General features: G+C 41.5%; 1 protein-coding gene across 1 annotated transcript; it reads right to left on the bottom strand.

Moving 5' to 3' along the window:
* Window positions 1–35493: 35493 nt before the first annotated feature.
* Window positions 35494–59601, bottom strand: Tnfsf4 (TNF superfamily member 4). The gene is made up of 3 exons (XM_032915271.1): window positions 59301–59601; window positions 38992–39034; window positions 35494–36921 (listed from the first exon to the last, which is right to left on the bottom strand). The coding sequence occupies exons 1-3, from the start codon at window positions 59454–59456 to the stop codon at window positions 36527–36529; spliced, it is 594 nt and encodes a 197-aa protein (XP_032771162.1). The 5' UTR covers window positions 59457–59601; the 3' UTR covers window positions 35494–36526.
* Window positions 59602–72089: the final 12488 nt, after the last annotated feature.

The following is a 72089-nucleotide window of genomic DNA, read 5'->3' as shown; positions in this document are numbered from 1 at the left end:
CCCTGGGAGCTCTGGTTGGTTGGTATTGTTGTTCTTATGGGGTTGCAAACCCCTTCAGCTCCTTCAATCCTTCCTCTAACTCCTCCAGTGGGGACCCTGTTCTCAGTTCAAAGGTTGACTGCAAGCATCCGCCTCTGTATTTGTCATGCTCTGGCTAAGCCTCTCAGCAGACAACTATGTCAGGCTCCTATCAGCATACACTACTTGGCAATAGAGAACATTTCTAATTCTACATAATTCTCCAACAGTTGAAAGAGAGAATTTACTCTGGGTGGTATAATAAGTGCCTTTAGTCCCAGTACTCGGGAGTCAGAACCAGGGGATTTCTGAGTTTGAGGACAGCCTTGTCTACATAGTGAGTTCCAGGACAGACAGGGCTACCCAGAGAAACCTTGTTTGAAAAAGGAAGAGGGAGGAGGAGGAGGGAGGAGGAGGAGGAGGAGGAGGGAGGAGGAGGAGGAGAAAGTGGGAAAAGAAGAGGAGGAGGAGAAAGGGGGGGAAAAAGGGAGGGGAGGAAAGAAAAAAGAAAGAAATTTATAATTCTTTGTACCTAGATTTCTCAAAATGAGCATCTTATTTTAGAACACATTGACCTGCCCCTCCCTTGTGCCATTATGCCATTGTCTGGCATTTGTCAACCAATTTATAATCACCAAGATCTAGAAAACTGGGTCACCTCACACTTGCCCATGTATTCTTTGTCGCCTGTTTCCTATGCTTTGCTTCACATTCTCCCATAATCACGTGCTACAGTGCTATACTCCTCTCAATTCCCAGTGCCTTTTAATCATCAACCATCATTAAAAACACGGTCTGTCTGATTTTAGATACATGCCCAAGGTGCTTTCTGTCTTAACCTTCTCATTAGGAAGCTGGTGTGGATGGCTGTAGATTTGTATTTCATAAAGGGTATTTTGAAAAACTTATTCTGAGGTTAGATAAATTGGAAAGTATTTAATCAAATCATATTTTTTTCTATGAAATATTAGTACAGCAAGTTCTGTCAAGTCAGAAATGTCTGTTGCACTCTCTGCTATGCACCCGCCCCCCATACCTACGAAAGTGTGTGACACTGGTAATGTACTGGTTATTTCTAGAGTGAGTGATTTTCAGAGACTTTATCAGAACTGTACCGATTATACGTGTCCAAGAAATGAATGCCATTTGTAATGTGCTAGCTACTTTTATGTCAACTTGAGCCAAGCTGGAGTCATCTGACAGAAGGGAACTCCAGTTGAGAAAGTGGCTTATCATATCAACCCATGGCAAGTCTGTAGAACATTTTCTTAATTAGTGATTGAAGGGGGAGGGCCCAGCCCATTGTGAGTGGTGCCAACTGTGGGCTGGCGGTCCTGGGTTCTACAAGAAAACAAGCTGAGCAAGTCGAAAGGAGCAAGCCAGTAAGCAGCGCTCCTCTGTGACCTCTGCATCAGTTCCTGCCTCTAGGTTCCTGCCTTGTTTGAGTTCCTGCCCTGACTTCATTCACCGATGAACTATGATATGGATGTATAAGTGAAATAAACCCTTTCCTTTCCAAGTTGCTTTTGGTCATGGTATTTTATTACAGCAATAAGAAGTCTAACTAACACATATAATCTTTCTTTTTTTCTCTCTTCTAAGACAGATGGCAAAACTGATGTTTGTCAACACACATTAAATTACTGTTGAAACCCCTTCTGAACTAATTCTTTGAGTCTTTTAAACACTGTGAGAGAGAAAGAAATTGAAAATGTTTGGAGCCACTAGTAATTTTTCTTTTTTCTGAACAATAAAATGGCCTGTGTTAAAACATTTTGACATATGTGAAACATCACCCTAAATTCACATTAGCTTAATGGTTTAATGCTTGGAAATATAAAAAACTGGAGAAATCTTAGGGTATTTTTAAAGATATATTTGTAATCCCCATTAGAAAACAAATATACCTTTTTTTTTCCCCAGAGAGCAAGTGACCCAATTCTATTCACTTATTTTCTTCTAGTTAGATGGAATGGTATTACTCCCCCTTCCAACTAAACATGAACCTTTGTGCTGTCGACAGTCTCTTATGTCCTCTTCTTTCCCCAACAACTGTGATTCTGTCTTGCAGAAGTGAATTTCCATGTTGACTCAGCGCAGGGCATCTCCATACAAAGCCTTATAACCAAGCTCCATTAAACTAGGCCCTCCATAAGGACCTCAGTGTACCCATTTCCTCTGCCTTAAAGACCCTCATTCTCTTTCTCTTTCTGTCTGGCTGACTTCGTTGGGGGAGCTGCCCTTGGGGAAACAATCTGAATACTTACCTCCCATTCCATGGTCTCCATACTTCACTCAGAACACTCCAGGTTCAGAAGAGTTTTTGGCCCAGGCTTTTCTTTTCTTTTCTTTTAATTTTATTTTATGCACATTGATGTTTTGCCTGCATGAAGGTTTTGAATCTGGGAGTTACAGACAGTTCTGAGCTGCCATGTGGTTGCTGGGAGTTGAACCCTGGTCTTCTGGAAGAGAGGTCAGTGCTTAGATGAGTCAACTCCCCATCCTCAGCGATAGTGTTTACTTTTTTATAGGGGTGCATTCAAGAATCATTATGCAGAACCTAGATTTGAGAAAACATTGATGAGAAAGATCCAGAACCAGATATAATGTTGGGCATCAGTGGTTCCTAAATTTCACAGGGCTTGCATCATGTCTGAAGGGTAATCTGAAACTATGAGTTATTTTTAGAATTTGTTTTCCATATTCTGGAGATTTCTTCCCTTTTCTGAAGGCCTTTTTTTTTTCTAAGTCATGCCTTTTTGATGGAACAACAACAAAATGCCCTGCAGCAGTAAAATTGAAGAAAGTTCCAGAAAACCTCAGACATGATAAAACAGGCTCCAGTTTTTATAAGAATCTTGTAAAATCTTGATACATATGGGTGCGTGCTTTTGAGGATAGAGTATAGGGAAAAAAGATGAGAAAATGTAGAGGACTTTGTTTTCTCTGCCAACTTTTAACAAGTCCAGAAGAGAGGTAAATATCAGAAAAGACCTAAGAAAACATGGGCAGCCTGGTTCTCTTCTCTGTCTTTTGCTGTATTCATGAATGTCATAAGACACGAACACATGAATTTTAGACTTCTACTGTTCAACTCATTAGACACACCAATGGTCACAACTAATCCTTTGACCCTGCCTATCACAAAACAACTGGGAATGAAGAGAACAGTGTGTATGACTGTGTAATTCTAGAATGTATACACTGAAACCCTGCCTCCCAATGTAAAGACAACATAAGAGCATTAAAAGAACTAGAAGAACCTTGCCACAAGAGCATAAGACATATTCTGAATTGTCAAAAATCTGTCATACCACAGATCTAGGTGGACATGAGTCAAAAAGCAAGTTTCATACTGATTTGACAAAGAGCCTTCAAAATGATCTGGAAGACCAGGAATAAATTTCAAATTCTTAACTCCCTCACAACTGATATTAAAAAATGACATGGCAAGAGCCAGCCTCTGTCACTCTCCTACCCATTCTGTCGTTAGCTTCTTACCACACACTGAGGAAAGTTGGTGTAAATATACAGACATTATCCTGACTTACACATCCCAATTCTGTCCACAGCCCCTCCTCTACTTCATTACCAACTGCTCCAGCATGGCTACTTGGAGGCCTGGGAATGTACATACCTTTGCCTTTGAAGGGCAGATACAAGGTATAGACCCCCATGTCCTGAAACAAGGAAGCCTAGGTGTCTATAAGGTCTGATAAGGTCTGGTCATTTATAACCACATGGCTCTGCTGACACTCCTCCAGGAAAGGATACAGCCTTAGGAAGGGTAGCATGGAGCACCAGCTGACCACGTTGGTTCTGGGGCCCTGGGTAGGTATATACGTTCCTCACCCCCAAGCAGAAACTCTTCTTAGTGGACCTCATCATACTTCTAGACACTTTTGTTGGTGTTGCTTGGTTTTGTTGTAGTTTAGTTTTGTTAGGTTTGTTGTTATTGGTAGTGGTGGTAGTGGTGGTGGTTTGGTTTTTTGCTTCATTTTGGTTTTTCCTCCTAAGAAGAATCTAATGAGATATTGCTTTGAGGACAGCCTGCATTGCCTCTACACATCCTGAAGACTAACTACGGGAAAATAGGATGCTAGGAGCTAAATTTCTTGGCTAATTTAGGTCAGATGCTGAAGAAAAGCAGTGAACCATGGGAATATGGAAGACAGATTGGAAGAAAAGACACACCTCCATCTCAAGGGTGGAATCTTCTAAGGTTTTGACCTTGGATAGGAAATTGCAGCTGTGACATTTTTTGATAAATGCCAAAGGTTAAAAAAAAATGGAATCCATTTTAATCAACAATGCTAGAGGAAATGTTATCTTTGGATTATCTTTGCATTGTTTCTAGAGAGTACCGCAGTGCTTTGTCATAGTAACAGCTGACTGTGGAGTGTGCCATAGATGTATAGACAGCCAAGTTTATCATGTCTTTAAAAGTGTTGGTCAGTGTTTCAATCTGTTTGTAAGAGATGTATTAGTCCTTTGTCACACGGCTGTGACCAATCCCTGATAAGAAAGAAGCATAAAAGAAGAAGGGGTTATTTGGACTCACAGTTTAAAGAGATATATTCCATGAATGGAGAAGTCATGGCAGCAGGGACATGAGGAGACCAGCCACACTGAGTCTACCATCAAGCCATAGAGTGGGGCTGGTCTACAAGTTCTCAAAGCAGGTCTCAGTGAAGCACTCTCTCCGTCTCCTACTTAAGTTTCCATAATCTTCCAAAGCAGTGCCAACAGGCAGGGACTAACTGTTCAAACACACGAGCCCTGTATTGGCATCCTAAATTCAAATCACAAGAGACACCTGGAAATTGGGGAAAAAAAGAGCACAAAACATGAGCATATCACTACGTCATCCGTTGCCACCAGTTCCTGAAGAACAAGAATTATCTGTCTTACAGCAACCAGATTCTACCTGTTCTACATTATCCAAGCAGTCCTTGGCACTGGCATTTGCAAGATGGCACACAGAGATATTTTTTAAAAAAAAAATGTACCAAAAGGCATGTGTCTAGTGATCCCAGAGAAACGTAGATTCTTTCTTTAGATTTTTAGTCTCATTAGTAAAAGAATTTAAGAATGGACTCAAACAGGGTTTGCAACACCATAGGAAGAACAATATTAACCAACCAAGCCCCACCAGAGCTCCCAGGGACTAAACCACCAACCAATGAGTATGAATGGAGGGACCCATGATTCCAGCCACATATGTAGCAGAGGATAGCATTGTCCAGCATCAATGGGAGGAAAAGCCCTTGGTCCTGTGAAGGCGCGTTTCCCCAGTGCAGGGTAATGCGTTGAGGTTGGAGTGAGTGGGTGGGAGTGGGAGCATCCTCAGAGAAGCAGGCAGAGGGGAAGGGTGTGGGAGAGGAGGGAAAGGGAATAACATTTGAAACGTAAATACATAAAATAGCCAAAAAATAAAATTATTAATAAAAAAGAATGGACTCAAACAAAAGTGTAAGGATAATTTTATTAGAGAATAAGAGAAAAACATCCTAGGGCAGGCAAAGTGTGCATCACAGCAGTTGCCCAGAGGAGTGAAATGGAGAAGAGAAAGGGAAAGCCACACCATTTGACTTAAGCTGGCTCCAAGGTCAACCACGTAGGGGAAGGGGGACCTTAGGGATAGAACGAGGAAGCCTGCAGTAACTGAATAAGTCCCTTGAGTTCTGGCCAGCATCTGAAAGACACAAAACAAAGAACAGTTGAACTTTTTTAGTTTCAGAAAAATAGACAGACCCAACAAATCTCATAGCGGTTGGTAGGGCCCATGGGGGCAAGAATTCTAGAGAGAAAAAGTGTATTATCTTATTAAAGGATGAATGACTCCTCCCATTACTTTAGGGTGACTTAAGGTAAAACTGCCTTCTAGGGGTGGGAGTGAAGGGTGGAAGGTGGTGGGGAGGGTCACTTCTCTCCTTAAAAAGTAATTCAACTAAGTGAATAGAAGCAAAAACACAAACTTCCTCTCCGGGGCTATCTCCACTGTGGCTTCAAAAATGTAAACATGTGAGAGGCATGCCCCGCCTACTGAGTACTGCTGCTAGTTGTGGCAACTGACAGAAAATCTCCTTGGACTGTTCTGCCCAGAAGAGAGAGTCCTCCTGGGCTGGCCCAAGTTATTTGCCTCACTGTTGCTCCCAGCCCCAGTTACATCATTAAGAAGAGGAAGCCCCAGAGGAATTCTGTCTCAGACAGTTTCTCTGCCAATAATGTTAGTTGGAGCTTTGAAAAGTGAAACCAAGCCATCTGCTTCCCTGCCTTGTTGCATTCTGAGCCTCAGCTGCTTGCTCCCTCAGCCAAGCAAAGAAGGAACCTTTGACCTCAATGCTGACAGACAAGTTTCTCCCGTGGGGAGTTAGGAATTTCAGTTGCCCCTCCAACTTTTGACATGCCTTAGATTCCTTCAGTAGCCAGATGAAGCCTCACCTCCCTATTACTCAAATGAAATGTGAGAGTCTGGCTCCTGGACCTGTAAGTAAGTGCCTTGATGATTCTGACACTGCAAACTTAGCACCCCACACTGCGCATCTGGGGAAGCATAGCCAAGATACGCGGTAGGGCTGTGGTCATCTGAGTACGTAAAGTAAAGCGCTGTGACTATAAACTGTGTGAGTCTTCTCAGAGCTGGTCCTGGCCTCTCCCGCTTCCTTCCCAGAACTCAAGACTATCCAAAAATCTTGGCTGCTCCTGAATGCCAAGGCTATCTCGTCCTGTTCCCATTCTTTGGCTCTTTACCTCCCTTAATGGTCATTCCTACAAGCAAGCTTGATTTCTTCTGCTACTGCACCCCACCCTGCTTCTGGGAGAAAGACTTTCCTAACCATCACAGCAGCAGCCTTGTGCCTTTCCACACAGTAATGCTAGCCCTGTACGTGCACTAGCTAGTTTTCCTGGACTCTTCTGATTCCTCCCTGATCTTCTCTGTAGTCTTTCTTCTCTGTAATGTGACAAATGAGCAAATACCTTCTATTCCACACTGTGTTACCAACCAGCTCCCACAATAGCCAGACTTCTTCCTGCACGGTGTCCCCAGAATATGAAATTAGATAGAAACATAGGGGAAAGTAAGAGAACTTGGGAAGGAAAGGCCCCTCTTCCCAGGATATCAACTCTGTGTGTGTGTGTGTGTGTGTGTGTGTGTGTGTATTGTGTGTTTGTATTGTATGTATGTATGTATGTATGTGTGTGTGTTGTATCATATGTGTGTGTGTGTATGTATGTATGTGTGTTTCTGACTGAGAATCAAAAACTTTCACCCACCTAACATAAATCAAGATTACCTACAAAGACAGTATTCTTTTCCCAAGAGGTTGCTCAAACAAGGGTGTTAAATAAAACAAATGGGATTATTCTACCGGAGACCAGAATGCCTGGTGCTAGGGGTCCCCTGTGGTCTTCTTTCTTATTTGGCTCTTCCTGAGGTAGCAGAGGGGAAAGAGCATCAGTGGGGTAAGACTTAGTCATAAGATATTTAGGGTTGCTGTATAATAATAAAACATTTTCCTGCCTTAAGTCTAAGTCACTTAGCTCTGGGTAGCTGATCTGCCTGTCTGAGTCCCTCTGAGGCCAGAAACTTGTTTAACAACACCCCATAAAGCAGCAGGGGATTAAGTGAAAAGATTTATTGCTGGTGTTCCTGAACCTCCATGCAATGACTCTCCTGCCGTAGGCCTGGCTTCACTGGCTTTCCTTAACCAAGGAGGAAGATTCCATTACTTCTTACCTGGGTCATTCTTGACTCTAAAGCCAGAACCACATGACTGACTTTCCAAGTTCTTTTGCTTGCTGGGGCTGGGACCTGGCCCACTTCTTGAATTATATTTGCATAAGCTTTGCATTGTTTGTGTCTGTGTGAGTGTTCTTTTAGTCACTTTTTTTACAAGTTGGAAGCTAAGATGGATGAGGCACTATTCCATTTACTGTACGTCACATCTGGCCTTTCTTTAAGTATTTCAGCCTTTCTTTAGGTATTTTATCTCTTTGAGCACAAGAGCTGACTCCAAACTTATTTTTCTCAGTGCTCTTTTCCCTTCAAATTGTCCATTTTGTACTTCTTACTCTATGCCCTCTGGCACCCTTTCAAGGTAGATCTGCATAAGGGCGATTGCTAATCAAAGTTATGAGAGCACCTACTGCCATTTCAAGATTCTCAGTTGCTGGGATCAAGACCAGAACCCCAACATGAATAAAAGAACAGCAGAAAGAGAGACAGTTAGGAGAGCACTTTCCAGGGTGGTGGTAGGCCAGCAAGACAGAAGTGAGGTGTGGGGAGGTGCGTGGATCCATAGGAGCCATTTTTGCTATTCTTCACGGTGCCTTCCTTCTCCTGAATTCGGAGACTGCAGGTTTTTCCCTGGTGGAGAGAGTTTCCAGTCCTTCTGAGAACTAGCTTCATTTGCATACAAAAGTGATGCCTCCTCTCCCCATTCTCCCTTCTCCCCTGCTGTACAGTGACCCAAGTCTACCTCTGAGGTCTTGACAAGAGGTTTGGGTTTAAATAGAAGGTGAGAGGTTTCCATACATAACTAAGCAGTCCCGCTCTAGGTTATCTAGCCAAGTCATCATTAGTAGGTTGTCTGTGTTCCTGGCTCTCCTGTAGGTGGTCTCACAAATAGCACTGTCTCTTTCTGGGAGACAACTTCCTTTTCTGGCTAGCACCAGGCTTCATCCCGGTCTCGTTTCCCAGAATAAAATTCCTGGAGAAATTCACATTCTTCGGGAACTATTATTTCAGTAGTCTGATAGCCAAAGGGAAGAGCAAGAATATTTTCACTCCTGCCACCATGGGTAAGTTTCTTCTTATGTAAACAAGGGGAAGAGGTCATTAAAAAAAGAACCCACACTTTGGGAAAAAAACAACCCAACATACTTAAGAGGTATACCATGGAAATTTGGATCTGGATTTTGAGTTTCCCAAAACTAGCTTGCCCTTGATCTTTTGTATACATTCATGTTTTTTAAAAAAAAATCCCCCAGTTTGAGGACCTTAGCTATTAACATCTTATGATGCAGATGCAAAGACTCAACTGTCTTCTCTACATGACCCCTTTCTCATTGGCTTTCACTTCTTTGCGACAGTTATTCTCTCCGCTGCAGTCTACAGGGCTTCCTGCTTCTGTTTACACATCTTTACACACTCATTAGCTATAACCTAGAGTGATGAGAGCCGAGCCAAGTTCTTGTGCATGAAAGAGAACAAGTCATCTCACAGAGCACGCCCCAGTGCAGCATTTTTTTTCCCCAAGTGGCTTCCCAGGTATTGGCCTGTGCTAACAATGAATGGGAAATTTCTCAAGTACAACTTTCCACACCCCAATCTTAAACTCCACAAGTTTACTCAATCTTGAAGCCTAGAAGGGATGATTTGCTGATAATCGATGTGTTCTCACTTGATTCCTGAGATTCTTTCTTGCATTCCAAACATAGTTAGCCTGCACTTGCACCTTAGGGCAGAGTTTGCAAAAGAAAAACTGTGTAACAACCTGTATTTCTTTTTCCCACCAAATATTCCAAACGTATTTTTCAAGTTAAAATTATCAGAAGGTCTAAGGGAATCAGCATTTGATGAAAAACATTTTGGCAAAGAAAAGGGATGGATAAATCAGTGCCTCCAAGCCGATTATAGCTAGCTAAAGTCAGGGGTGCAGAGGCACTGAGATGTTTAAGGTGACTCTGACTCATTAAAATCCTAAAGGGCAAAGGCTCATTCCTATAGTGATTGAAGATGTGAATGAGACATGGGGAACTACAGGAAACAGAGAGCACATGACAAAGCCTGCACTATCCAAGTGACTTGGAAACCCTACTTATAAAAATTACCTCCAAATCCCAGGAAATAAAACACAAAAACCCCTATCCTTTATATACATTTTTTTTCCATAGAATCTCTGAATGTCTCTGGGGGCTCTGCCCCTCCAAAACTGCTGTCTTACTGTTAGAGGCATGGATCAGAGTCCAAAGGGACCCTGGTGAGATTTCCACTTTCTTATATTGCAACATAAAGAATTAGACCAGGGGCAAGTGGATAATTGTGGAAGCAGAGACAGCTTAAGAAAGCAAATACTCCCAAGCATGGAAGCAGGCAGAGACCTAAGAAGTCACAACTCTAATGGCCTCCCATTTCTATCCCCGCCATGAGTGTGATGCCTGCGCCTTTATAGGCCACATATATATCACCTGCACTGGTGGGAGGACTTTGGGGCTGTTTCTCATCCATGCTCTATTTTGTTACATGTATCCCTGATGATGGGGAGGGTGTAGGTGGTAGTCTTTTTGACAACATACTTATTTTATATGTTAGTCTTGGTGCCTCTTTCCCAAAGCCCTACTTACTCTTCTGCCCCCAATAAATGTGATATCAGTGAGAAATGTTCCCCATAATCTTAGGTATTACTTCAAAAGAAAAATAATGAGAAAAAAAACAAAGCATAAAGTATGCTTATGAGTATCAATGGATTGATAAATACAGTTTATCTTATTATTTAGGAAGTTAAAACACCCCATTTGTTTTCTTGTTACTTATGCATTTGAAGAGAATTCTCTTTTTTTTAGCTTTTTAGCAGTTTTTAGGTACATGTGGCCTTGTCTCTAAGGTGTTCTTTATTGTCTTAATAGCCTAAATTGTCAACTTTTTCTTCCAGTCATCTTCTTTATCTAGTCTGTTGATAAGTCTTCAAATAAGTTTTCTGTTGTTGACATTGTTTGATTTATGGAGCTTTTTGTTTTCAACATTTATGTTAAGAGATTTTTCAGCCATTCACTACAGCTGTGCACGTGTATACTGGAGCACCAACCTGGCTTCCTTATTTCATTCGGTTATGTATTTAGGTTTTTTTTTTAATCTGTTTGTTTTTGTTTGTGTTTGCTTTTTTAGCTTTTGATCGTTTTTACAATAATCACTTTGAATTTTTTATATAGTATGTTAAGTACTTCAACCTTATTGGGATCAGTTATGGAATTGTTGAGTTTAAAAAACATTTAAAAAAGTTTTTTGTTCGTTCGTCTTTCCACTTTGAGACACCAGTTGGGATACAAATCTCTTGAACTTTCGCATGACAGCCTTTGCAGGGGACAGCTTTCTTCTGAGGCTGTGCCCTAGAATGTAGGCCAGCTTCGTACTGTCGAGTTTACATTCCGTGTTCGCTCGCGTCAGTGTGAGACTTCGGGTGGCTTGTTAGGTTGTAGTCAGTAGGATTTGCTACTGCTCTCATTATGTTAAAACTTGAGTGGCCAGCTTTCCCTACAGATCTCTAGAGTTATCTAATCCCTTTGAAAGTGATGTGTTGAACAAGCCTGGTGTGTGGGGAATATCCTATGTGGTTGTTCTTCTGGGTTAGTCAGCAGTGTGAATGTACAGGCACATCTCCCTTGTCTTTTGTAGCTGCAGTATCTACAGCCGTTGTTTATCTCTCTCTGTTGATTACTGTGCTTTCACTGGGGCTTCAAGTCTTCTTCCAACTATGTGTACTCTGGCCCAGGTCATCAACGAGATGCTTTAAGTTTGACTAATACTTAAAATCTGCCAGATTTCCAGCAGAACAAAATGTGGTCTACACAAGAGTGGAATTCTTCTCAACTAGACTTGGAAAACAGTTCTGTGGAGAAACACCCACCAAGTGTGTCTGAGGTGTCAGGTTTGACATTCAACACTGCTTATGCAAAAAATCCAGAAATACAGTTAAATCTACATTGAAAACTTTAACTATAGCATCTAGTTTTTAAAAAGAGACAATATATGCTAAAACGGTATTTACAACAGTAAGAATGCAAAACAAAAGAAAGGTAAGAGAGGTTTCCAAAGAATACTGCAGAAATGGTTTTTTTGTTTGCTTGTTTGTTTTTTGTTTTTTTAAGAGAAGATAATAACAAAGAATGATGCAAAAATATGGGGAAACAACAGGGAAGCTAACCATGAAGGGGTGAGAATGAGAACTCAGTGAAAATTGACTTTGTCATCCTGGATCAAATTTCAAGAAGACTGATGCCAGGCTGTTTATTTAGGCATATTCAAACATGATGGAATTTGGGAAATTTTGTTTCCAGGCAACCATCATTCCTATTCTAGATGCATAATAAAGCTTATGGCTGGGCTACATAGGAATTCCATGACCAAGGATTTGTGACCATGGAAATGGGTTCTATAGCTTAAGGGCCTAGGATTTAGTGTGTCTCTGACTGAGATCGCATGGAAGTCATCAGGCCATATGTACATGTGACACCTCCCCTAAGGATGGGTTCCATCAACTGGGAGCTGATGATAAAGGTCTAAGGATTGAGTCTGAGATAACATTCTAGGGGATTTGGGCAAGATTTGACAGCTGCCTCTAGAGATATCAAAAGGTCATCGGGTCATTAACAATATCCACTCCCAGCTTCCGGGCTGGATTGCAGGCATTTTATTTCCTCTGTCAAGGATATAACCCTTGTCTTTAACATTCCTGGTTTCCATAATGGTCTGTGGGTGCAAAGACCTTTCTGCCTCCAACATATTTGCCTTTCATTAGCCACTGCTAATTTACAAATTTAATTATTACTCTGAATATTTAAGTGTGTTTGTTTGAATTCGTTGCCACTAATTTTTTTTAATAAAACAGAATTTAATTGGGGAAAATGAGAAAGGAAAGAAATCAAGATAAAAATGCAATAAAGAAATAAATAAATGAAATAGTTAACCATATGAAAATGCAGAAAAAAAATCAAAGTTAGACAAGACAAAGGGAAAGAAAGCAGAGAAGAAGAAAGCCTTGTGTAGAACGTCTTTTCTACACTTGATCTTGGCCAAAAGGCCAAGAAGCAATAGAATATCATCTACATTCTGGTTGGACCTGGGACTACAAGCCCTGTGTTCCAGGTCTCCTATGCCTCTGCTAATCTAGGTGGGGAACAGGGTGCTAATGCAATCTGCTTAGGCAAGTTGTCAAACCAATTAGGGCTCTAGCATGCTTCCCCTACGTTTCTCCATGGGTAGGTTCAGAGACTGCTGAACAAGTCCGGGATGTGTTTCCTGGGAACCCCTCGGGCAACACATGCTACTGAACCAGCTGGGAGCCCTCTAGTTTCGGGATATTTAGAGCCGTGCTGTGTTCTCTTTCTCCCAAGACCCTATCTCTGTGCACCCTGCTGCAGCCCTAACATTGGGCCACAGTGGAGACTTTTTCTATTAAATCTACCTCTCTTAAGAGTTAAGAGTGGCATATTTTATAGGTTGGATGAGGTTTCAGCAGATATGTCAGACTGTGTGTCCAGGCTAACATGCAAGCCCCTGGAAAAACTAAAGGGGGTTGTAGAGGAGGGTGGCCAGCTCCTCACTCCAACCGTGGTTTCCCCTTTAAAAAATAATGTTTTTAATTTTGGAATTATAATATAATTACACCATCCCCTCTCCCCTTTTCTCCCTTCAATCCCTCCCATGAGTTCCCCTTAGCTCCTCCTCAAATGTATTGTCTCTTTAATAGTTCTTTTTTTTCTTTTTTCTTTTTTTTCGGATCTGAGGACCGAACCCAGGGCCTTGTGCTTGCTAGGCAAGTGCTCTACCACTGAGCTAAATCCCCAACCCCTCTTTAATAGTTCTTACACACACACACACACACACACACACACACACACACACACACATATATATATGTATATATATGTATATATATGTGTATATATATATATCCCCAATTATACTGTATGATGGTCTCATTCTAAATCTCTAAAAGCCACATGACATATTGTCACTTCCCACTCCTCTCTGTTCCCCAATCACTACAATCTCTTGAAAGACACCCTCAGCTAAACTAACAGGCTTAGTAGACTTACTCACATCCAGATCAATGCCGGCTGACCACTGGAAACAAAACTTGTGATTGTTGTGTGTCTTCTAGTCCACAGGAAGGTTTAGTCCTTAACTTGAGGGACCCTTCTCAAGGTGGCTTCTGGGAGAGCCCTTTGAGACTTTACTGAGCCACGACGAGACAGATTTCTTCTCCGGTCCCATCTTGCTGTGAACGTTGCGTCTCTCGGACAAAGCCCCAAACTGGAGGACTGCGAACAGCTGCCTGCACAGGGTGGTGGCGACTGTATCCCTATTTTACACTAGGCTTGCAACTTCTCTTCACGTCTGCTGCTCCAGTACAGAAGCCAGGGTAGAAGCTGTGAACTCTTGCGCAGCCCAGCCTGTATTCAGCGTTCTGATTTCCCCAGCAGTTTTAGGTTTTTCAGACGCTACTTTATTAGTTCCTGTTAAGCCAGAAGTTTTGGGACAAAGCCAAGATGGCATGGGTCAAGAGGCATCCGCCCTTCTCTTTTGATCAGGAGCCCATGTTCGCAAAAGCCAGAGCAAAACACTGGACAAAGCCAGCTCCGGATTCCAAAGTGACCACTGAATCTAAGACTACCCTATACTAGGGCCCTAAAGACTCACCAAATAAGGCTATGACCGGGTACCTCGCCATCACATCATCTTTCCCTCCCCTCCCCTTTAAGAAGCCCCTACCTCAGCTCTGCCTTGCAACTTCACTGACCTCCTCCTGTGAGATCACTGAACCCACCCCAGAGCTGCCACACTAAGCCTGCCTTTATACTATAATCGCACTCAATTCGATTTGTTACCTTGGTGGAGAAACCTACCAGTTCCCAGATTTTTTTTCTTCACTGCTTTTCCTCCAGAGACAGTTTCCCCTTTGCTATACTAGCTTAGCTTCTCTCGGTTGCAGAACCCTGCTGACAAAAGGAGCTTCCATTCTTAGTTCCCCTAATTCCACCTCGTTTTCTACTACTGTCGCCTATGGGCTCTCCCTACTGCATCATTTCTGGTTCACTGGCTAACAGACATTTGCAACAAGGCCTCTTTGCCAATGAAGGCTGGCACAACCTGCTTTTTCACAGAGAAAAATAATTCTGCTCATTAAGAATTGTATTTTTATATTTCGTTTTCTTTTGTTGGGGGAAGTTGCAAAGGCAGACGATAGATACAAAATTGGGAAAATAAATGGGAAGTGAAATTCACAATCAATTAAAAGAAGTTAAAAAGAAGAAGAGGAGCAGGAGAAGGAGGGAGCAGGAGGAGGAGGAGGAGGAGGAGGAGGAGGAGGAGGAGGAGGAGGAGGAGGAGGAGGAGGAGGAGAAACTCCTACTGTTTGGCTCTTGTTTCCCATGAAAGAATTTTTAAAAAACGAAAGTCTTGGCAGTGTTCGCTGGGGTTCACAGTCAACTTCTGCAGACACAGGAAGCCAACAAAATATGCAAATATTTGACGCCATAAGACTTCCAGGTATCACCTGGGGTGTTTCCTCAAGATAAGAAATCTCAAGCTAAAGTTGCCCTGGAAGGGAAACTAGCTCAACAGGCCGAATTCCTAGCGTAGTATCGTCTCTCTGTTTCAAATTTTCCCATATTTTCTTGTCAGTCATACACGCAAGCATTTTCCATGGAATTATTATGGGTTACTTTCCCTGGGTCGTGTCATCACACATTCTATGAGAATCTGCTCTTCCAACACCATTCCAATAGAGTGACCTGTGTCATTCTTTCTGTAATGCAGCATGAAAGCACCCTATTGGCTAGCTCACTTCCTGACACATATGCGCTGAGTTGAGTTCATGGCATTTTCAAAAACACTTTTCTTTTTCCTCAAGACACATGCTTGTCCCATACATCAGGGTTTAAAAAAGGAATATCTGTCTCCTCTCACACCTGGAAGTGTGGACTTCCGAGAGGCAGACTGACATATGATCACTGTAGTTTGTAAGATATAGGATTTGAATTCAGGAAAAAACTTTATTAAAAATATGCACGACTGCTCTGGGGGCAGAGGCAGAGCAGGTGCTGGTCAAAGTCAGGCACTACTACTTAGGTTTGTCAGGGCAAAGAATGAAAAGGGAAGCCCTGTTTAGCAAAGACTAGAGTCACATTAAATAATCACCTTGTACAAATCCATCCCAAACTGTTAAAAGAAAAAAACTAAAAATGACTTTTGGATTGCCAGAGAAGAGCAAGTGGCCACCCGGATTCCAAAAGGGCAAGGATATGAACATCCAAGAGACTAAGGAATCCTGGCTTCTAAGGCGCCACTGAAGAACCTCCTGAGGGTTTCTGCTTTAAGATGTGCAGTCCTTAAACAGATCCTCTTGGGTCTGTTCAGGAAGCATTTTCCTACATTTCCGTCTTAGACTCTCTGTCCATTGAGTTTTGGAAAGAACACGAGGAGTTAGGGAGACAAAGACACAGTCAACTTCCCACTTCCCCCCAGAAGGCCTCCAGGGGAAGCAGACTGATCTAGGTATATCTAGATATGGAGGTGCGCCACTGCTATACTTTAAAATCTGTTAGTAAATGTTCTTGTTACCGATTTGAATATATTCATTAACTCAAAATGGTTATGTGTCCTGCACAACATGGTCATGGAGGACCACAGTTTTTAATCTAGGAGTGGGAAGGACTCTCTCCTCTGAATAAACAGTGACTGCATGGAGGGAAACAATGAACTTATGCTTTGATTTTGTAATGAGTTCTGTGATCAGCCTATTGCATGACATCATGTGTCATGTAATCCACTCAGTGGGATGAAGATGTAAAACCATGGTCTAAAAAAAAATAATCACCCAGAGAAGGTCAGCCAAGCCTTTCAGTTACAAAAAGAGAGTCATTCTTGTTAGCTGAAAGAAACAAGAGTTGATCATTGAACTTTTAGCTACCCCAGAAATAAGTTAGTGGCTGGGATCCCCAAACCTGCTTCTTGAAGCTCATACTTTAATGATCCCTCTACTGACCAATGAACCAAGCCACCCCTGCCACCTGCTCTCATACTTTCCTCATATAAATCATCTCGAAATTGTATGTATGAGACTAACTGGGAGACTCTAGACTAGGTTCCAGCAACATCTTATCCAAAAACAGGTCCTATTTTCCTCAGCTTTCTGTTAATGGAATAAATTATGAGGTCATCACTTTATACAGAGAAAACTTTATTTGTCTCTCAGTTTATGGATCTTTGGTTGGTTGGCCCCATTGCTTGCAGAATTGTGAAAGCACATCATGGTAAGAGTTCATAGGAAGTAAAGCAGCTTACTTCATGGTCAGCCACAAAAGAGAGGCAGAGGAAAGGCCAGTCTTCAAACACATAACCCCAGTGCCATAAGGTCTTTCCCCAGGTTCCACATTTTAAAGGTTCCACCACCTCCCAACAGCACTGAGCTATGGACTAAACTTTTACCATATAGACATTTGAAGGGCATTCCAGATCCAAAATACAGCAGGCAAGAATAATAACAAAGGCACATCAAGACATCTGCCTCAATCACGGATGCCCTTGACTCGAGGTGGGTAAATGAGAAGTGTGGTTCCCGCAATGATTTCTCTTCCAGATTGTTGCCAAGGAAGCAAATGCCCTCTTACTCCTGCCCCCACCCCAACTTTGGTAAGGAAGGGCTGGATTTAGCAACTCCTTCAAAGTACCATCCTGACCACAGTCCGCACAGACTAAAAGCTGCAGGCCTGGCCACAATGTTTTCAATCCTTTCCATCACTTGAAAGCCCTAAAAGTTAATGGTAGGTCACCACATATATAAAATTTTCTCAAAAATTCCAATGACCACCTTTCCTTTTTCTACCACTGCAGCCAATCATGTCCATGCTGTTCACCTGCCCCCAGGGTTCCTGTCACAGGGTTTGTTGCTGACTTGTCATTTATTCTATTTATAAAAGCAGCTAAAAGAAAAGGAAGAGAAATCCACCCATCAGGATTTCTCATATTTTCATGCTTAATACATCATAATAAATGTGACAAATGATCAGAAATACATATATGCCGTCATCTTCTCTGAGTACCAATTACATCACGTAGGACTCATGGAAAGTCACTGAGTAGACAGCGTCCAGGAGATAATCCAAGAGTATATGACCAAAGGTCTGTTACTTTCTCAGCACGAATCTGTCCTACGATTTATGAGAAGCCTACCCAAAGGCTGTGTGAACTCAGTGCTTTCCCACAACCCCTTCATTGCAGAAACTCTGCCCACTCCCAAAATCTATTCTAGAATCATTATCAGCTGCCAAACATTTTCACAACTTTCTGACACAAGTTCATAATGCAAAAGCATGAGTAATGAATGAGTCCACACCATCAGCAACGCACATAGCTCATGACGTAGTTGATTGCTCAGTGGTTTTGGGACTTGCATCCCCACCTAGGTCTGGGCTAGGATAAATTATCCCTTTCCCCTGAAATCTGTTTCTCCTTTCATATGCGGATTTCTTCTATCACAGACTTTCTTAACCATAGGGAACAGTTTTGTTTCTTGACTTTGGCATTTGTTTACCATGGCGTAGGTTTTCCTTAAGAGTCTTTCCAGCTTTGCATTGAGTGACCTGACTTCTGGATAACCTAACTTGCCTCAGATTTCTCTGAAGGAGGATCTAGATATGCACCCAAACCTTCTCCTTGCATGTCTATACCCACACACAGTACAGTGACTCCTTACTGTGCGATATAATACCCTAATTACCACAAACACGGACTCAATTCATCGCCCTGAGGAAGCCTCTAGGACAGTGATCCTCGAACTACGGGTTGCTGGCCCTTTCACAGGGGTCACCTAAGCCCATCAGAAAACACAGATGTTTACATTACATTCGTAACCGTAGCAAAATTACAGTTATGAAGTAGCAACAAAAATAATTTTATGGTTGGGAGATGCCACAACCAGAAGCATTAGGAAGGCTGAGAACCACTGCTCTAAGGTCTCCTAGAACTCTTGGTTTTAGTCTAAGAGGTACCAATAGCCTCTGCCTTCACAGTTACTTTCTCCCACCTGTGACTAGGTCTTTTATCTTAGTGGACTGCTTATATTGAGGACTTTCTAGCCTTCCGGCAGTTCTCAACATTTCACATACACCAGTGAAACAAATACCTTAGTATCGGCTACCAATCAGTAGTCTCTTGATCCTACTAAGTTTCTGTAACACTTTATAAGTTTAAAAAAAACCCTTTGGGTAATATCATTTAAGTCTTACAACTCTGTCATGGAATTTCACATGTGGGGATACAACAGCACAGAGCATCATACTGACCCGTGCAAAAAATCACAGAGCCAAAAATGAAGATGATGCCATTTCTATCAGAGTGGCAAGTCACTTTGTGCAAAGCCAGCATCTCCGTCTACATCCCTCATCCCTTGGAACAACTATTCTACCTCCAGCCTCACACTGATGCTCCCAGGCACACAGGCATGCTGTTCGGACCTCTGACAAACCCATCTCAGTGATTATGGCTCAGTGTTTTGCTTTGCTTTGTTTTGTTTTGTTTTTCAACACCTCTGCCTTTAATACTTTAGGGACAAATCTGTGTCTCGTTGATGCCAATCAGTGTGAATGGCTACCCAGAACACTAGGCTAATAGACTCCTGATTCTACAACAGCAAAAAAGTAGAAGAGACCATCTAAACCAATTAGTGCTGCTCTACACACAGTAAAGAGAGAGCAACAGTCTGTGGGATACTTAAACCTGTTCTTGCCCAACTCTACCAGCCTCCACATCCCTCACCATCTTCTCTGCTTTCTAAGTTTGCACCAGTGGGTGTGAGACTCGAGTACATTGTTTATTTCTGATACGTTAAAAAAAGAAAAAGAAAAGAAAACCTCGTTTTCAACATACCACTTCAAAGGTGTCTACAAAAAGTTTCAAAATTTTTGAGTGGCTTTGAAAACTTTCGTTACCGCTCCTAAAAGAATTAAGATAAACATACCGTGAATTTTAGTTGTGCTCCATTGTGTCAGGACATTAATCATTGAGATGAGAGCACACAGATGTTTTGGGGAAATTTTTCTAAAAAGCTCAACAAAGGTGCAGCTTTTCTGGCCCCGAAGTCTCAAAATTCCTCCGTAGAGCTTAGGAACTATCTGAATACCAATTGAAAATAAAATTAAGGAAATGTATTTCATTCGGTAACAGAATATAAAGTCATCGAAATGAAAAACTAACTTTGCACACACTTAAAAGTTGACAATTTTATTCATCATCTTTGAAGGTGGACATTTTGTTCTGTGGTAAGCCTGGTAAGGTTTAACTTTAAAATTAAAACACAATGAACAGCTAGGAACAATAATTAATAATAACAGAACAATTGTAACAGTATTCTAGAAAAATATAAATATATGAGCTCTCCCTCTTGAAATGTCTTATTGTACTGTTCTGACTGGCTTTCTCTCTTTTGTTCTAGAACTCTCTCTATAGACCAGGCTGGCCTTGAACTCACAGAGAGCTGCCTGCCTCTGCCTCCAGAGTGCTGGGATGGAGGGCCTGTGCCATCACTGCCTTTATCTATCCTGTGAGTGTGGAGTCCAGTGGTGAAATGAAAAAGCATTAGCCTTATGGTTAGTCAGGTGAGGCTACAAGGCAAACGTTACTTGAGCATAGCCTGCAATACTGCCACGGTGGAGCTGATCATCTCAACAGCTGCTACGTGCATAATGGCTGAATGGTGAACCTGGTAGAAGGTGCTAGACAAGGCATGATTCAACGTCACTATCTCCAAGTAGGTTTCGTTTCTCAAGACACAGACCCCACAATTAGACAACTTTATGCAAACTACTACTTCTTTACAAGAGATGAAAAGGGGGACATGAAAGTGTGAGTAACAGCAAAACTGGGAGGAAGAAAGTCAACCTTGTGCTGAGTTGGTCACTGGTGCGGCATGTGACAGCACACAACCTCCAGCCCACTGCTCAACCTCAAAGGGGCCAGACTAACACCTCAGAATTTGATTTAAAGACAGGGTTTTTCTCTGAAGAGCTATCCATCTACAATTAGCTTTTCTTCTAAGCCGAGGTGTGTGGGCTTTGTGGTAAGAAGGACAGGAAGAGGGAAGATGAGGTGTGCAAAGTGACAAAGGTAAACCAAACACGGAAGTGGAAATTTACCATCTTTGCCTATTTCTATGGAATGGGAGAGGCTGGGTGGCCGGCTCTTGCTGGCTGGAGCTGTGCTTTGACCTCTCTTTACCGGTAAATTAGTCCAGAACTCATTAAAACAAGTCCATCAGTTTCACCATAATGTGTTGGGAAGGGGAGGGGCTATTCATTCATCTACTTGTTTCCAGTCACCACATGTGTCCTAACCCTCTACATGCCAGCTAAACAATTAGAGGTAAAAACTTTAGATGTACTCTTTAGAACCTAGGGGAAGAACCAGACAGATGATTTAATAATTATAATCGATACCAGACATGTTTTATGAGAATGATTCAAAATAATTATTCAGATTTCAGATAAAAAGACAGTCTTACCGGAATAAGCAGGGAAACTATAAAGAAGAGTAGACACACAAAGAGACTAGAATACTTCAGACAGAGTGAGCAGAATGACAAGAATGGGGAACTGAAAGTTGTTTATTCTGCTTGGGGTGTGGGTCTTTACTAATTGAGGATAAAAGGTGGGCAGTTGTCATGGGAGATGAGTCTGGAGGGCAAGCCACACATAGCCCAGAAAGCCACAAATACAACTTATAGATTGTGTATGGTGTAGAAGTAGAAACCACCAGAGCAGTCATTTAAATAAAATAATTCTTTTCCCCTGAGGTAAAGTGATGTCCAAGCTGTCTCCATGGTGAACAGTATCCAGCATTTCCTAACAACCTGCCTTTTGCTTCTGCTGCTGTTACTACAAGTGTTCTTCCTTATCCTTCTCTTGTTTGTTTTTTTTTTGGGGGGGGGGGGAGGAGGGAGGCGGGGTTTCTATTGCTCAATTAAGACCATTCTTTTAAATTTACACATTTATTGCTACAAATTTACCTCTTATTAATTGAATTGCTTTTGCCACATTCTGTAAACTTTGCTATATTGTGTTCCTATTTGGATTTGCCTCAAGAGTTTTTAATTTTTCTGATTTCTTCCTTGATCCACTTGGATTTTCATAAACATATTTTTTAATTTCCACACATTTGTCTATTTTCCATTTTTCCTACTACTAATTCATTTCCAATTTGATGTCATTATGGTTAAAAGGTGTGTATTCTCTGATCTCTGTCTTCTTAAATTGGGAAAGCCTTGATGTTTGGCCTAACTTGAATATACACTCTATCTTGTATGCTTCCACTGGAGATAAAATAGCTTGTGTGTCCTTGTCTTTCTGTTTTAAAGTATAGCTCAGGTCCAGTGTTGCTGGTTTAATTTTGAGTCTAGATGATCAGTTCATTGCAAACAGGGAGGTACTAAAGTCCTATACTATTGTTGCCTTATTGTTTAATTCTCCATCTAGATACAATTAATGTTTGCTTATATTGTTTAGTAGATGTTCCTATAGTATAATTCTCGTCTCTTTATATGTTATATCTGAAACATCAAAACCAGAGTAAAAGTAATTAAATTAGGACTACTCTAATACTATGATGATTTTATACAATTTTCTTTTATCTTTTGGAAATTTAAAATACAAAACTATTAAATAAAACCACAGTTTCAGGTATGATGACATTTTCTGTGGGTTTTTTTTTTTTCAGGTTTTTTTACTTAATGCCTACTTTTCCTGAATAATTATATCTATATCTCTCTTTTACCTATCATTATAAGGAGTATGTATACCCGTGTGTGTGTGGTGTGTGTGTGTGTGTGTGTGTGTGTGTGTGTGTGTGTGTGTGTGTGTGTTTTGAGACACAGTCGCACAATGTAGTCCTGGTTGGCCTTGAACTCACTACCTGAACCAGGCTGGCCTTGAACTCATAGACCTCCACCATCTATTTCTGAGTTCTGAGCGAATGCTGGAATTAAAAGCATTGGCAGAAAGCCTAGCATATATTTTACATACCTTCATAGTATGTGTGTGTCCTAAAAGCCAAGGTCAATGTCTCGCAGATGGCTTTTGCGTGGTAAATTGGTTTGGCATGGTTTACTATCCTTTCAGCCTTTCTCTGTGGATTTGAGAATTGAATTCATAGGCTTTCTATGCTGTTGATGACAAATGACTATGGGCTGCTGACATCTGCTTAGCTGCATCCTAGATATATAGATCTTTTCTTTCTCTTACCTTTTCTTGATGTCTTCCCTCATGGTGCAGTGATTTTTCCACACCTATATGCATTTTGAACCCCCTCACCTTGTCTCCTGCAGTTTTCACTGTAGTATAAGCATGGTACCTCAGAATCTTTCACCTGCTGGTTACCACACAAAGTTTGCATGCACCATCACATCGTTCTAACAGCCCATTTAAGCTGACAGCAACTTAAACTGCAAGAACTATCTACGCCGTTTCTCCATGCCAAACACATTTTGTTTTCGATGTCATATCTTTATGTACTATATATTTATAACTGAATACTACGTTGATCTTTTTTTTAAGTTTATACCAGATACATGTTATATTATGTCATTCTGAATGTGACTACTTTGTGATGTCATACTACACTATATGCTTTTTACTCCTGATGGATATGCACATAAACATTCTCTGTTGTAAACTTCTATCTCAATTTATGATTTGATCTTTCATACGAACTTGTGATGAACTTTGTAACATGTGATTGTGTATTCTGGAAGATGTTTAAGTGCTGAGGACAAAGAGAAGGACTGAACAGAAGGACAGAACACAGAAGGACTGAACTGGAGAGGAACTGAGCTGAAGAGTCAGGTTTGAGCTAAGGAGAACCAAACTTAAAAGGTCTGGTCTGAGAAGAAATGAAGAGAGGAATAACTTATAGACTATAGGTAACATAAGAGAGCAATATGCAGAATGCAGAGGAAAAGAGGAAAAAAGAAGCTGGAGAGAGCAGAAGAAGCAGGCAGGTTTTTCCTTACCATGGGACAGAACAGGCCATTTCTCAATAGCAAGGCAAGCTTAGTCTTATTAAAAGGAACATGCATTTTTCTCTTACAAACTTAATTCACTTAGCATTAAAAGGGTAGAAGCTATTTCTTTCTCTATGTAATAAAGATTGGAGCTCATCTTTCAACCAGAATGAGTGGGTTCTTTCTGCACTGGTGCTTGGTCTTTTGCTCCATATGCATATGTAAGTATGGATGTGTGTGTAAGTATGTAATTGTGAGAATGTATGCATGTGTGTGTGTGTAAGAATGTAATTGTGATGATGTAGGTAAGGTGGGCCCAACTGATTTAAGTGGAAATGTATAAATGCGCATTTATGAATATTTGTGTGAAATTATATACGTTTATGCATATTTGGCAGTGTAGAAGCTTTTCCTTCTGCAAGCGCTATTCATTTCTCTTGGTTCAATAGAAGTTTATTGCTCCAAACTTCCCCTTAGCCTGACAAGCAAGAGGCATAGAGGCAAAAGGGAAAAGGCTCCAGCAAGTAATCCTCTACTTTATCTCCTGCTGTTTTAGAATGAGGTGCTAAATGCTAGAGACTTCAGTTTCCCGGCCTCAGAGGAACACAGAAGGCCAGTCAGTTACAGTAACAGAGCATAGTGACTTAGACATAGATAAGTAAATCAGCTATAGATACATAGATACTTAGACTTAGATAAGCAAAATTATTATTATACAGCAACCCTAAATATCTCGTAAGACAAGTCTTACCCCATATCTCGTAAGACAAAGTCTTACCCTCCGCCGATGCTCTTCCCCCTCCACTGCCTCTAGAAGAACCAACACAAGAAAGAAGACTAATGTCGGGGCTGGCCCCCCCCCCCCCCGGCAGAACATACACGGGAACCAGACGTTAGGTAGAGCTCTTGGTGTCCTGCAGAAAAGTGGTAAGAAGATTGTAGGAATCAGAAGGGCCAAGGATACCACAAGAAAACCCACTAATCTGGGCTCCTAGGGGCTCACAGGCTAAACCAACAATCAGGGAGACTGCATGAGTCTGACCTGGGGCACTCTGCATATACATTTGTGTAGCTTGATCTCCTTTGGGATTCCTAATTGAAGTGGGGGCTGTCTCTGACTCTTTGACTTGCTTTAGGGACCCTTTTCCTCCCTCTGGGTTGCCTATTCCAGACTTAAGGTGAGGGGAGGTGCCTAATTTTCTTGTAACTTGATATGTCACGTTGGGTTGATATCCCTAGGAGGACTGCCCTTTTCTGAAGGGAAATGGAGGAAGAGTAGATAGGGGTTGGAATGGGTGGGGAGTAGAGGTAGGGAAGAGACGAAGAGGAGAGGGGGGAGGGGAAACTGCATTTGGGATATAATATGTGAGAGAAGAGTAAATTTTTTAAAAGCTTAAGAAGAAAAGAAAAAAGCTTCCATAAGATCAGGTTGTAGGCAAACCTGTAAGTCATTTTCTTAATTAGTGATTGATGGAGGAGAACTCATACCATTGTGGGTGGAGCCATCCCTGGTTTGGTGGTCCCAGGTTCTATAAGAAAGCAGACTAAGCAAGCCAGGGAGAGTAAGCTAGTAAGCAGCGTATCATCATGGCCTCTGGGTTCCTGCCCTGACTGCCTTTGATGATCAACAGGATATATATAAATGTAAGTTGAATAAAACCTTTCCTCCCAACTTGCTTTTGGTTATGGTGTTTTATCACAGCAATAGAAACCCTACCTAACACACCTTCCAACTTGACACACTGTCAACAACTTCAAACTCTCCCATGAGACCCTACAATCTCCAAAAGTTCCACCAATAGCATCACTGTGGGGAATACGTATCTGACTCATGGGAAGCCATTCACAATGCACATCTTAAGTTTAATAAAGCTCTGGATAAAGCTCTGGTATGAACATGTACTCATTAAAACCACTGGCATCAACTTTTTCTTGATTTCTTTTCTCTTCTACACCTGATAATATTTTTAACTTCCTTACATTTTAGTTTCTTGTTCCTTTCCTTATGTTCACAGGCTTAACCCTGCTGAGAAAACAAGGATTCCATATGTGGATTCCATATGAATTGTACTGACTTGCTTGAGAACATCTGGCAGAATTCTCCTGAAAAGGGTGGTTGTAACTTTGCAGAGGTTCCTGACTTAAGTCTATGGTGAAATCAGTCAGTTCTGGCCAGAAGTTCTTATGACATGTGGTTCTAGACACAAGTTGTCTGAATGTCTAGACTTAACATAATTAAGACTAGTATTTCTTCTTTTTCCATGCTCCTAGAGTTTCTTTCTCTTCCAGAAAAATTCCTTTAAATGTTACATGAGTTATGTTTTCAATTGACACTGGAGCACTGTGGAAGTCTGCCAAGGTAATAGGAAATTCTACTTTTGCTCTATTCTAAGACCAGCTGGCTTAAGTCTACTCTTATAAGTGTTTTCCAATTGTTAGTTTATGGCTTACGTGACACCCAGAATACATGCTACAGCTTTCTTATATCTTACATAAGATCTCATACCCTATGTATAAAGAAGTTGTAGCAGGTAATTAGTAATGATGCAATTGCTCTCTTTGTGGGCAGATAATTATGGTTTATGAAGCTTGCCTTACAAATATATCCTTAAGAACTAACCATCTTCAGAAAATTCAAAATTCTAGGCCCTTGGGAACCTATTCCATGCTATATAACAAAATAATTTCCAGCAGGATCTGGGTATCTACAAAGAAAATTTTACTATGTAATGATGAGCCATTATTATTAAAAATAATTATCCCCCAGATGTTCATCATTTGGGGAAAGAAGAAATGAAGGCCCTGTATGAGATTTGAGTAGCTATTTCTTTAAAAGAAATCTTTTATTTATTCACAGACATATACTTATTAAGCAATTCCCTGTGTTTGGCACTATGCTATGTAGAAAGACCCATTATTGTGGTGCTGTAGACAATGCAAATCACTATAATACAAAAACAGAAAGTACTAAAGGTCATAAAATTATATAATGTGTAATTAGAATAGGAAACAAACTAATGAAAAGTCCACAGAGCTCTTGCTCATTTCTTGCTCTCTTCCCCTCTTCCTCCTTTGTCCCTTCTAACCCCATTCCCTCCCCCCCTTCTCTCCATGTGTTTATGGCTGGCCTCTACACCTCTACTACTCTCTCTCTCTCTCTCTCTCTCTCTCTCTCTCTCTCTCTCTCCTACCCTCTTAACTCCCTTCCCCATGCACTGAATAAACTCTATTCTATACTTTAAAAAGGAAGTCCACAGGACTCCTTCCAAGCAGAATGAAAGACAAACTCATTGAAGACTTGTTGAACTGAAACTTGTTGATCCTTAAAAAATGAGTATACACTCACATTATCACATATTTATACACAAAGGTTTCACTGTAGCAATACTACTATAACCACTGTCAATGCAATTGGTAAGAATAATTTTAAAAATACTTCTAGTGCAATCTCCCCTACCCTATGTTTACAGTAGTATTACATGCATATAGTCAGAATGTACAGCAATTAAATGCTATAATCTCTTCCTCTTACAATTTGTTACATAAAATCTGGATGTTTAATGTTCAGCACTCTCCTTAGGTTAATGACTTATCTAGTTGTTTTAGTCATCTGTAGCTCATTTTCTAGTGGTTTCTTCAGGAAGGAGCATGTGAACAATTTATCTGTCTCCATTGTAGTGAAAGTCAGACTTGCTGAATATAAAATCCTTTTGCTTCTATTTTATTTTCTTGGGTATTTTCAATTTTAATTTTTCTGGTTTAAAAGTATTTGTAGTAGTCTGAAAAGGTGGCATCCAAAGATATTCAGGTCTGGAATCTATATGTATTATTTTATATGACAAAAGAGGTTTCACAAGCAACAAGGATCACGAGAAGGGAAATATCTATATTTATCCAGGGGGCCATCAGGGTCATGCTTTCCTTGTGAGAGTAAGCCAGAGTCGGATTGGAAATGAAAGAAGGAGGAGCAATAACTAAAAGGAGAAACGGTGAAATTCAGGGCTGCTAGGCAAGCATGAGGGTAAGTTCCATAACCTTGGGGTTCCAAATGAATCCAATGAAGAAGATCCAGAAGGAACCAGTTCTACTCACATCTGACCTTGACCTTTGCCCTGTAAGATGCATGCAGATTTCTGGCCTTTAAACCTAAAAATAACGTATTTCTGTTTAAAGTCATTTAGTTTGTGATCATTTAATATATTGGGAATAGAAACTAATGGAGAATTAATCTCAGAAAGTAGGATGATAATATTTTTATCATCTATGTCTTCTTCAGATATTTTCGCCCAATAATTTGTATTGACCATTCAGGATGGGTATGGAGTCTGCTCAGTGTTTTTAGCACTTTTCACTTAGAATACTTGTTTCAGTCTTGGAAGATTCATATTCTCATATATATCCAATGTTTTCAGCTTAGTCTCAGTGTTCTCACTTTTTATTGAATGCTGGATCCCATACAGGCAAGCCGGAAGCCACATTGAACTCCTAACTTTAAAGACATTGCAGACTCACAGAAGGAAGTAGATACTTTAACTGAAAATCTACACACAGCTGGACATGACTTGGAGAAGCTGACAATTGAGATAAGGAAACTATGTAAGCCAGAGGGGTTCCGGTGAGCTAAACAGGACAGATGCTTGCTTCACCACACAAACAGCAATGAGCTTGTCTAGCACTGACCATTTCACTAACAACATGGCTTCCCTTTATTTTATACATCCAATCTCAGGCAGAACTCTCCCTGTAACTATCAGAGAGAAATGACCCCAGGTGGAGAATCTTCTTTTTAGCTAACTGGTACTAACTAGTACAGAACCTACCACATTTCTGCCTTTGTCAACTTGGCATCAATACACAGATCTTTAATTAGATTCTACTTTCAACTCACCACAATAGGAAACGGATGCTTCTTACTCAGTTGAGGAATGTATCTCTTCAGCAAACAAAACCATGTTCGTTCTCCCTCCAGATAAGAAACATGAATCTGATCCATCTTTGTATGGTTGTTCTTCCTCTTTGCTGAGTTATACCCATACTTCGATATCCTGTGACTTTACTGCTTGTTATATTGGTGGTAGAGAAAAAAAAAAGCTGAAGGGAGGCACCAGTTTATATATATATATATCATATGTCATATATAAACATAGTCATATTAAAATAATGATAAAATTGACAAAAATGACATCTTCCCTTCCCAATTGATTATATTTATTAGATGGTATTTTGAACTTCTCTTTCCTTCTGTCTCCCCCACCTCACTGGCTGTGTTCTATAGACCCGGTTTCTTCCCATTCTGAAGTCTTGACTTAAATGTTTCCATTTTTCTTCCTAATTTAAACTAGATAACTTCATTTTGACATAACATTTTGATGTTCTCTCTCTCTCTCTCTCTCTCTCTCTCTCTCTCTCTCTCTCTCTCTCTCTCTCTCTCTCTCTCTCTCGTGTGTGTGTGTGTGTGTGTGTGTGTGTGTGTGTGTGTGTGTGTGTGTGTGTTTTAACAAGATATATTAAGTAATAAGCAATTTGTATATGGGAGTGTTTGAAATCCCATGGGGATTATGTAGCATTCACAACATCATCTACTGAAAAGCATACAGCCTGATCTGTATTAAACATACAATCTGAATTTAATAAGATATGTACATATTTTGCCAAATATTATGAACTTATCTGCTATGCCATTTCTTCCTTTCTCATCTAATAAAAATACTTCAGTGCTTTTCCTCAACTGAAAGAAAACAAAATATTCCTATGAATTTTAGGTTAAATGAAAATCATAGTATCAGCAAGACCTTAAATTTTTCCCCAGCTGCAGTAAATTTTCTCTACTGGAAAAATTTCAGCAACTCATTAAAGGGTAGGATCAATATTTTTCAGTCAAGCTTATAACAGTTTCAAAATTTTATTCTCAAACTGCCCATTAATTATTATTTTTAATTGTGACCAAAAACAAATTTCCACCTTAGAAAATATGAATATGGTCAAGAAAAGGGAAAGAGCAAATGAGCATAATGACTATAGTGGACACAGTGGCATAGAGGACATAGGGCTATATTGGACACAGTGACATAGTGGACACAGGGACATTGTGGACATACGGATACAGTAGACACAGTGACATAGTCAACACGGTAACGTAGTAGAGACAGTGACATAGAGGACACAATGACACAATGGGCACAGTGACACAGTGACATAGAAGACACACTGACATAGTGGATATAGTGATATAGTGAGCACAGTAACACAATGACATACAGAACACAGTGATATAGTGGACACAGTGACATAGTGGACACAGTGACATAGTGGGCACAGTGACATAGTAGATAGGATGATGTAGTAAGCACAGTGATATAGTAAGCACAGTGACACAGTGGACACAATGACAGTGAACATGGTGACATAGTTGACACAGTGACATAGAGGACACAGTGACACAGTGGACACAATGACAGTGGACATGGTGATAAAATGGTCACAGTGACATAGTAGACATGCTAACATAATAGACACAGCAACATAGTAGACACAGTGATACAGTGGACACAATGACAGTGGACATGGTGACATAGTGGACACAGTGATATAGTAGACACAGTGACACAATGGACACAATGACAGCGCACATGATGACTTAATGGGCACAGTGACTTAGTGGACATAGTGACATAGCAGACACAGCAACACAGTGGACATAGTGACACAATGGACTAGGTGACATAGAGGTTACAGTGACATAGTGGACCCAATGACAATGGACATGATGACATAGTGAACACAGTGAGATAGTGGGCACAGTGATATAGTGGATGCAGTGACATAGAGGACATAGTGACAGTGGACATGGTGACATAGTGGAGACAGTGACCAAAATGAACATGATGACAGTGGACACAGTGACATAGTGGGCACAATGACCATAGTGGTCACAGTGACATAGTGGACACAGTGACATAGTAGACATAGTGACACAATACACATGGTGACTTAGTGGACACAGTGACATAGAGGACACATGACAATGGACATGGTGACATAGTGGAGACAATAACCACAATGGACATGATGACAGTGGACACAGTGACATAGTAGGTACAATGACAAGAGTGGACACTGCTGTGTCTGAAACCAACCATGAGAAGTCCCACCTCTGTGCCTCACGCATGCTGACCCTCCCATTACATTCTTTTCTTCTTCTCTTACCTAAGCATCCCAAAGCTTGTCATTCCTGCTCCAGTGACCTCTCTGTCCTTAACATTCCAGAGCTGTGTTATGCATTTGACCCTTACTTTCGGCCCTAACAGAACAAAGGATTTTTATATATTATTTACTGAAACCAATTATTTCCAGGAACTATCTCTAATGTTCACAATGACACAGAAATCAGGTACACATTGTGGTGGTTTGAATAGGAATGCACCATGTAGGCTCGTATATTTGAATAGTTGGTCACCAGGGAGTAGCGCTATGAGGAGGTGACACTGTTGAAGTAGGGGTGGCCTTGTTAGAGGAAGGGTGTCACTGGGAGTAAGCTTTGGGGTTTCGAATGCTCAAGCCAGGCCCAGTGTCCCTTTTCTTGCTGCCTGCCTGCCTAGTGACAACATGGAGCTGAGCTGACCTAGCTGCCTACAGAGGCAGGCATCATAGGTTTTTCAATTTAGAGTCCATGGCTCCCTGGGGCAAAATATGCCTTCCAGTTTCTGAGAGACTGGCATGTTCCTGTGGACAGTGAACGTGCTGCTTTGTATTTCTTTGTCATCAAGGAACCATAGACATCTGACAGAACAATTGGTCTTAGATATTAATCTTGTGTACCCTATATAGCTTGCAAACTTCACTGTGTTCTGCAACTGTATTAATCCTGGCAATTTCCATTATGATCTGTTTCTGATCATGGTATAAAAAGTTTGAATATGGGGTTGGGGATTTAGCTCAGTGGTAGAGCGCTTGCCTAGGAAGCGCAAGGCCCTGGGTTCGATCCCCAGCTCCGAAAAAAAAAAGTTTGAATATTCTCAATACGATAATCACAGTCTCAGTGTTGCTGTGGGCCCTCCAACCCAAGCCTGGTTTAATTCTTCACAGTCATACCAGGTGACCTTGGCCAGGAAAATCAGTGCATCCTATCCAGATGTAGAACTTTCAGATACCTCTCCATTACCGTGTCTACCTGCATGCTACCATGTTTTCTGCCATGATGACAATGGACTAAACCTCTGCATCTGTAAGCCATGCCCAATTAAAGCCTTTCTTTTATAAGAGATAACATGGTCACAATGTTTCTTCACAACAATAAAACCTTAACTGAGAGGTTATATATTAATACCTGCCTTTGATAGATGAGGAAATCAAGATTCTGGTGGTTCACAAAAATTGCCCAATTCACTCAGCTAGTAAATAAGAGTCTTTTAAACTGTATTCTCAATGCCAGGCTTTCTCCATCCTCAACCTTGTTTTGTTTATACATTTTATTTGTTTGTTGAACTAATGTATACCAAACTAGAATCACTAGTGGGTCTTGCGAGAACTTGCTACTATAGTTAGAATAGGACTAATAGGGTGTTGTTGAGAATTTTAATCCCAACCCAGGTTTTCCACTCTGTGTTTAACCATTTGGTTCCTGGTTAAAAGACACATACAACCTTTATATTAACAATAAGCCTTATTCAGCACTAGAGCTGGGCAGATATATATCCTCTATGCTATTGTGTCTATTTCCCAGCCAATAATCCCACTATACAATTTGCCATGTTTTGTCTGGGCTGCTCTTAACTCCAATTAGCCAGCCCAAAAGGCCATTATTTCATGGCTCAACCAACCCTTGGCAACTTTCTCCTCTATTTGCCCTCTTCTCCCCCTTGTTGTTCTCCTTCTACTCCAAGCTCAGGAACCCTTATCTCTGCCTATGTCTCTTCTTCACAGTTATTGGCTGTTGGCATCTTTATTCACCAATCAGAAATAATTTGGGGGCAAGGTCACATAGAGTCACATGTGTCCTCTCTCATCTCTGGGGCAACCTGCACTTAGCACTTACAATACACAGCAACAGACCAAACCTCAATAATAGGGAGACTAAGTAAAGCCATAGTCAATGAAGAGAGGGTGAAGGAACTAAGACAGAAGATTCAGGAATGATTATGATGCCTTTAGTCAACACCATGAACCAGGAGGATGGGCTTAGCCAGGAAGGCAAACTTTTCTACAGTAGACATGCTGTGTAGAAGTGTCCATTACAACCACATAGAGATGTTTGTGAGGGTCAGAGGTAAAGTGGTTAGGAACATGCTCTTTGGTGTCAGAAGTTGTTGGTCTTGCATTTGTGAGATTTCTTTGAGCAAGTTTACCTACGGGTCTCAAGTTCTTGTGTTTATGATAGGAATCATGTAAAAACCTACATGAAAAAGTTAATGGGAGGACAGAATTGAATAAGTTTCATTGAAAGCTAGTACAATGCCTAGAGTAGGTTGAGTACACACTACATGAGTTTGTTCTTGTTTGTTCTTCTTTTATTAATGATGCAAATAATAACAATCTGTGCCTTCAGAATGGAAAGATCTGGGTTTTGTAAAAGTGACTTTAGATGTTCTTGGTGTATAAGCAGCGGCACTGGAAGAATGCACAGAGAAGTTACAGCGGTGCAAATGCCTTCAGGCTAGCATCTAGAGAGGTAGTGTGAGAATCTTTGAACAGAGGATGGATGGTGGGACTTGAGGAAAAGGAAAAAAGAACATTCCAGAAGAGAGACACTGTTCCCCTGCTGGAGATGGTTACTAGCCTGCCAAAGTGAAGACCTGTCTGTTGTTTCATTGTTCAAAGCATTTAGAAAATTCTCAGTGTTTATATATTGAAAATTAAAAATAAAGAAATATCACGCACACGTACACACACACACACACACACACACACACGTTCATCATGGCTTGTTGAAGTCTTAACTGTGGACTTTGGCACAGAGGAAGAAGGCGGAGGCACAGGACAGAGAAAGAGAAGAGGTAAAGATTAAGAAAGGCAGAGTAGAGAAAAGGCAAGCTGAGAGAGGGGAAGGAGAAGAGGGAAGATAAGGAAAGGAGAAAGGCAGAGGAGGGGAGGAGAGGAGAGGGGAGGGAAGGGAGAAGGGGAAAAGGAAAGGAAAAGAAGAGAGGGAGGAGGAAGAAAAGGGGGAAGGAAGACCAAAGGCACTAAATATAAAAAGCAGTTAGGGAAGAGAGAGTTATTAATATCGTTGAGGCAGCACCAAGATTCCTGTGTCCATTCTGTGTCCCAGATGCCACTCATACTTGTGACCTTGTTTTGACATAGCAAATAATGACTATGAGACCAAAGGGACATAATTCTCAGAGGTCATTCAGGGTTAGATATGAGAAGAAAAACCCCATGTGAACTGTTAGTATGTCCGTGAAAGGACTCTGATAGTCAGATCCCTTGAACTGTGAGGAGGGGCACTGGCTTCCGGAGTCTTGTCAAGAGCAAAGATGAACTTTGCCAGTTCAACCGTCCCCTGCACAGAGCAGGTAGGAAACCAGAAGTTTGCCCCATCCTCCAAGCTTATGAGGGATTATGAGGGATGATCAGGACATGTTGAAAAGAAACACAAAGGAAATCAACACTCAAACCATCAGGGAATTCAAAGGTAAACACAAACACTATTGTTGTCTATAATAGTTAACATTAATATTTATATTCTCTGAGAGCCAGGAATGCACTGAATACAAAATTATGCCTTATAACTAGGAAAGCACTTGATAAGCTTAAGATCATCATCATGATTGACATCAAGACTCTATTCTCCTTATAGGATCCTATAAACTGAAAGTCTTTAGTTAACAGTGCGTAACTGTTCTTGAAGAAGTTACCAAGACACCTGAGGGAAGATATGTAGCTTGTCGAGTGCAGAGAAAAGAACAACAACAAAAACTATTTCCATACAATAAAAGAAAGTTGCCCAGCACGGAGACATTTAACATGTGGGATCCTCGGCTAACATTACAAACACAATATCCCAAGCTTTTAGACATTTTGCAATTCTGTCATTTAACAGGAAGGAAGCAGAATGCAGAAATAGGAAGTCATTTGTCCAAGTGTACTTGCTTTGTGCCTTGAGTCAAATTTAGAATTCCTGACTCCTGATTTCTCACTCAGTTCTCTTCTTGGGAATCTCTTCTTCGTGTACAGTACAGGGTTAAATATTCCCTTGAAGGAAATGATAAAGGAACTAAAACACAGACCACATGTGTTGGCACGGGGACGATTGAGGCTGGCACACAGCAGCATTATCCCTGAGTGGCTACCAGAGGCCAGAATAGAAGTAGCAGGGTGGGTGTACTCCAGAGGAGTGAGGTTCCGGAGCAGGGAGCGTGGTACTCAAGGCTGTGAACAACAGAACAGTGATGCTTATGCTAGGCCTGTACTTGCAAATCCATAAAAAGTATAGACATACGTCCAAAATTAAAAAATAAAATATACATTTTCTTAAATATTACCTGTAGTTATAAATGTTAGTCAATAACAAAAATGCAACTACATACACGCGCACACATACACACACACACACACACACACACACACACACACACACACACACACACTAAGTCTCTTAAGTCACCAAGACAGAGATCACAGAATATCTCGCCCAATGTTCAGCCTGTGGCAGGCTTTCCAGTTTTAACACCTGTGGTTATCTTGTGCACAAATTCTTTTGTGTAGCATTTTTATTCGGCTTCTTTTAATAACAGATTAAAACATTAAAACAGAGGGTGCATAGAAGTATAGATAGATGCATAAGAGATAATATATTATCAGACAAAAAAATCCAAATGTAACTGAATTCACTTAGTATAAGGATTAGTAGCCTTCAGACTTTCTGGAGGTTCAAGACACATGCACTGTATTGTAACACAATATAATCCTTATGGGGATATGAATCATCTGAAAATAGTTTGAGCTATATTTTCTATTTAAAATGGCCAAAAAATACTAAAAATTTTTAAATTACCAAAGATTTACATAAAATATTGGAAAAGAGAACTTGCAAAACAGTCTTGCTTAGACTGTCAAAACCCTTCTTGGCCTTTATCCTGCGACATTCAGTTCACTATTATCCTGGATTATAAAAATAACCATTGGGGTAAAATCTCTCCTATGCTCTGTATAACAAACAAAGCTCTACTGGTTTTCTTTACATCACTGATGCAGTACTCGGTGGTATCATCCTAGATAACTCTTTGAAGGACTTTTCTATTATGTATATTTGGAGGCCAGGAAAGAAGAGAGATAATGGGAGAAGCTCACAGTATACCTCACCTCATCACCTAAACAGTCGTCTATCACCTTAACCTTGAATAGAGCACTCCAGCTCCTACTGGCTGGTAGACACCACCCTTTTCAGACTCACAGTCCCATTCTTAGCTCTTTCTTTTGACAATGTCAAAATTCTAGAAGATAATAATCAAGCCCCATTTTCAGTGTCAGATGTTTATTACAATGATCTTCTGACCAACTGAAACAATGCATCTTGAAGAGACATTTATTTTTTTCATTCCCTGTAGAGCTCTTAGCAGACTCTAGGCAATCCTGGGAATGAGAGGTCAACTGTTATGTAAGACACGACTTAAATATCCCTGAGTGAGGAAGTGGGGTAGGATCTGCATTCCATCACATGTCATGGAGTTGAGCAGGATGGACTCATCTCTCGCAAGAAAGAACCTGTGTCCTGTCCACCCTCAGAGTGGAATTCACAGTGGTACTTGGTTCACAGTGCTGCTATAAGGTCTTTCAGGAGCACAGTATCCATTAGGAGTTAGCTGGACAATAATCAGTTCTCCATCATTTATCTGGAGGTGTTCGCAGAGAGTATCAGAAGCATTTACAGTCAAGTAAACTTCATCTTTAAAAGCCAAAGAGGTCACCACAGTGAAAACAACCCTTTGACCATTGTTCAGCATTGGCACAAAGATGGGACTGCGATCCTTCCGGAAATGAAAGTTGATCTTGACCTCCTGGAAGAAGGAGCCCTTCAGGTGGATGAGATAAAGCCCGTCACAATTGATGATGACCGAATTGTTCTGCACCTCCATGGTTTCATACTCATTCTTGGATGTGCCGATGAATAGTCTTCCCCCCTCACATCCTAAAAGAATTGAAAACAAGATTATCCCTAAGCAAAATATGAGATGAGAAACTTCCAGTAAAGCTAGGTCAGGTGAAGAAAAAGGAACAAAGAAAGAGACTTTGGAAAAACTGAGAGTAGAGAAGTGCTGTGGTATACTGATATCTCAAACCCACTGTGCCTGAGGAATAGAAGTGGGGACAATGTCAGTCTTCAAGAGAGTGTAAGAAGAGGTTGTAAGTCAGAGCTGAGAGATAAAAGCCATTGTCACCTCAGACATATGGCAGGACAGACAAACAGGTTCCAATATCCTCTGGTTTTTTTCAAAAACAAGAAATGGCAGGCATCTTTAGTGCTTATTCTCCAGCTGAGTCTACAACATAGTCCATAGACTACCACAAAGGTTGGCAGGGGTGGGACAACAGGACCTGCATTGCCTTGGTCCTGTCCATCTCTGATTATCTTGACTCAGAGCATTTGCATTTAGCTTTTCCCTACACCTTTCCACCTGACCATGAAATACCCATCTTCCACATGCCCCTGGGAGTCAGACTTACTGAAAGCATTGCTAAGTGGTCTTTGGCAGCAGTCCAATAAGCTTAGTTATGAAGTCAAGCTCAGGATGCATGTGGAATCAAAGTGGGCATAGTCCTGAAAGCCCAGAGAAAGAGGCCAAAGACATAGCCATGTGGTTCTTCCTTCTGCGTCCTTTAACTCGTGACTTGGAAAGAGGCACTGCCACAGAGAATGAAAAGGAAGAGGAAGAAGAGAACGAGGGAAAAGAAGAAGAGGAGGAGGGAGAAGTGAAGCAGATGCAGCTGGAAGGCTTGTGTCAGGCCTTTCTAGAAGCAAGCCCCAAAGCTCAACTTTCTTACAGTTCTGCATCAGCCTGAATATTACCTTGAATGGCTAAGCAACTATATCATATACACCTACTCTGACTCATGGCTCTTGCTGATAGAAAATGGCAGACCCCTAGTATTGACCCCAATTCAGTAAGTCTTACTTTGTACTAGGCCTTGGAGCTATACTTTGAATCAAAAATAAGAATGACTTATTGAGGGAAAAAAATACTTCCCATTCAGCTCAGAGAGCTTAATAAATCCTTGAAAACTCATATAGAAACTCCTGGTGGTTGGCTGTGATCAAGAGGCCAAATGATATTCTTTTGATCAAAGTAATTTTTTTCATATCTGGCCTCCCTGGCTCTCCTTAAAGTATTATCAAGTTACAAAGCAGAACTGACAGATGTCTTACAGCGAGGCAGCCTTAGAATCCACAGATGAAAACCAAATAAAATTCCTACCCAAAAAATACTTCTGGGAGGATGAAGAAAGGCAAGCACAGAGACAGGCACTTCTTTGGTTACTATTCCCCTTTTTATTTTGTTTTTGGTTTTGGTTTTTGTTTTTTGATGATGATGATGAAGAGGAAGAGGAGAAGGAGGGGGAAGAGGGGGGGGAGGAGGAGGGGGAGAAGGAGGAGGGGGAAAGGAGGAGGGGCAAGGGAGGAGGAGGAGGGGGAGGAGGAGGAAGAGAGGGAGGAGGAGGAGGAGACTCCAACAATCTGGGGATGCAACACTTTCCTAAGGGAAATGACAGATCCTATATTCTGAGGAAATTAAGACTACAGAAAAGAATCTATTAAAGACATGGGTACAAGGTTATAATAGTGGGCTAGTCAATAAGGTGCCTGCTGCTGAAGATAAGGCCCTGAGCTCAGTTCCTCAGTTCCTCACACGAACATGCATGCACGCACACATGCATGTCAGGCACGGTGACTGTGGACTATAATCACATCTCTGAGGAGGCCAAGACAAAAGAATCCCTGGAGTTCGCTGGTCAGCCTATTTGGCTAAACCAGTGATCCCCAGAGATGGTGAGAGACCTTGTCTCAAAATATAATGTGAAGAGCACATTGGGAAGATAACCCAGTGTCAACCCCTGGCCTCCACACGCACACACACACACACACACACACACACACACACACACACACACCTGTGTGTGCTCATAAACACAGACACACATGGAGCAAACAGACACACACAATAAGCACATAAAGATCAACTAAACTTTCAGTAATACTTACCGGTAACTGGTGCTCTGAGTCTTTGGATTGGAGAGTCCTTTGCCTAAGGAAGGACAAAGATATATATTTAGAGAAAGAGAAAAGGGAAGTAGATACTGCAGCTCACAGGAACAATACCCAACAAGAGACAGCTTTTTCTGTGAGGATTTGACCCAGACTCACTACACAGCCTTTCCTTTCCTACACATCACATTTCTTCTAATGAGAGAGGATTGCTCCGCTCTACATGCAAGCATCTGAACTCTTCATTTCTGCTTCATTTCTTTGGATTATTATGTTGGTTCACAGAGCCCTTTCTCTATTTAAATACCAGCACACTTTATAGGCCACAACAACAACAACAACAACAACAACAGAAACCAAACTCACAGACTCTCAGAAGAAACTAGAAAAAAGTTATGGAAGCTTTTTCTTTTGCTTTTTCTTCTACTGCATCACAGAAGTAAACATACCCTGTTTTTAAGGGTCAATATAACCTGCTCTAACCTATTAGAACACGGTACATGAGACAGTGTGTGTGCATATGGGTCCCTGAGTTCGAGCATGCACGCATGTGGGGGGGGGCATGGAACACATGTGCATGTCAGAGGACAATTTTGTAGAATCAGTTATCTCCTACCTTTACATAGTTTCAGGGACTCAGACACCTGTTGTTAGGATTAGGGCCAGTGCTCTTATTTACTGAGCCGTCCCACCAGCCAAATTAGCTGGTTTTAAGCCTTGGATCTTTCCCTTCTCTTCAACAGCTTGAGAAACCTAACATGAATCAAGTTGGTACATGGCAGTGAGAAGTAAAACAGCAAGAAGCTTGATAAAAACTCACAGAACTTGGCAGCCAAAGGCAAAGAAACTCAAAATGGATCCAAGTCATAACAAAGGGGCAGAACATATATTCAAGTCCATTAAAAACAGAATCATCACCAATGGAGTACTACTCAGCTATCAAAAACAATGACTTCATAAAATTCTTAGGCAAATGAATGGAACTAGAAAATATCCCGAGTGAGGTAACCCAATCACAGAAAAACACATGTGGTATGCACTCATTGATAAGTGGATATTAGCCCAAATGCTCGAATTACCCAAGATGCACAGAACACATGAAACTCAAGAAGGATGACGAAAATGCAGATGCATCACTCCTTCTTTAAAAGGGGAACAAGAAGGGGATAGGGAAGCAACCCTTAGAACAGAGACTAAAGGAACACCCATTCAGAGCCTGCCCCACATGTGGCCCATACATATACAGCCACCAAACTAGATAAGATGGATGAAGCAAAGAGGTGCAGGCTGACAGGAACCAGATGTATATCTCTCCTGAGAGACACAGCCAGAATATGGCAAATACATAGGCAAATGCCAGCAGCAAACCACTGAACTGAGAACAGGACCCGCATTGAAGGAATCAGAGAAAGGACTGAAAGAGCTGAAGGGGCTTGAGACCCCATAGGAACAACAATGCCAACCAACCAGAGCTTCCAGGGACTAAGCCACTACCCAAAGACTATACATGGACTGACCCTGGGCTCCAACCTCATAGATAGCAATGAATAGCCTAGTAAGAGCACCAGTGGAAGGGGAAGCCCTTGGCCCTGCCAAGGCTGGACCCCCAGTGAATGGGATTGTTGGGGGGGGGGGGGTAATGGGGGGAGGATGGGGAAGGGAACACCCATAGAGAAGGGAGGGGGAGGGGTTGGGGGATGTTGGCCTAGAAACCTGGAAAGGGAATAACATTTGAAATATAAATAAGAAGTACCCAATTTAATAAAGATGGAAAAAAATTTAAAAAATAAAACCAAAAATAACAAAAAGAAGAAGCCAGTTACAGATGGTATCTCCAGTTTTAGAGGGGAGCCGTTTGCTGGATTCCCTACTAACAAAGAAGAAGAGGAGGAGGAAGGAGGAAGAGGAGAAGAAGAAGAGGAGAGGAGAAGAGAAGAAGAAGAAGAAGAAGAAGAAGAAGAAGAAGAAGAAGAAGAAGAAGAAGAAGAAGAAGAAGAAGAAGAAGAAGAAGACCCACTGTTCCCGCCAAGAACAACAGCTGCAAGGTTATTTTTGGCAGGAGATCCTAATTGGAGGCTTGGGAGAAGTTTGTTTTCCTGCCCTGAGCAGCGAAATCCCTGCTTCCCACTTTCCTGGCAGACTAGTTAGCCACAGTCAAAAGGATTCCACTGGGGACTCCCCACACAAATGAGGAATCCCCTACTTCTCTTTTAAATAGGATCACAGTCCCTCATGGGCTAAAATCAACAGGCTACAACAGGGAAGAAAGAGGGCTTTCCCCAATCCCCGCTGGTCCCTGGACTGAATAAAACGATGGTTAGCCATGAGCAGGTGGGAGAAAGGTTGCATTGGATAGGAATTCAAGTCTTGGCTCCCAGCCCTTTACCTGCTGTTTCTTTGTGCTTTAGGGAGTATTCTAGAAGACCTCTCAAGAGACCCATTACCCACTCTACTACAATCCCCTAGACAAATAAATGACCCTGTGCTCTGGGGCTGGTGGTACCAGTACTCTTGTCAAAAGTGGCCTACACAGTGGCATAGGGCTCCGCACAGCATGCAGCTCTTGAGTTCTGATACCAGACAAGAAAATACTGGGTGGTCTTAGATTAAGTATCACAATCTCCCTGAGCATCAAATTGTCCTCGTTAAAAATCACTACAACACTGTGGCCATCCATGTCAGGACCAGCTTCTCATGCAGTAGCTTCCCATGATAGTTATATTTAAACTACTCCCAAAAAGCAATAAACAAACAAACAAAATAAAACTAGTCAGTGAGGTGGCAGACACCTCTAATTCCAACGGAGAAGGCAGCGGCAGATGGATCTTATCCTAGTCTACATAACAAGCTCAGATTGTCTTAAATTTCAGAAACAAAACGAAATTGGCAACCCCAAGTTAATGAGTTAATCGAAAGTGAAGAAAACAGGAAGTTTCCCCATTCACAAATTTACTTCTGATCCCAAAAGTCCTTGTGACTTGATTTTTTTTCCCTTTTCTTTTTCTTTTTTTATGGTGCTAGGAATTGAATCCAGGGCCTTTCACATTCTAAGAAAATTCTTCACCAGTCCTACCACCAAGCCACCTCCAACCCTCTAAAAACCTTTTGATTATGACAGAGTCTTGTCAACTTTAAATTCACTAGGTACGTGGTTTGATTATTTTTACTGACTTTGTGAAAGACTCTAAAAGGTTCCTGTGTGGTGTGTGTGTGTGTGTGTGTGTGTGTGTGTGTGTGTGTGTGTGTGTGTGTGTGTGTGTAGATTCTTTTTGTTGTCCTGATGTTATAAGAGGAACTATGACCCAAAGGGCATCTTCTGGGACTGAAATGTCAAGAGGCTGCCAGAAAAGCACATGTGACTTCCTCCATTGGTTTGATCTTCTGCAACCCCTAACATCCTGTTCCTTCTCCCAAAGGTCACCTAGAGTGGAAATTAGCATATCCTCAGAAACCTCTTAGAAACAACCATTTAGCAGATTCAGGTAATTCTGTGTATTGGAAAAAAAAAAAGCTGATACTTTCTGCTCCTTGAACTTTTTCTGCTCTCACTCTGGGCACCTGATGCTCGGCACTAGCTACCCAACTGCCCAGAGGAAGCCCTACATCTCCCAGAGTCACCCAACGCTCCCCAGACACACACCCGACTGCCCGGATTTCTCAGAGTCACCTCATCCCTTCACAGAGACATCCCCACATTTCCCAGAGATATGCTCCAATGTCTAGAGACACTGCTCAGAGACATTCCATGCAGTTCAGAGATATCCCCACAGTTCCAAAGCCATGTTTGACCTGGCTACAATCTTGTACTCACACTTCACAAATATCTTTTTTGTGACTTAATGATTAAACCAACTCTTTTCTTTAATCCCCTTCCCCTTAGATGAAGAACCTGATAGGGCAAGACAAAGGCAGATTTGATGGAGTTGGATTTGTTTCAAATTGTAACTTCCCTGGCTTTACAAATTTGGGAAATACATAAACCATTTCTTGGCATTGGACTGTAGTTGGAATGCCCGCAAGAGCTAACAGTATAGTTTAAGGAAAGTAATGTAGCAGTTTGCTGACACATGGCAATTGCTCAGAAATTCTCAGTTATTCTCTTGTCTATTTCTACTTATATGTTTTGCCCATTGGGATCATAACCTCAGGCCTAAACCAGATCCTTCATACCCGATTGCTGTGTCCCCATACCAAATATATTAAGTCATTCTGTTTATACAAAAACTTGTAGAAGCTGAGGTCCTAACTGCCAATGCTTATATGCAACTGTGGAGCAGCCACAAAGTGACTATTATCTTCAGTGCGAACCAGAAACTAGTCATCTGGTCATGAAAAGCTGTGGGGGTAGCTTCACTTTGTATGTCTGTATAAAAGAACCACCAGTGAAGGCTACACTCTGTGTGACTCCAGTTGTAAAACGTTCTGGTTGTAGCAAAACTAAAATAACTGGGGAGGGTTAAACAGGAGCAAAACAGGAGATGTTTGAGGATAGTGAAGCTATAATGGGGGGATATATATCATTATACATTAGTCACAACCATAGAATTGTGGAGCAGAGACTGAAGGAAAAGCCATCCAGACACTGCCCCACCTGGATATCCATCCCATATATATTCACCAAACCCATAACTATTTCAGATGCCAAGGAGTACACGCTGATAGGAGCCTGATATAGATGTCTCCTGAGAGGCTCTGCCAGAGCCTGACAAATACAGAGGCAGATGCTTGCAGCCCATCATTGGACTGAGAACAGGGTCCCCAATGGAGGACTTAGAGAAAGGACTGAAGGAGCTGAAGAGGTTTGCAACCCCATAGGAAGAACAACAACATCAACCAACCAGACACCTCAGAGCTCCCAGGGACTAAACCACCAACTGAAGAATACACATGGAGGCTCCCATGTCTCTATGTAGCAGTGTTTCTATGTAGCAGAGGATGGCCTTGTCAGGCATTAATGGGAGGAGAGGCCCTTGGTCCTGTGAAGGCTTGATGCCCCAGTGTAGGGGAATGCCAGGGTGGGGAGGTGTGAGGAAGTGGATGGGTGGGTGGGTGGGGAAGCACCCTCATAGAAGCAGAGGGAGGGGGATGGGATAGGGGGTTCTAGAGGGGAAACCAGGAAAGGGGATAACATTTGAAATGTAAATAAAGAAAACATCCAATAAAAGAAACAGAAGAAAAGGAAAATACAATCCCAATAGTGAACCCTATAATAAAACAAAATCGCTCTTGACTAATGATATTCATTGTCTATAATATTAGAATATTTTTATGTGACCGTTAGAAAATTGTATTAACTTGCTGATTTTCAATTTCTTATCTGTGAAGTGGGGATAGGAAAAGTCTATTATCTCAAAAGGCTGGTGTGAGGTTGAGTGAGAGAATATGTGTGAATGGTTAACACTTGACATAAAATATTTAAGGGGTCGGGTTGGGGATTTAGCTCAGTGGTAGAGCACTTGCCTAGCAAGTGCAAGGCCCTGGGTTCGGTCCTCAGCTCCGGAAAAAAATATTTAAGGGGTCAACAAATATCAGCCATTATTCTTTGATACACAGAAAACAAAATCCATATAGTAAACACCATGTCTGAATACAAAGAAGAGCAAAATCCCCCAGAGCATCTCCAGATGCTAAGGAATCTGGGAGACGTCAAAGGGACAAAGGGTTTCTGCATGACCACAGCTTACAGAACAGTTTCTTTATTCTACAAAATGTGAAGTCTCTCATCATAAGTGAAGAGCCAAGTTCAGAATCATTAGCAGTGAGTACAGCCCCAGGGTTTGAATAGGATTGTCTCAGAATTACCAAAGGATACAGAAGCCATCTTGGTGTTGAAGATAATGCCTCAAAGGTAGAAATTAAAGACCACGAAAGTGAAGAGAATTAACTCCTGTCCTCAACTACATTTTCTTTATTGTAATATCCAGTGATTCCTGCACCCCCTTTTTTCTCTTCCTTTGTTTAGGTTGCTGGGGATTGAATCCAAGACCTTGCCCATGTAAGGCAGGTGCTTTTCCACTGAGCTGCAACCATGCTTTTTGTTTTTATTTGAAGAGAGGGTCTCACCAAGTTGTCTGGGCTGGCCTTAAGCTTATTTTCTATACCAGGATGTCCTTGAATTCTTGATGCTCCTGTCTCAGCCTCCTAACTAGAGACTATTGCTCTATGCCTCCAGACCTAAAATCAATATTCCTGAACATACAAATATAAAAGGAAGAGAAACTGCCTTGAAGGCTGCATTAATATTCTATTCCTGTACCCACTTCAGCACCAGCTTTGAAGGAAAAATAAAAGTTGGCACATAGCAGATTGGCAGGCATCCGGGGAAAACCCAGAACTCATGCTTTCTCCTCTGGGTGTCAGACATGCTACAGATGACGAAAATGAGGAAGGAAGGAAGGAAGGAAGGAAGGAAGGAAGGAAGGAAGGAAGGAGGGAAGGAAGGAAGGAGGGAGGGAGGGAGGGAGGAGGAGGAGGGGAAGGAGAAGGAAGGAAGGAAGGAAGGAAGGAAGGAAGGAAGGAGGAGGGAGGAGGGGGAGGGGAGGAGGAGGAGGAGGAGGAGGAAGGAAGGAAGGAAGGAAGGAAAGGACAGGCAAGCAAGTAAGCCCAGGAACAACTGAGTACCTAGGTGGCAAATACAAGGAATTTGACAACTGGTTATATCATATGTATATGTAATGCCTGGTGACAGGTGATGACACTACCGGAAAATGTGTCTAATGCTGAGATGCATTAGAGTCTCCTGGAAAAGTTATGAAAAGTAAAAGTAGAGATGGTCAACTTACTCACAGAACACCTGGTTCTAAAGGTCTGAATCACCAGGCACAGTGGCACAAAATGCCAAAGGCTGGTGGATCTCTTGTGGGTTCAAGGTCAGCTGGTACATGTGGCTATTTCCAAGCCAGTCAGGACCTATATATTGAATCCCTGTTCTGAAGAAAAATTAAAAAATTAATTAAAATTACTTCTGGGTGGGGCCAGAAGTATACAAGAATCCAGGTTTCCCAGTTTGAAAATCACTGTACTAATCTGTCAATGTCTGAAGATTTTTCAATAAACCCTGTAGGGGGAAAAACTCAAGAAATGCTTGCTGTTTACTGAAAGCTATTCAATAATTGAAGAATGATATGATTACCACATGACTTGGTAGTTTGGCTAAAAGCAGTAGCAAGTTATTAGGTGTTGCTTGACAGCTAATGTCAGGTCATATCTGTTCTGAAAATAGCATAATCTTGCTTTTCTTTAAACCTGAATAAAATTCCATTCTATACATGTGCTATTTTCCTTTAACTATTCACCTGTTGTTGTGTTAAATTAAATAAGCTAGGTTCATAAAGACAAATACTGCATGTTTTCTCTAATAATGTGGAGTCTATATTTATGTGTAGCTCATAAAAATAGAAAAGGTATCATGAGAAGGGGAGGAGAGTCTAAAAGAGGGGGAAGGAGAGCATGAGAGACCAGAGGAATAAATATGTGACTTGAGAGCGGAAGGGACCATTTGGGAAAGGGACCAGAAAGGCATGGGGATGGTTGACGGTGAAGGTCAGTGAGCAGAGCCAATAAGATCAGAGTATAATAATACAAATACAAAACAAATGCTTCAGTGAAGGACTGGAAAGATGGCTCAGCAGTTAAGAGCACTGACTTCTCTTCCAGAGGTCCTGGGTTCAATTCCCAGCACACACACAGCAGCTCACAATAGTCTGTTATTCCAGTTCTAGAGAATCCAACAGACGTGCAAGCAATGAACGTGAAAACAGATAAATAAATCCAACAGAATCAACCAACCTGGACACTTGCAACTCTCAGAGACTGAACCACCAACCAAAGAATATACACAGGCTGAACTTAGGCCTCGCCAAGATGTGCAGCTTGGTCTTTATGTGGGTCTGGAACAACTGGAATGGGGGCTGTCCCAAAAGCTGTTGTTGTCTGTATGTGGGATATGTTCCTCTGGCTGGGCTGCCTTGTTTGGCTTCAGTGGGAGAGGAAGCACCTAGCCTCACAGAGACTTGAAATGCCAATATCCAGGGAGGTCCCCACTGGCTCAGAGGAGAAGGGAAGGGAAGACAGGGGAAGGATTTGGAAGGGGGTTACCAGGAGGGGGCAGTGAATGTGAAGTAAAATTAAATAATTAATTAATTTTAAGTGCTGCAGTGAAACTCTTTACTTGCATGTTAACTAAAACAAGCTGATAAAAAGAATAAAGATACTTTAAAACTAAAACTGAACATCTCTATGAGACAGCCATTATACTCAACTCACAGGGTAAATACAAAGTTAGAACATGTACACTCCTTGGTTTTGGCAAACTTGTGTTTCATTCATAAAAGCGGTCTCTCTACATGAAGCCTTAGGAATTATCAACAAACAGTGTGCCTCATAGAGTCCCAGAACATGAAAACAAAAACTACCTCGTGGTTTTGTAGCATAAGGAGAAAGTACCTGGATCTAGGTTTTGAAAGAGGGAAGACTCAGAGAAGCAAAAATTCTACAATTTGCCAAAAGAAAGACCTACAAATGAGGCCATTCTCTGCATATTTAAAACAGGAAAAACAAAGAACTGGGAACTTCTAATAATACCAAGCAGTGAGGTAATCTTGTTGTAATTCATTCCTTCCCCCCTCCCCCTGCTTAAAAGCACCATGCAACAATTATTTATAGAAATTAAAAAAAGGAAAATAAGAATCAATGCTGTTTAGAACTTGTTAGGGAGTAAAAGGTTCTAAGTTCAGAGTTACAGTAGTCACTCTTGATTCCAGGATCCCTTAAAAATAAAAAGCTCATTAAAAATATTTATTTGGAATATGAGACTGATTTGAATTGTCTTCAACATTAGTTAAGTGAGATCAAAATTTTGAACTTGGAGATAACTGTCAAAATACTCATATCTTAAAACATCCAGAAATTCTCCCAAAAGAACTCCTCAGACAGCCCTGTAGGTTCTCAGTTTGAAAATCATTGTACTAGTCTGTCAATGTCTGAAGATTTTTCAATAAACCCTGTGGGGGGGATTGCATTGACATCATCACCGTGTAGGCTCTGGCTGGGAGTACCTGTCCTAGCAACGGGGTAGAAAGCCCACAGACAAGCTCAAAGTGGGTACATGGAAGAGTTAAAATTAGATACTTTCCTGGGCTGCCCAATAACGTAGAAGAAAAAATCCAATGCCCAGATCTTCTCCAGATGCTCATATCATGTCCCCAGGAAGGTGATGATGTTGTAAGAGATCATGTTTAGAGAGTGTCAGCTTCTGGTTCTGACTCAGTAGAATGTGACATAATGCTGTTGACCTTATAGTCATCTGGCATTTGTCTGAAAAAGGGCTATCCATACCAGGAGCAAATGTTACTCATTTCAAATATGAAACCAGGAAGTAGGCTCTGAAGTCATATATGGAGCTTGCTATTCCTCACTCAATATCAGGACACAATTTGAAGATCTCAAGGGAGCATATGAATGAGCTATGAGTCACTTGAGAAGACTGGGAAAACTATGTGACAATATTCCCTTAGTGCATCATGCCACCTCCACTGTGCAGAGCTGATGCCCCCACCTTGAGCTTGCCATCGAGATCTGAGAAGTCATGAAAGCGCCATCTAATAAATTCTTAGACTGGGTCTCAAAACAAAAAAGTGGGATTTTTTTCACTTCCACACTACAGTGAACTGAGAGACTAGATTTCTTTGCTTGAGAACTTACTGTGTAGTTCAAGGAAGCAGCCTGTAGCAAACAGTGGACTCTGTTTCTAATCAAAAAAGCTCAGAACCTTGTTTAGGGAAAAGATTGGGAATAGGAATAAGGCAAAAACTTAGCCAAGAAATCTTAAATATCCATAAAAACATGTCCCTAGCTATATTCTCTTAGAGACAAAGGCAATGGCTTTGATTTTGAAAAAGTTTATAGATTTTTGTGAACCCAAATAAAAGCTACATTAGTTCTTTTCTAAAACATGTTCATCCTGAATATGTCTTAGCACATTTTTCGTGTAACCTCTCCTTACCTCAGCTCTGCCTTCTTCCCCACTACACTGCCTGCTGATAACCTAGTGGCCTTCTCTTTTAAGCATTTCCTCTTTTCTTGTATATCTACTTAGTGATGATTGTCTGTGACTCCCTAGAGAAACTCACCACTTTCTATCCCAAAGAACATGGACTGTGGTTTCATTGTCTCTGGTCTCTAAGAGTCATCTCAGATATTCAACTAAACAACTAAAACAGCCAGAATTATGCATGCAACCTGAACAATAAAATGCATAAAAAAGTATATGACTGGCCTAACACACTAATTCTTTGAATATCTTCAAAGGCAGGATATTCTTGTACTAGAATTTCCCATTCCAAGTTAACTGCAGAATTCCTTGAATGACACTGACAAAGGGATCTACTGAAACATTTTCCCTTCCTCCCCTCAGTAATTGAGAGAATGTCCACTAAAATATTCCTGCACTAGTTTAGTGTCTAAGCAACTGGAAAAGTGAGTTGAGAATGTACCCACCATGTCACCATGCTTCCTGTCAGCTCTCGAGCATAATGGCAATCAGTAATCAAATATTTGCTGGCCAAGATGGCCAATTTCAACAGTCTCTGGCAATGCACAGTGACAATGTCAGCTTTTATGTGACCATTTATAGCTGCTGACCTAGGTCCAGCCATGGTTTTTAAAATTGTCTTGATCATTTTTTAGTATAAGGAAAGCACTGAAAGTCCTACCATTAGTGCCTTCTACTGAAGTTATCCACTTTTACTCATTTACTATATAAGAAGGGACCACTTACAGTGACAATTTTGGAATTTTGCTTTCTTAAAAAGAAAAACACAGAAATAAGACTATTTTTTTTTTCATTTTAATCCCAGGTGTGGGGATATGTGCTTCAGATTGTCCACAGCAGCTGATTATGATTTATCTTGTGCTCTAGCAAGGGCATGATTTTGCCAATGGCCCATAGGTTCTGTGATTGTTTGATGTAGGGAATTCTGGGGACTTTTCAGAGGATATAAAAATCTAGGTCCTTAAGAGGCAGGGTGGGTTGTTGGCAGATTGTGTGGGTTGTTGGTTGGGTGTTGTTGTTCATGGTTTAAGTTGTCATGCATAAAGAAAAGACAAGAAGAAATTAGATGTCCTGACAGTGAAGAACCAACTTGTCCGAAGGAACTCAATGCCCCTAATCAGCAGGAGGTAGTCTAATGATAATGTCAACCCCTTACTTTTCTATCCTTTCTTCTCTCCCACCTAGTGTTAGGGGATTGGAGAGGTGGAAAAATAGTAGATAGGGGTGGGAGAAAGAAGAACTCACAAAGTAGCTAACACAGACTATAACTACTGTCTTACAAGGCTACCCAGTAGAGTGGCCTGAACATCAGACTAGCAGTAGGATTTCCTGAGTCTAGAACAACCCCTTTCCCTTTTTGGCCTTTTACTATCCTCATCATGATGTACAACCTCAATTAAAATGACTGCACTGCAGTGCCTAATGACAACTCCCTGGCAGAGGTTCATCAAATCACATCACGGGATTCCAAAGAGTAATCCACAAGCATTATGTGGCAAGCAGACCGTCTGGATCACAGATCTTAACACAAACCCCTCTGAAGCAAGAAAAGCAGCAGGCCTTTTCCTCCCCAGCAAGAGAGTTTCCCTACTCATTAAGAAACACTCATGGTTGCGCCTGGTCCAGCAAGGCTCCTAGACTCATTTTCATGAGACTGAACTCCAATCATGTGCTCTGAGGAAAAATGAGATTGGTGAGGGCTGAAATCGTCAGATTACAGAACTTGGAAACCGAAACGCTGGTGGTAACAGTGCCGACAACAGCATTTTCAACTAAAACTTTTCAGCCAATTAATAGAAAAGCAACTGTGTAAGGCATGAGGAAAGGATCCTCCGCACTTTTCAAAACCCAATTGACAGCAAGGCATTCGTAATTCCTTACTAATCTCTGTCACGCTTGACTTCTGAGTGCTTGTCATATGCCCTACTTTTCTCCTTTAACTTCTTTTCCCACTGGGTTACAAACAGTTTCAGAACAGAAGGTCCATATCTGTCTTGTTCACCATTTTCCCTAAATGCCTGACAAGAAACCAATACTCCATGAACACTAAATTTTTTTTTAATGAATAAATGGTTTCACTTGGGTTGAATAACATGCTCTTCAAATGCTTGTGTGCCTAAAACTGAGAATATGTCCTTATTTGGAAATATATCTGCATTGAGTTTTCACAAATAGTCAAAATGACATCAATAGGATTAGGGTGGGTCCTAAGTCCAATATGACTGGTACCCTTCAAAGCCAAAGAGGCTCCCCAAAGACAAGAAGGTTGGCATGTGATAATGGGGGCGAGGCTGGTGTGAACCGAAAGAACGTGAAGATTTTTAGGAACCACCCAAAACAAGAGAGGGATCAGGAAAGATTCTTGCCTAAAGCATTCAGTGAGAACATGACCTTTTCAGTATCTCTAGCCTTCAGAGCTGTGAGAATCAATTCCTGTTGTTTTAAGCCTCTTTGACTGTACTAATTAGCTACAGAGACCCTAGCAAACTACTGAACAGTTGAATGCATATTTTGCAGATAGTGTAGAAATCATACAACATATCATTACCCTAATTACTTGAATTAGTGTCTAATAGAACTAGAATGACCTAAACAATTATTCTTCCCAGTCTCCTTCCTGTTTAAAAGGAAAAGGAGGAGGAAGAAGAGGACTGGTAAAACAAATACAGACCAGCTTCCCTCTTAATCAGAATATGTCACGCAGGCAGTGGTTTGTTTTCTGAAAGGGCCCTGTAAGGTAGTATGTAATTGTTAATGCTGCATTAACCACATCATTTATTTTTGTGGAAGTAGCTATAAGTCTTTCTTCTGTGACAGAGCACAAATCTTTCTTCAAAGGTAACTAATGTCAGACAGGAAAGTGTAAATTTTAAAACAGGAACATTCTTTAAGGTTCAGAGTTCTGAGATCACAGGCAAGTGTAACCGAGAAAGGCAAGATTTGGATTTTGACCTTCATTCCCAGCCCTGATCTCTCTGTGCAAACCTTGTCAAGCCACTTGCTTCAGATTTCCCCAGCATTAAATAGCACAACCATGTCATTTCTGCACACCTCCAGGACACAGGAAAGAAGAGAAACCAGAAGTAGGAAAATAACTAGGTCAAACTGAGGGCCATTATCATGGGTGACATCACTCAATGCTCCCCCCACCCCCCAATGCACCACGTCAGCTCTCTGATCCAAAGAGTTCTGATTTTCCTAGTCTTCATTATACCACACACACTAATATCTCCAGGGCCCTTAGAATCTGCAAGCATGAAGTACCTAACACACAAAAAATTCTGAATATATTTTTATTACTTAACTGTAAGACATGTTTTTCAATTTATTTATAATGCAGAAGGGCATTATTTCTCTTTCTTGGTGACTATATTGATGTTTCTTTCTCATTTATAATATTAACCTAAAATTTATAATATTAGGTTCTTTGTCTGACTATTTATCCTGGATTTCACCCTCATGTTGTTGCTGTCTGCAGGGAAGCTCAACCCTCAGGGCACATCATTTAAACTCACCAGAGCCCTCAATTTCACACCAACACAATGCTATATTTTGTAAGGAAGGCTTTGATCCATAATGTTTATTAAACAGAATGCAAATAATTAAAGTGTGAGTCTCTTTTTCTATCTTTGTTAGTTTATGGAAAGACTTTAAAATGTTATCAAAGTCAAATAAATTTGTGCAAATTAACCCACCTATGAGATATTTCAGAACGAAAGCTCTCCTAAAAAGAAATCAGTGGCTCAAGTTTTCTATGATTCCAATATTGTGAGTCAGAGCACATATTTCTTGTAGATTTGATTTTCTGCTGCCTAACAGACAAGTCTCTGGAGAATTGGGAGACATGAGTGAAGGTCAGTAGAAATAGAAATAGCCTGGTCTGTGAATCTTAATCCTGTTAACATTAATATTTTTAAAAAATATTAACTTATTTGTTCATTTAAAAGGCGGTCTGCCTGAGTTTTTGTGGACTACATATGTGCATGTGCCTACAGAGGCCAAAGGGTGTCAGATCCCTTGAGACCTGAATTAGTGTCTGGGAGACATTTGATATGTGTAAGAACAAAATGAGGTCCTCAGAATAGCAATAAGCACTCTTACCCACTAATCCATCTCTCCCACCCTGAATTCTAGACTTTTGAACCATTTTAACCAGATACGAAACCTAATAACATTTCATGACTTCATAAATTCTCCCCTTCTGTCTTCTTTCAAACAACTCTTAATTAGAAACATATGTTTAAAAAAATAAAAACACAGCTCTTCTTACTGGGGATTGTTTTAATTCCTAAATTTCCAATATAGAAATCATGTCTATGAAGCTGTGATTAATCTTAACATAATATGTCTGCTGAATTAAGAGGTATAGTTGAATGTCTGCATTTACACACACACACACACACACACACACACACACACACACACACACACACACTACAAGGCAAAACTGGTGTCTCAGTGTGGTTGTGAAAATGATGTGCCCATGAGTACCAATAATAACCTTGGCATTTACGAAACTCAATAGTCAAATGTGTGAACTTCCCAACCACGTTCCATCTTCAAAAGTATTAAACCAACTGAGACCTAGGGAATTTACTCAGGATCATGGAGCTAATAGCCTGGAACCAGCTAGAACTTCTGGTTCCTGCTCCCCTGTATATTTGTACCTCAATACCTGGCCCCAAAGTCTAAGATGATTTTCTGTATTTCCACAGAATGAAATATTTTCACTCCTTTACTTGAGAAGTATCAAAACCAGCAAAGCACAGGACATTAGAGATTCCAATTTCATAGTAATTCTTCTGTTTGTTTCACCAGTGATGATGGAGAGAGAAGCAAGCTGTATGCTGTCACTGTCTTTTCATGTGTTAAATCCTAACACTCCCCGTGACTCCTCTGACTCACATGATCACAAAGGATCAATGCTCATTTTTCCATGAACAGAAAACTCATGAAATGGGAAACAGCATGTTCTTGGACAGTGTAGAGCAGAGAGGTAATTGTCACAAAAGGAAAAGAATAATCAAGGCAGTGTTACTAGGCCCTTGGCAAGACTAGGTCTGCTCAGTGCTAGTAGCTGGGGGCGACACTCAACAACGATCAACAGGGAGATTATATCCATAGATCAGGTGTGTATTTGTGTTTATATATGTATTTGTGTGTAATGTTTTTGTGGCATAATTCCATTCATACTATGCTATCCGATGGTAAAGACTCCAGTCAGAATATGCATATACCTAAATTGCTCATTTAGAAAATACCATCACCGTGGGAACAAGATTAATATTGCCTAATAGTGCTCGTCATCATGTATGTGAATGAGCACTTGATTCCCAAGAGGTTCAGTTAAGGAAAGAGTGGGCAGACTGCCTTAAAGACATAGGAGGATGGTTAGTTTTACAGTGGTGCCCCCTAGTGCCAGGTGAAATTAGGTTAATCTCTATACTGCCTATCTTCAGATCCCAAGCAAAAGGAAAATGTAGAGAAGCATCATTGTTGGTAACCACCGCCTTTGACATAGAATAGAATAAATCAAGTTTCCCATAATGGTTCACAAGATCTTTTACCATCCAAGCCTGCCTAGATCTTCAGCTTCATCTCCTACCCATGTTCTCTATGAACACTCAATTTCAGCCATGTTGAATGATTTGCTATTCTGTGTACCCATCCCCATCCCTCCTGTCTGTAGTGGAAATTCCACTCCTAACTCTAACATCAGCTGAAGTATGTCATCCCTTCCTTCAGCCCCCCTGACTCTCCACACATATACTCAGACATCTGAGGCAACCCCTTCTCCCTCTGGTCCTCTTTCTATTGTCTCCTGAGCAACTCTCCACATATCTGTCGTCTTTTTGCCTCACCTCAACTCTTGATCATTAATTAATTCAAAGAGTTTCTTTTAAAGAAACCTTGTCCAGTGCAGTTTTTATTCTGAAGCTTCAAGCAATACCCTATACAAAAAAAGCATTCAGAATCAATGTAAGGTTGATTTAACTGATAAGATCAAGTACAGAAGTCAAAATTATCCACTTAAGCAGGTAGGCAATCATGAGCGATTTACCTACCTTCTTTGGGTTTTTGTTTTCTCATAAAATATTACGGCTAATATCTACTTAGCAGTCTAGGGTCTCTAGACCTTTTCATTAGTATCCAGCACCAAAGCCTCGAAATCCTTCATGATGAATTAATTCAACATTCCAAATGTTCCTTTTGTAAATCTCAAAGACTTTTGCTCAGAGAAAGCAAATTCCACTTGAATTTGAAGTTATGTTATGTATATGATTGAATAATTTCTAAGAGAAAGACATGGTAGATTGCATGTAGACATTTAAATTAAGTTAATCAGAAACAAAGATTCAAGGCAGAGTCCTCTTTCCAGTATTTAACAACGCCACCAACAACAAAAAATGTTGGAGTTTTATAATACAAAACATCACCAAGAGACCGAACTCTAACTCTGGCTCCCCTTGGCACAGACCACTTCTGCTTCTCCTAACCGGAACACAGAAATATAACCTACAGTTGGGGAGATAGCTCAGATGATAAAGTACTTACTTAGAAAATATGAAAACCTAAATTCAGCTCCCAGGACCCTCGTTAAGATGCCCAGACATAAGAGTGTGCCCTTGGAATCCTAGTCCTGAGAAGGCAGAGATTGGAGGATCTCTGGGTCTCAATCACCAAACAGTCTAGCCTAATTGGTACACCCCAGACCAGTGAGCAACGTCATCTTAAAGAGCATGTGAGGCATTTCTGAGGATGACGTTAGGGGTTGTTCTCTGACCTCCACACACAATTGCATACACACATGCAACCATGTACACAAAAGCAAGTACCTGCACATAAACATATACACATCCACAAACACCACATTAAAAATAATAAAAATAAAGAGCGTCTCACCTCCTAGGCCAGCTTTTCCTCTTTCTATTGCTTCCTAGTTAAAGTCCCAGGTAAGACTAGAAGCCTGGCATTTTGAATGGTACCCCCAGGGTAATGCCCACTGTGCAGTGAGGCAGCAGTGGCAGCAGCTGCATTCCATTTCATAATTAGAACCAGTGATATTCCAGAGTGTTTGTGTCCTTCCTCATTCTAAGCAAGGTACGCATGAGCTACAGAGAGTATAAACTAAGTCTAGAAAGTATACGCGTTCCTCTTCCTGAAAGCGGCCAGAGGTGACCTGTGAAGGTGGTTCACTACTCCCTCGACCCAGAAAACCCCACAAAATCATGCAAATCAAGAGGTTCAAACCTTCGTGTTCACTTTAAGAATACTCAGGAAACTGCCCAGGCCACCAAGGCTATGCCTATCCACAAAGCCACCAAGTATCTGAAGGATGTCACTTTAAAGAAGCAGTGTGTACCATTTGGCGATATAATGGTGGAGTCGGTAGGTGCGCCCAGGCCAAACAGTGGGGCTGGACACAGGGACGGTGGCCAAAAAAGAGAGCTGAATTGTTGCTGCACATGCTCAAAACTGCAGAGAGTAACGCTGAACCTAAGGGTTCAGATGTAGAGTCTCTGGTCATTGAACACATCCAGGGGAACAAGGCACCTAAGATGTGCCGACGAATCTACAGAGCTCATGGCCGGATTAACCCATCCATGAGCTCCCCTGCCACACTGAGATGCTCCTCACTGAGAAGGAACAGATTGTTCCAAAGCCAGAAGAGGAGGTTGCACAGAAGAAAAAGATATCCCAGAAGAAACTGAAGAAACAAAAACTCATGGCATGAAGTAAATTCAGCATAAAATAAATGCAGATAAAGTAAAAAAAAAGAAAGAAAGAAAGAAAAGAAAGTATACAAGTATACGCATGAAAATATGATTCTTCCAGGCCAGTCTGAAAGCCAAGGAATCTGTACATTTAGGCACAAACATCTGCTAAGGTACATTTCTGTTCCTTCAGCCCCCAGGCCTGTTCTTTAGGATGACACGCTCATTAGCTGATGAGCAGAAAGACCTCGAGGTCCATCGCATACAACCGTCCTCTGTTACTGATGAGAAAACCGAGTCCCAGAGAAAAACATGAACCATAGAAGATGTGGGTACGGTGGGCTGTCACTGGGTGGGAAGAGGGGGTACTGCAAAAACAAAAGCTGTTTCTCGTGTATGTCAATAAAACCCAGCCCAGTAAGTCTTGTTGCTAAACAAACTTCAAGGGAAATTTGACTGCCTGGTAGAGTTTAGAAGCTGTCACTTTGGAATCGTTGTATGTAGGAAATTAAGGCTAAAAAGGGAAAGCTAAGAAATAAGGGGGAAGGAAAGAAACATGATTCTTTTCAAAATGCCCTTTTTCTTACAACAGAAAAACCTAGTGTTCTTGAGTATAGATCTCATAAGGATCACGGTTCGCTTCCCCTGACACCTCACTACAACATGTCTCCCCGGACAGGTTTCCTTGCACCAACCTCACCACCTGGTCCACCCCCAACCATAATGCCAAACATTAATGTTTTAAGGGTTACCAGTCCCTTTGTCAAAGAGATTATCTTCCTCCTTCCTGTCTCTTCCCCATCAATACAATTTGACCAAATTCCAGGGAAAAATACAAACTACCTGTCTATCTACCCCCTTAATAAGTGAGATTAAAGAGAATGGTCCATTGCGCTGCCCAGGTCTGAGAACAGTGTAAAACTTTGAGATAGACAAGCTCCAAAATCTTCTCTATCAAAAGCAGTCAGGTTGCTTATTTCATGAAGCAATCAGCTTCAATGTCCAAGTTACACCCCCTGCGTTTGATTCCATTTCTGAGCCAAGACCATGGAAAACAAGTCCCCTCCTAGACTGCTACTGCTTACCACAAGGACCTACATAACTTTGGCTTTACTGTCCACCTCTGCCGCCGAGTTTCTGGGTGACTTGAAGAAAGGACCTGAATGCTTACTGTGCCCTGGGTAAGACTGTCCACGAAGGTCTTAGACGCTAGCGGTTTACCCACCTCTGTTTCACTTTTGGCTCTCTCCTGCCCCTGCCTGATGCCTTTGTGTACCTTGTTACCCTAGACTGGAGCCTTGCGTCCTTCTCATGCCACAGAGTGAGGAAACACTCAGCTGTTTGAAAAGTCTCAAGACTCCCAGTCTATTCAAGGCTCGCAGCTGGTCTATTTTTGGTTACTCTGTTTGCTTTCTTAGAAAAGCCTGATTCCGGTCTGTGTCTCAGGCATTCTACCATGAACAAATTACTCTACCATAGCACCTTCCCCCAAAGTGCCTACAAAATTTTCACCCCCAATCCTACACGGAGAGCTATGTGGAGCCGAGAGAAGAGGACCAGATGCTGCTGCTCTAATTGGCCAAGCAGGCTTGAGCACCGCACCAGCCTCATTCCTGGAGTTTTCTGTTCCAAGGGACAAGCACAGTACACGGTTCAGCCGTCATGAACACCTACGCTCCCACCAGCTTCTATTTACCAAAACCCCACTTCCTGTGCACAGAGACAAGCCCAGGCATTTGCGTGGACTGCTCGTCGTATCCTGGTTTAATTTGAGGTAGCTGTGTCTCTGATGTGGCTGTTAAAAAGAAGTTCCAGTCTGTCATTCACCAGGGAATGATTTCTTGACCTAAAGCCACCGCTGGGGAAACAAGAACTATGAGGCCAGATCCAACATGGGATTCTGGGGAAACTGCAGAGTCACCTGCGGTGAACATTTAAAGAACACACAAGCGAACAAGACTGTGAGATGAAGTCATTGATGTAAACGTCTGAGCAAACAAACGTGCACACACACACACTGCTGCAGCCTTTCAGGTATGAGGTCAGTGATAAGAAAGGACTTAATCCTGAAACCTTCAGAATATTTTAAAAAAACCAGATCCCCTTGAATATCTGCAGATTCATGAATGTGATGGGAAGTAAAAGGGGTCCGTTATTTGTCTTTCTTTTATACTGATTCCTTGATCAGACACATTGCTACCAGAATGGATAGAGAAATCAGTAACCCGAAGCTTCAGGGTGGACAGCTCAATTAAGATACACCAGGATTTTTGCCTTGCGGGGGTTGAAGGGGGAGAGACAAAAAAAAAAAACCTACAAGTGGGGCCCCTCTGCCTTTTACTCCACCCTAGCATTGCTACTGTTGAAATAGGAAGGAAAGGAGACACCGAAGGATGTTTGACCACACTTTACAATCACTTGCAGGCAGCGGCAGGGGGCTGAGGAGTTTTACCATTAGACTAGCTACAGGTGTCTGCAGCTGTTGCGGCTGGCACCGAGCCAGAGCTGGAAGAAAAGCAGCGCCCACTGGTGCATCTTACCGGAGATGAAGAGAATTGCAGGCAGACATAGACGACGCACAGGAGCAGCCCTGCTGCCTTAATCCCAGAGACCACCAGCCTTAGCACCTTCTTCCACTTGAACCTTGGCCTTGATCCATTTTCCAGATTCTCATCCGGGGGTTGAACCCCTTCCATCTTCCAAGTCGGGGTGCAGAGAAGGCACAGCCGTGGCAAAGGGGAGCCTGGGGAAGGCTGCTCTTCACCACAAAGGAGAAGATAAGGGTGAAGCCAAGCCTGTGGGTCAGAAGACAAAGGTCCCAGAACCGGAGACAAAAGGCAATTGAAGGAGCAGGGCAGACTCTCTCAGTTTTAACTCTGCAGATTTTGCAGGCGGGGGAACTTCTATGTGACTAATCTGAATTTCCCCTTTACTTTCTTTCTTTTTTTTTTCCCTCTGGGCTAACAGGGAGTTGTTTTTGTGGCATCCCAGTTATGAATTGAGTGACTTCGAAATGACAGTCATAAACTTTGTGCTCTGAAGTTTTTATTGCACCATTAAAGATAGATAAAGATCATCTTTTTTTTTTTTTTTTAAGCAGTTTACTTAACAATCCGGCAAGATGTCTTAAACCATAGAAAAGATTTGAGGACCATGCTAGCCAATCATCCCTGCTTCTATTATACAATTAATCTCCTGGCCCATTTTACAGATTCAGAATAAAATGCATGCAGGTTACTCTTGAGATGAAAAGGACAAAGAGAAAAAGAGAATGGTGACTTATGCATATAGAGATAAAGAAGGGGTCTTATAGTTACATAATGCATCACATTAAACCAAATAAATTAATATTTATTGAGCAGCTGCTATGTGTCAAACACCGTGTTAAACGATCTTGCAACTGTCATACTTTCTCGTTTCAGGGAAATTCAGCAAACACCTGATTAATTTTCTGAATATCAAAAAAGGAGCAGAAGAAACTTCTGTTGTCCCCCCCCACCCCACGCCTTCACACCACTATATACTTTCCCCATACATAATTTTTGCATGAGTAATTCAAGTAATCTTTGCGGGTTGTTACTCTCTTTGAAGTGCCGGCTGGACTCAGAGTCTGCTAAATAAACATATCTTCCCAGGGTTGGAGAGATGACCCAGTGGTTAAGAGCACTGGCTGCTGCTCCAGAAGACTGGGGTTCAATTCTCTATGTGGTGACTCAAAACCATTGTAATTCTAATTCTAGAAGACCCGACGGCTTTTTCCTAACCTTCATGGGTACCAAGTGTGCAAGTGGTGCATACATGCAGGCATAAAACCCATACATTCAAAACAAAACAAAACCTTTAAAAATATATTCTTCCAGTAGCCAACTGCCCACTGCTTAACCTTTGTCACTGAAATACACAGCGAGACCAAATAAGTGTGAAATTTTAATGTCAGGTCCGAAATGGCCAAATATCTATTAAATATGTACTATGAAGTCAATGCTATATAAGATAGCACAGGGATGGTGAACATAATTCTCTCTCTACTTTATGGGAAAGTACGTCCCATGGTTTATCATGGAGCCATCAACAGATATTTAAAGAAAGAAGTGAGAGAAAGAAATATTCTGAGCGCCGGGAGTATGAGAAGGCACATGAAACTCACAAATATGTCACAAAGAAAAATATCACAGATGTGAAGCATATTAAAGGAAACACGAGTTGCAGGAAAAGCAAGGTACTTTGCCACAGTAATCAACTATTTAAATCAGTTGATGGCTACATGACAGTGATGAGGCCTTCCATTCGGAGAATGTATTGGGAGCTAAGGCATGCATCTGAGACTAACGGTAGGACTCCTTTCACCTAAGCTACTCTGCAGCGATCATTTCCTCAGGGAAGCAGGATATGAAGACAAAAGGTGGAAGGAAAATCAGTTTGTAACTCCCCAGTTGCATAATACGTAACAGCTGTGACCAGTCACTTCTACTAAGCGGATCCCCCAGAGCTCCCAGGGACTAAACCACAAACCAAAGAGTCCACATGGACAGAATCCATGGCTCCAGCCACATATGTAACAGAGGATGGCCTTATCTGACATCAGTGGGAGGGGAGGCCCTTGGTCCTGTGAAGGCTTGATGCCTCACTAGAGTGGCGAGGCAGGAGTGGGTGGTGGGTGGAAGAGCTCCCTCATAGAGGTAAAGGGGAAAGGGGAGAGAAGGGGGAACAGTAGGGAAGAGGGATATCATTTGAAATGTAAACGAATAAAATGATTAATAATAATTTTAAAAAGACTGAAACAGATGATAGGGGGAAAGTCCAAAACTCTAATAGAAACTAGAGACAAGAAAGAAGAAGAAGAAGAAGAAGAAGAAGAAGAAGAAGAAGAAGAAGAAGAAGAAGAAGAAGAAGAAGAAGAAGAAGAAGAAGAAGAAGAAGAAACACTCATGTTGAAAATCACAGGGAACAGAGTCTGGCTAGCTAGATGTGTGTGGTGGGTGCGGGTATCTGCACTGGTGTGCATGTGGTGGCTGGGGGTTCTTATCAGATACCTTCTTCAGTTACTCTCCAACTCAGTTTGGAGGAATGGTCTCTCACTGAAGCAGGAACTTGCAATTTTACTAAACCAGCAGGAGCCCCGAGAATCCTCCTGCTTCAGCTTCCACAGTGCTGGGACTGTAACCGTGCTTCACTGAAACCAGCTTTTACAGGGACAGACGCTGTGGCTCAAACAGAACCTCATGTTTGCATGGCAAGGGCTTTACTGAGTGAATCACTTCCCCTACGAGCCAAAAGGATAAAACACAGCGAACACCTGGGAGTTCATGCCCATCTTGAGAAACACTCTTTCCCCTCATATACAGTAAGAACCATAGAACGTTTGTTATCCTGTGCCAAGGAAGCAGAGGCAGCCACGCTGGTCCTGAGTTCAGCTGAGCTTCTCCCTCTTGACCTCCTGCAGTGCTTTTCCTCCAGTGACTTTTACTGAAGGTTAAGTGATGTCTCACACTTCTTTTCTTTTTTTTTTTTTTTTTTTTTTTTTTTTGGACTGCATTCCTTCATAGCCCTTGTGAAGGGAACACACACACACACACACACACACACACACACACAGCTGAGAAGGGAGGAGAGGGAGGAAGAATTAGAAAGTAAATTGGAGATTCTAGGTGTGGTTTTTGGTAGACTGGGTGAGCATCTCAAAGCTCCTAGCATTTGAACACCACTGACAAAAACCACTGTCTGACATGATTTCGGCCCCTGGGCAGATGGGCAGGGGTCTCCATCAGGAAAGTGCTTTTTAGTAAAGCATAGTCAAGATGTTTGTAAAGAACTCGAGTGAACCACTAACTCTGTGGGCAGCGTGTTGTAAAATACCTTACAAAAGTAAATATGTCTGCCAGAATAGACTTGCTTTGCATGGTAACCCAGAAAGTGAAATAAACCAAGATGGGATACTTCTCACAGACATTAAGCCCCCTCAAGAATAGCCAAAGCTATAGAGAAGAATAGAACATAAAAATACTTCGCAAGCTGACAGAATATCTCATGTTCAGAGAGTAGCAAAACTTTTGGGGGCTTTTTTGGTTTGGGGGATTTTGTTGTTGTTTTGGGGTTTTTGGTATTTGGGGTTTTTTATTTGTTTGTTTGTTCATTTGAAATATCTACGTATGTCATCACCATCGGTAAGCCTGGACCAGGTGCCTGAATCCTTGGGCTGGGGGAAAACACAAGAATAAATAAAGCACATCCTCAGGAAGACTCATAGTTGGAAAGAGAGGATAGCTGAGAAGGTGATGGAGTTGAGGTATCAACACGAGGAGGAAGGATGCAGAGGCAGGGTGCACTCTGCGCTGGATTTTTTAAAGGGGTAGGCTTCCATAAGATGAGTTGGTTAAGTCTGGTTTTCTAAGGAAGTAGGGACAGGCAGTGGGCAGAAGCAGGCAGTACATGCTAGGTAAATCTGGCTTGGGCATTCTGGGAATTGTAGCTGGAAAGATAGGATGGTAGATAGTGAGTTCCTGGGAAGCTATCCTGAAATAAATTTTGTTATGAGTCAAGGACTTTGGAATGTTCTTTGAAGGAGCTAGGTTTGAAGAAAAAAGTGATGTGATTACATTTTAGTTGTTTTGGTTTTAAGGACGCTGGGTAAGACCAATAGAAATGGCAGGGAGGGGTTAAGGTGATCACCTGAGAGAAATTTTTGGAGTGTTCTGTGCCAACTAAAAATGTAAGCATGCTCTACAATACGACCTCTGTTCAGCGCTCCAAGCCCTTCACTGTCTTCCTACAATGGTTTATCCTATTTCCCCAACACTGACGGGCTGCATCCACACAGGTCAATGCCGGTTTTTCTAATTCATAAACCCGGAGGGAGTACCTTGTTCCCATTTGAACAAAGACAGCAGTGTGATCTAGGGCTGCCCCTGGGCTTACAATTCTTTAAGTGAGAGATGGTAAGATTATAAACCAAATGAAGGAGACTAGTGAGTGCAGAGAGCCTTACGTGCCCGTCATGCACTGGGTATGTTGAACATTCACAGGGAGTGAGTCAAAGGTCAGTGGGAAGTGACAGAATCAAGCTGGATTCTTCCGATTCTCTGCTTGCCCTCTCTGTCTTCAGCCTGCTGTGGATCTGGGGGGTGCTGATTTGGCTGCCCAGGAAGCTCTAAAGACTCAGAATTAGCACTGACTTTTCTTTACCCTTGATCAGGCAAACTCTACAGAGATGTCTGTCCCCAAAGTGTGGCTCCTGTTCGTGTTTGCGTACTCTCTATTCCTATTACTTTTGACACAAACCCATAGTCCTTCTCAGTGAACTCCTAAATTAAACATTCAGCCCCTCCTTCCGCTCTCGTTCTCCCTGATTCCCAAACCATGTGCTTCTTATGGTCTGTAAGATCATAATCCTATGAAGAGTTGAAAGTCTTTGGCTGGGATATGACTCAGCAAATAAAGGGACTTGCTGCCAAGCCTGATGACCTGAGTTCAAACACATTCGAACACACACACACACACACACACACACACACACACACAATTGAAAAGATAATAAATCTTGAAAACAAAACCTTTGGAAGAATATCGTGGAGGGAACTCTAGGTTTGAGTAGAGCATTGGTAGCCTGAATGGTTCACAAAGCTATTGATCATCAGAGTCATTAGAAGAGTTTGGAAAGATTCAAAACCCCTATTCCTTCTTACAATTCTGAACCAGTACACATGGCAAACAATATTTCTGAAAGATTTCTTCAGAGCCAGCTCGGAGAGTCTCCCCAGAAGTAAATAGAGGTCTCCTCCAGCTTTACCCCCTCTGTGATAAGAACTTTCCTCTGGGGCCCCAAAGAGAATGCAAATATTTTCACCTGTGCAGAGAAAGAACTTTGATTGCCCTCTAGTTTCTCTTACAACTTCCTGAAATTATTTCGGTCTTCCCCATGATGTTGTTTACTCCTGAGGTAGCAACACTTTACTGAATCCCCACAAGGCCAGAATAAGCTCTCTATAAAGATTTGCTGAGTTAATCTGAGTTTGTTGCTTGGAGATCTGAAGTACAGTGCTTATGATTGCAGAGAAAACAGTATTGAAAGTGGCACTGTTAAATGCAGAAGTCTCCTGGCTGCTGGACTTAGAGCTTAGATTTGAAGCTAATACACTTGCGATGCATATTGCTCATTGAAACCGGTTGTAGAGCACCAGTCCAAATGCAAATGTGAACTCACTGAATGATGTTCCATTTGGGTTTCAGAACCGCTAGCCCCTTTTCTTCAGGGGCCAATTTTCCTTTTCATTCTTCACATTACTTGATGCTTCTTTTTCCAGCAGCTATTTAAGGGTATGATGATACATTATAAAACTCAGAGGTACCAAACAGTCATGTGACTGGAAGAGCTATTCCAGAGCAAGAGTAAGGGTGAGATGTGTCTAACCATGGAAATCTGGTCCATAGACTGGCTGAGTAGGACTGTTTCCTCCTTGTTCTGTGTCAGCATGTCCCAACACAACTCTAACTCCACCACCCTTGAGGTATTCATGTAGCTTGGTGGCCAGATTACCACCAGGCTACATGATAAACATACTGCCCCCCTATAACGACATGTCAAGCAAGCACCTGGAATTCCACTTTATGCAAATGAAGCATTCCAGCACCCCTGCCCCAACCAATGAAATACACTCACCCCGAAAACCTCTACCTATCCACCAAGGTTTATATGGCTCTTGCTCACCGCCCGCAATAAAATCCGAACAGCTTTCCAGTCCCACAAACATCTTCCTGTTACTTTAGTCATTTACTTTCCCTGAAAAGTTTAGTACATAAAAACACTCCTTACATCTATGCTGCCTCTTCTATATGCCAAGCACAGAAGGTTTATTTCATTCAGTCCTCTCAGGAACACTGTGTGATGATTAGAAAGTATACAGTCAACACAAAGAACAGGACTCCCTGAGGAACTTAACCACAATAGTACTGGAATTAAAACTAGGTAATTAAGGCTTGTTGGCTTAGTCGTACCAAACCACCTGATAGCTAAGTATGCTTTATGGAAGTACTTGTCTCCAGTGTGGTGGTTGTTCAAGATGAGATTTGAAGAAGCTATCAGATAAAAAGGACAGGACCTGAGTCTCATGGGGTTTTGTTGCTTTTTAAGAAACTACCAGGGGGTTGGGGATTTAGCTCAGCGGTAGAGCGCTTGCCTAGCGAGCACAAGGCCCTGGGTTCTGTCCCCAGCTCCGAAAAAAAGGAAAGAAAAAAATAAAAGAAAGAAACTACCAGAAAGTGTGCCTGTTCCTCTCCAGCATGAGGACAGTCTTGTGTAGAAATCCTGCAAGGCATCAGGGATAGACCATGACCACGGTTAGCATGCTTCCGCCCTCACCTGAGCAACCACACACACATTTTGTGATATCTTTACAGCATCACAAAGACACTACTGACATCTGGATTATAAAAAACTGTGCCAAAACATCACGGTGTCTTGACTACACCTTCAGATATGCCCACCCTATGATAGCAAGAGCTTTATCCTGTTGGCTTCAATTTCTTTGTCAAAAAAAATCTTTTCTTAAATATTGCTCTTGTTTTGAGGATAGAGTGAAATAACCTATGTAATAAACCAAGCAACGTGTCTGAATAGATCCCACAATTACAGCAGTGTTGTGTGGGCTTAGGTCTTTAACCTTGAAGACCCTTTCAATGTTAACTACCCACACTACATCTTAAGAGGTTTCCTTTGGGTCCAGCCATCAATCACTGTTGTTACCTCCTGTGCAAATCATTGTATCAGACGACAAACCCTGATCACTTTTACTCCCCCCACTTTCAAAATGGAGACTGGGATTTTCTTCTGAGATGCTGTAGAATTTGCATGCACCAATGACTGTGCCTTGCTTGTTCTTGGAGTGTATAACAAGTTCAGTAAGTTCATTCTCACCCTGGACTTGTGGGGAAATGCAGGATCCCAGAGTCTGTGCTTCAAAAGAAGTATACCTATATGAAATTTGAAAAGCACTAACCTAAAGCAGACAGACAGACAGTTATGGGGGAGGGAGGGACAGAGAAATGTGTGAAAAATGAGGCAAATCCCTAACAGGCTGCTAGAAACTCCCAGAACAAAATCGTACATCTTACAACACAGTTTGTGGGTTTGACAAAACCCCACCTCCACCCTCATTGTTCGGGACATGGCGGGACATGGCTCCCCACTTCCTCAGGAATCTACCTTTATCTAGGCATCTTATCTTTATCTGGGTGGCCAGAAAACCTTTCTCTTACTCATTCAACATTTCCTTTCTTTTCTTTTTTTAATCACTGTGTGTGAGAAAGATGCATGTGCCTACATGCATATGTGTGTGCATATGTGAATTCGTGGGAATGATTGCAGGTTGATGTGTTCCAAGGCACATGAGGAGGTCAGAGGACGCCATGGGTGTTGGTCCTCACCTTCAACTTGCTTGAGACACAGCTACTGGTAAGGCACTGTGTCTACCAGGCCTGTGAGCCTGCCTCTAGGGATTCTGTCTCTGTCCTTCACCTCATAAAAGTGCCGGGATTACAGACACCTGCACTACCCCATCTGCCCTTATGTAGGCTCTAGAGATCTGAAATCAGGTCCTCAAACTTATATAGTAAGAACTTTACCCACTAATCTATCTTCTCTGCCCCTCATCAAACATTTTCTGTGCCCCTTCCCCTGTCTAAGGCTTTTAAACTCAAAAGTTGGGGGAATCTTTCCCTTTGAATTTTTTCTGTTGTTGTTATTTTGTTTTTATGGCTTTAGGGTTTGTTTTTGTTTTTGTTTTTCTTGTACTTTCCTACTTCCAAAGATCTGCTAATTGAGACCTAGAGGTAAAAGGAAACAGTAGGAGGAATGTTAATTACCAGTTTTAAGATGTTGACCTAGGTCACCAAGAACAGCATGAAGTGACACGTTGGCTCAGAGACTGAGCAGGATAAAAGGAAACAAAGAATAATGATCTACACTTGTCCTTCTCTTTGAAAGTAATACTGCTTATCTCCCACTCGACCTTTCTGTTTCTCCTTAAGCTGGTCCTCGAAGTCTTTGGAATATAATTTCTCTGCAAAAGTCATACACACACACACACACACACACACACACACACACACACACACACACACGCACACACCACTGCTTTATGCAAATCAGCTGAGGGAATTGGTACAGGTCTTTCACTACAATCCTTTGTGCTTTCTTAACCTTCCTATATTGACTCAAGTTTCCAACTCGTCCTGGTAAAACTTGGGAAAGACTTCACTCCACTGACCTAGAAGTCCTAAAGGATGCCCTGCAAAACCCATGCTCCAGATCCCCACACGTTCTTGTGTATGTTCTGCCTCATTTCCTACCACATCCCCTTTCTTCTTCTGTAGGCTCAGTCTTGGGGAGATACTTGAGGCCTTTCTTTCAGCACAGAGCTGTCTGCAGTGTGTCAGGGACATGTGGCTGTCTCCCCTTACTAGGAAAGCCTTAAGCCCCATCCATCCTCATATACCCTTGTGTACCCCTAGTACCAATCTCAATTGTGTACCCCTAGTATCCACTCCCTAGTACGGCCAAGCTCAATATTTGAACATAATTAGATTATATCACAGGCCATAGTTTCATTCTTGTCTATTCAGCGCGTCTATGTTCTGGCCTCTGCACTCTCAGCACCAGCCCTTTACCAGCCCTTTATCTTGGCACTTGGCATAAGTCAGGGGTTCTGTGTGCAAATGAGTTTCACGGTTTCTCATTGGCCATTGACTTTTGTCACATACTATAAAAAGAAGGAAGGAAATAAGGGAAGAAGGAAGGAAGGAACAAAGGGAGAAGAGAGAAAGAGAAGAATACAGACATAAATACAAATTTAGTCTTCCACTTATAAGAATTTCAACACTTGTTATTTATTATCATCCTATCATTATCTTGGCTTAAAGTAGACTATGGTGAGTATGTTTATATCAAGGAAATCAGCAAAGGCACCAACGTGAATTGGTTTTTTTTTTTCCAGAGAGATGTCTCATCAGCATGTGACTGGCTCCACATATCAAAATGTTAAGAATTGGAGTCTATTAAGGTAAACATAACATTATTAAATTAATTTCACATTTTCATGTGACTGCTAAAAGTCTCAAATCACGTTGTAATATTTGTATTGGATAGTTTTGTTCTAACCCACAAAAATGGATGATCCCATCATATGCAGGGTAGTGTGGTCTTTGGGTATTTCATGGCAGGGAGGGCTCATGAGCTCTGAACAGCATCCCAGTACGATGCTGGTCATCTATGTCACAAGTTTTCTCCAGACTACTGCTCGTGCTGAATCCTCAGGCCTTTGCGTAGTCTAACTGCCTCAATATTCCACATCAATCTATTTCCCTGTTTCTGCTCATTGTGAATTAGGGTCCTCCTGCCCCATACTGACTGGAAATGACTGCTCAGTAAGGCTAAACAGTTAGGTTTGAATTTTATAAAGTTAGCCCAGAATATATTATTTTTGTCATTTTCCAATAACATTTCATCCCTTTACTTACTGGTGAGAAAAAGGAAAAGGGGGTAGAAGTTAATTGATTTGTTTTAGTACACATGGAGGCTTCATGCTACAATATCAGTAATAAAAGACATTTATCAAGCCAAATAGACTATAATCTAAGCTGTAGAGTGGCCCAGTGGTTACTAGCAAGACCATTTCTAACATTGCATTGCCTTCTACAAAAACAAAAGAATCTGAGCTTCACCCTCTCTGTTGGGAGAAGGAGCTAAGCAGAGGACAGGAGCTGACTGTCAGGTATAGCCTGCCTCCTCTATTACTGCAAAAGGTACTTGTTATAGGGATATAAGTAAAACCCAGAGGCCACTAAGAAATATTTCCTTTTATATTCTTATTTAAACGTATGTGTATGGGTATTTTGCCTGCATGTGTATTTGTGTGCTGTATGTGTTTTTGGTACCCAAGAAAGTCAGAAGATATGATCACATACATTAAAGCATATTGTGAACCACCAAATGGGAGCTAGGAATCAAATCCAGGTCATCTGGGAGAGCACCCAATGCTCTTAAATGCTGAGCTGTTTGTTCAGCCCCTTGTATCATCTAGTTCCTAAGCAAAAGAGTTTGGTCCAAAATTGTTATTTGTGGTAGAAACTGCTAAAAGGTTTTATGTAGTGTTTTATTAGTGCAAGAGGGTAAAGGGTAAAAATGTTGTGAGATTTCTCCTAATACACTGGGCACTTGGATAAAATCCCTTTTCCTGGGTTGGACCTGACTACTTAAAATGTTTTTTTTTTCTTGCAAAACTTGAGGAGCAAATAAGATAGAGGACTCGGTGTGCTTTAGACATGTGACATAGGTTAGATATACAAGCTGTGAGTCTTGTTTGTTCTCTCTCTCTCTCTCTCTCTCTCTCTCTCTCTCTCTCTCTCTCTCTCTCCTGGTGCCTGCTCAGCCTTAGGGGAACAGTGAAACTAAGAGTTGGGTGAAGACCTTGTTAGTCTCTCTCACTGTAGTAGGAACTAGAAGCTAATGGCTTCTGGAAACTTAATACCCTCTTGCTTATTCTGTGGCTGGAAACTGCTGGCTTTTGGCTGATTAACACATGTGTTTAGCAGCAGGGAAGTAGATGGAAGGATTTATTGCTAAAGCCTTCTCTGGCAAGCTCTGCTAGCCAGGCAAGAGGCTCAGAGCTTGTTAACTCTCTGAACCCGGGAGAAAAGAAAGAAGTCACTCACACAGACAACATAACACACATTCTGATCAGGCCTGACTACCCGTTTCATGTAATCCACAAGTGTTCATGCATAACCACACACAGACAAACAGACATATATATTTTGTGAATGGGGCTGAGCCCTAAAAGCCATACACATACATTTGGATGGATGCATAGGATAGGACCCCCCCCCCAAGCCAACATCTTATTTCTATTCTCTGGCCTTTTTATAGGCAAAAGTTCTCATAGATAAACTACCTCATAGGCAAAACTACCTCATAGATAAAGTGTTACTCAAAAGGGTAGTTACAGAAGGATGTCGATAGTAAGCTCAAAGCAGTGTTTCATTCTACAAACTCATTATAAGTTCAAAGCCACAGTTTCACATGGCTTCTCTTTATCACGTGCACACCCATGGCCTCATCCCTGGATCTGACCTAGAATGAATGTTTTTCCTTGATCACAAATGTGTTCCCAGCCTATTTCTCTTTTTAGTGTAATTGTGAACCCTCATTGCATTCCTTATTATGTAACCTTTGCTTACTTTACTAGTTTATGAGGAATGGGTACATTCTGTTCTAAATTCTAACTTTATTATATCTTTCTGGCCAAACAACTAAAACCATTCCTTAAAAACGTTCTTCCTAAAATTATTTAAATCAAATCAGGAATTCTATAAAATCATTGATTCCTCTAAACAGAACTAATTCATGACAGTTCATCTTTATGTTGATCTGCAGGAAATTTGCTCAATGGGGCAGGCTAATGCCTAGGGATTATTGGGTATATCAGCTCCAAGAAGCAATCCGGAGATGAAGTCTTTTGGACCCTTACCTCTCAGAGATTACCCATTGCAGGCCATGCAAAAATGTGGGTCACCTCCAGGAAAGTCACCTGCTAGCCTTAGTCCTAGATGGCTCTTCTCTCTCTCTCTCTCTCTCTCTCTCTCTCTCTATATATATATATATATATATATATATATATATATACATATATATATATATGTTTTCACATATGTGCATATACACATGTGTGTGCATGGTTGTGGAAGGCAGAGATCGATCTTAGTTATTGTTCTTCAGGCACCAACCACCTTATTAGTTGAGACAAGGCTCTCACTAGCCTGGCACTCACTGACTAGGCTGGGCCAGTAAACCCCAGGGACCCACCTCTCTTAGCTTCCCCATGCTGGGATTGCAAACTTGGCCAACATGCTGTGTTTTATCTTTTACATTGGTTCTAGAGATCAAGCTCAATCCTTGTGCTAGCATAGCCTGTACTTCACTGACCTAGCTATCTCTCTGGCCCTATTTCCCCCATCCATTCTTAGTTTTTACTGCAGAATATAGTTCCTACCTTCTTAGAGCTCATATTGCCAGAGAACACAGACTGAAAAACATTGGTACATCCACATTAAATAATTTTAGTACTGAGAAATAAATATTTGTGGTCCCCCCCCAATTTATACCTCGAAGCCATAATCCTTAATGTGATAATATTTTGAGGTTGAGCTTTTAGTAAAAGATCATGAGGCTGCACCTTCAGGTAGAATTCCTGAGTCCTAATAAGAAGAGAGATCCAACATAGGGATCTTTCTCCCAGGTAACACCAAGAAGGTATCTATTCATGATACCCTCAACAGAT

Source organism: Rattus rattus, chromosome 10 (genome assembly GCF_011064425.1).
Source record: "Rattus rattus isolate New Zealand chromosome 10, Rrattus_CSIRO_v1, whole genome shotgun sequence".
Classification (NCBI taxonomy): Eukaryota; Metazoa; Chordata; class Mammalia; order Rodentia; family Muridae; genus Rattus; species Rattus rattus.
This window is presented reverse-complemented; position numbering and strand designations above follow the sequence as displayed.

Bases quoted from the DNA above. Each gene is read 5' to 3' on its own strand.
- Tnfsf4 (XM_032915271.1), bottom strand. From the start codon at position 59,456: ATGGAAGGGGTTCAACCCCCGGATGAGAATCTGGAAAATGGATCAAGG. The intron at 39,035-59,300 runs GTAAGATGCACC...GTCCTTCCTTAG, and splicing joins TGCAATTCTCTTCATCTCCG to GCAAAGGACTCTCCAATCCA. The intron at 36,922-38,991 runs GTAAGTATTACT...CAATTCTTTTAG, and splicing joins ACTCAGAGCACCAGTTACCG to GATGTGAGGGGGGAAGACTA.